Consider the following 72089-nt stretch of genomic DNA (forward strand, 5'->3'; position numbering starts at 1 on the left):
GGTAGATGGACTTATTCTTTATGTCTGTGATATGAATAGACTGACATAGAAGGGTTATGGAGTGTAATGAGTAAATAGTTGCTGTATATTAGAAACATTTCTCTCCTCCCCTGCCCATGGGAATTTTGAAGTTCTTCAGTTGTCAGAATGTTTGGATTCACAGCTGGAAATATGACTCCATTGGTCTTTTACTGATCATGCAAAGAGCAATGTTTGATTTCAAGCATCAACGTAGATTGGCTCACAACTGTTTTGACTTGGGATGTGATGCCCTCTTCTGGTCTCTACTAATACTGCTCTCACAGGCACAATAACAACACACACCTAATTAATATATTTTATAAATCTTCAAAATGGTTGAAGTGTCAAATTAAAATTGTATATTTGCATATAAGGCACGAATGTTTTCAATATAGTTTAAAACATTTCTACATTACTTGTGTAGAAATACCATATAAAGGTAATGGAAGTGAGTAGCATGCAAAATTTTTAATGTAAAAAAGATAGGAATGCAGTATATGCATATTCAGGAGATATGAAACTTCTACAAATATTTTTGAGAAATGGTTGAACTTTGGTTGTGGAATTAATCATAAAAAGTTGGTGTGTATTAATTTTTATATAAACTATTCTGCTTATTTATCCCTAGAAATTCCTAAACATCAAATATTCAACTTTCATTCTGTAATTTTTTTTATACAGAAGGATTTTATTATAACTTAAGTCACCTTAACTTATAATATGATTTATATTGACTATATAGATTACCCCAAATATATATTTACATATAGCAGTATCTAGATAGTAATTTTCATGCAAAAAACTGTAAATATATATTGTTGACTTAGAGAAAATATCTAAATAACTTTAGAAATTCTCTTGCATATTGAGTGTAAATAACTTTACTCAAAACTTTAATATAATCACATGAAAATAAATGTTTTGTTGATTAGTAATTATAGTGTAATAATCACCATGCCCATGATGAAAATGTTATAAATAAAAATATTTTGAATAGATTTTGAACCACAAATCTGTTTTTATTTTAGTTGTAGAAAATTTCAAAGTTCATTAAAACAACTTTTAAATTCAATATATATGTATTTAATACTTGATAAAACTTCAGTATTTTAAAATTTACTCTATTTTTGTATAGTACATGCCTAATACAATTTCCCCTCCCTCCACTCTTCCTGGCTCCCCGTCACCTTCTGTTTTCCCCAGATCCATTCAACCACCATCTTTCATCAGAAATGAACAGATCTTCAACAAACAACAACAAAACACACCAAAACTAACTACAATGAGTCAAGGCAAAAGCCCTCACACTGAACTGGGACATGGCAACCCAACGCGGAAAAAAGAGTACCAAGAGCATACCAAAGAGTAAGAGACCTACTCATTCCCACAGTCAATCTCACAAAAATACCAAGCTAACTGCATTGAACACATGTACAGAGGACCTGGTGAGGACACATGCAGGTTTGTGCTTGCTGCTTTAGTCTCTGTGAATCCTTATGAGCCCTGCTTAGGTGATTCAATGGGCAGCGTTCTGATGTCCTCTATTCCCTCTGACTCCTACAATATTCCCGTATCATTTTCCACAAGATTCCCTAAACTCTAAAGGGAGAGACCCAATAAAGTATTTCAGTATAGACTCTCATGTGGCAAAATGTCTTGCTGTAAGTCTTGGCATATGCTCAAATTTGCTGCCAAAGGAAGCCTCTGTGACAACTACTGGATAAGGCCCCAGTCTAAGAGTATAACAGAATATCAATAGGAATAGTTTTCTTTTAACTTTTTATTTTTTACCAGATGTGTTCATTTCTACTTAGGTCTCTGAACAGTCCTGTCCAGGATTCTCAGCACCTGGGAAGTTTCAGGGACAGGCTCCCTATTGTAGACTTGATCTCAAGTCAAATCAGACAGCGTTTGTTGTGCTGGCTGGTCTTATATCACAAAACAGACACAAACAAACCAGAGTTATCTGAAATGATGGCACCTCAGTTAAGAAAATGTCATTATAAGTTACCTTGAAAGGACAGTTTCTTAATTACAGATGGATGGGGGAGGGCTCAGACCATTCTGGGTTTTTCCATTCTGGGCTGGTAGTCCTTGATTTTATAAGAAAGCAGTCTGAGTAAAGGGGAAGGAAGGGAAAGCAAGTCATATTCCATGGCCTCGATATCAGCTTCTGCCTCTAGGATTTTTCCCTGTTTGAGTTTGTGGAAGTGTAGTTCAAATAAACTCTTCCTTCCCTAGCTTGTTTTTCATCATGTTGTTTCATCATGACCATGGAAATCCTAAATAAGACCATTGGTCACTCCCATGAGTTCTGTTTCACAACTAGCCCAGCACAACTTGCAGGCAGGACAGACTGTATGTCAAAGGTCTTTGTGACTAGGTTGGTGCTCATGTTTCCTTTTCAGTACCTTTCCATGCCAAGGGAAATAGAATGTAGTGATGAAGACTCTTTGTAGGAACCGTCTTGACCTCTCCATATTCAAAGAGCTGTATGCATGTTGTCATTTGCAATGGGGCCGCACTGTTAGTCTGTGGCGAGCAACTCTTGTTCTAGCATTATCATGGATTGTTTGGAATCTTCACATGACCCATCAGCCAACAACTGAATGCAACCCAGTCCTGCTACTAGAAGAATTGTCTGGCTACAAGAGCTGGGCAATAGAGACTAGTATCCCCCATTATGAGATATTCTCACTAGGTTGACCACCCTCGTAGATCCAGGAAGATCCCTGTCACACTGTACTGCAATTCTAGCCATCTCTTAATATACACCATAGAAGTACACAATAAAATAGCAAATGGCTGTTCTTCTTTACCTCCATCCTATCTTCCCTCACATCAGTTACCTCCCTTTCCTGATGGAGGAAGGTCATTGGTTAAATAAAAAGAAACTGCTTGGCCCTCATTGGTTAGAAGATAGGTGGGAGGAGTAAACAGAACAGAACGCTGGGAGGAAGAGGAAGTGAGCTCAGACTCCACAGCTCTCCTCTTGGGAGCAGATGCCTCAGAGAGACGCCATGCTCCCAGCTCCCAGGCAGACGCAAGCAATAAAGCTCCAACCCAGGATGGACATAGTCTAGAATCTTCCCGGTAAGCACACCTAGGGGCGCTACACAGATGATTAGATATGGGCTAAATTAATATGTGAGAATTAGCCTAGAAGAGGCTAGATAGAAATGGGCCAAGCAGTGATTAAATGAATACAGTTTGTGTGTTGTTATTTCGGGCATAAGCTAGCCAGGCAGCCGGGGTTCTGGGGACGCAGCCCCGCCACCCGTATTACTACACTTTCCCATTTCTACCCACCTTCAGTCTACCCAAAAAAAATCTATTCTATTTTCCCAGGAAGATCCCTGCATCTCCATAGACCTCCTCTTTAACAAACCTTTCTGTATAGATAGATTGTTTCTTGGTTATCAATTACTTAATAGTTGATATTCATTTATAAGTGAATACAAGCTGTATTAATTTTTCTTTGTCTGGATTACTTTACAGAAAATGGTTTTTTTCTAATTACACCCAAATGTAAATTTCATGATATCAATGTTTTAATGACTAAGTAATAGTCCATTATGCAAATGTACCACATTTTGTTTATCCATTCTGTAGAGGAACATTTATGTTGTTTTCACTTTCTGGATATTATGAATAAAGTCACAATAAAGATGATTGAACAAGTATCCTTGTGGTAAAATAGAGCATCCTTTGGGTATATGTTTTCTTTTGTTTGGTTTTTCGAGACAGGATTTTTCTGTGGCTTTGGAGCCTGTCCTGGAACTAGCTCTTGTAGACCAGGGTAGAATCAAACTCACTGAGAACTGCCTGCCTCTGCCTCCCAAGTGCTGGGATTAAAGGCATGTACCACCAGTGCCCAGAAAGGAATCTCTTTCTTTGGGTTAGAATAATTTTCTTCAAGCATGGGATAAAACCAGACTTGCTGAACATAGTGGACAATGAGGACTACTGAGAACTCAAGAACAATGGCAATGGGTTTTTGATCCTACTGCACATACTGGCTTTGGGGGAGCCTAGGCAGTTTGGATGCTCACCTTACTAGACCTGGTTGGAGGTGGGTGGTCCTTGGATTTCCCACAGGTCAGGGAACCCTGATTGCTCTTCGGGCTGATGAGGAAGGGGGACTTCATCGGGGGAGGGGGAGTGAAATGGGAGGCGGTGGCGGGGAGGAGGCAGAAATCTTAAATAAATAAATAAATAAATAAATAAATAAATAATTTTCTTCTGTGATTTTGGTAAAAATATTCTATGAGCCTTTAAGTGGTGAATCTCCTTCTTACTGATTCCTATGATTCTTAGGTTTGGACTTTTCAGAGTGTCCCAGATTTCTTGGATGCTTTGTGTTAAGGTTGTTTTCTTTTACTATTTTCTTTGACCATTGTATCCAGTAGAAATCTTATCTTCAATGCCTAACATTCTTTCTTCCATCTTTTTTGTTTGGTTTTTAAGACAGGGGTTTCCTGTAGCTTTTTCAGAGCCTATCTTGGAATGTGCTCTGTAGACCAGGCTGGCCTTGAACACAATGATTCGCCTGCCTCAGCCTCCCAAGTGTTGGGATTAAAAGTGTGTACCATCATTGCCTGGCTCCTCAATCTTTTATATTCTGCTGATGAAGCTTGTCATTGCAATTGCTTCTCATATTCCTAAATTTTTCATTACTGGAATTCTCTCAGTTATTTTTCTTTAAACCTTCAATTTCCATTTTCAGTTCTTGAACAGTATTATTCATTTACTTTAACTGTGTGATTTTCCTTGGCTTTATTTAAGGAATTTGTCCATTTCCCCCATTTGTCTGTTTGTGTTTTCCTGGCTTTTACTGAGGGATTTATTTATTTCTCCTAATTGAATGTTTATGTTTTCCTGGATTTGTTCAAGAGATTTTGTTCTTTTTAAAGGACATTTATTATCTACATATTTTTGGTTTTGTTTTCTTGTGCTTCAACTATGTTGGAATGTACAGGGCCTACTGTGGAAGGATAGCTAGACTATAATGGAGACATGTTGCCCTGACTGTTACTGATTATGTTCTTACTCTAGTGTTTAGGCGTCTGTACTTATGATGATTATAAGACTAGGTGATGGTTTCTGTGTTTTTTTTTTTTTTCATTGCATAGCTACTTTTTACCCTTGGTTTCTATTTTCTGTCTAGGTTTCCAGAGATTTATTGGTTGCATGTTACCTGTTTTCCTGGCCTATTCTCCTGGGAAGCTCATGAGGAATGCTTGCTGGTTTTGGAGGCTAGGAGAAGGGAGGCCATTGTGACATGGTCTGTTGTAGTTCTGGGTTTGTCTCTGAGAATTGGATCTGGGAAACAATGATAACCGATAATGTTTTCAGGCAGGTTGCCTTGTCATCTGGCAGATGTGACCTGCAATTGTACAGGGGTTGTCTGCCCAAGTTTGGGGATGAAATACAGCAAAGAAGAGATTAGGAGAAATAAAGAGCTGATAGTCTTTCAGATCCACAGAATACATGGGCAAGAAGGTAGTGTGGATGTAGTCAGTGTTCCATTTTAGCACTATGGGAGACCCTAAGAATTAGGTCTCGGGGAATAGAGAATGTGGCAAAGTTACACAGTCATCCTAACTAGCCTTCTGGTATAGGAAGGCTGCTTGGTCATTCTGGCCATTCACCAGCTCAGACCAGAAATAACCACACTGAACCTGTATTAATTAAATCACTGCTCAGCCTATTAGCAATAGCTTCTTATTGGCTAACTCTTACATATTAATTTAACCCATTTTCATTACTGGGTTAAGTTCTCCCAGTATCTGTCTCTGGCAGGGTTACATGGCTTCTCTCTTTGACTCAGCCTCCTTTCTTCTCCCAGCATTTAGTTTAGATTTCCCTGTCTACCTATATACTCTTGACCTATCACAAACCAAGACAACTTCTATATTAACCAATGATTATTCACAGCATACAGAGGGGAATCCCACATCACCTTCCCCTTTCTGTTTAAATAAAAAGGAAGGTTTTAACTTCACTATAGTAAAATCACATATAACAAAAGAGTTATCAAGCCAAGAATTACAGTTACAATATTTATATCTATTTCATCTTTTATCATGACTAAGAAAAACTATACCTATTCTTCAACTCTATCAAAGACTCTAGAAGGATATAATATTACCTAAGTAAGCAGGAAGTGTATTGTAAGAAATTTCCAAAACTCTAGAAATGACAGAGACATCTCATTGCCTGGACACTTACCCAAAGAACTTTTGTATAATTAGTGTTGCCAGGAGCAGATGTGTCTCATGTCATGAAAAGTCCTAACTTCTTAAAACATTTTAAATGCCATATTCTGAAGGTCTCTAAAAGATTTGAAGAATACCTATCCTACTGAAATATATCTCTAGATATCTAGAAAACTTAACTAATATGACTACAAGCTTGACTATAATAGATGATTATCTATTATCTATCTATTGACCTATATTTCTTAATTATACATTGCATTTTTAAATGAGCTACAAAAACACAATACCTTAATCAAAAGCAGAAATATATATTTAAATATGTATATAAATATATATATACATACATAGTATAACAAAATTGACCTTAAATGTGTATTAATAGAGCAAGAGCCATACCAATGCAAGTCTCTATAGCATATCCCCCTTTTTGTAAACAAACATTTATAGACAATATTTGGAAATGCGGGCATAGTTCTCTTCAAAATACTTCCTGCTATTTATTGGGCCAAGTTTTTTGGAGGGTGTTTCTGGTGACCTTTCAGGGGGTCTTGGTCCATAAAACCACATTAGTCTAGAAGAAATCCACAGGTTTTCATCCTCTATGGAAACAAAAAAAGAATCTCTTTTACAAAGCAACATATCCTTAGACCCAAATTCTGAAATCAAAATACCTTTAAAATATATATGCTGGTTTAGTTTATCTGCCCATACAATGAAATGTCTCACTGTACTTAGCTCCTTTACAGTCAAAAAATTAAAAGAAACAATAATATAAGCCAGACTCTGTGTACATTGCATCTTTATGTGGCTTGTTTTCACTTTATTACTTTTCTACATGTTTAAAATTGGTTTTTACTATTTTACTCCTTTAATCTATGGCTATTCTATACTCTCTTTAAAGTCTTTGTTTTATTTTTTAAGCCATTTAAACTTCTTTTTATAACTCTCTATACTCTTTTTCTTCTTTCTTTCAAGCCTACGTACATTTATTGAACACTGTGACCCATTTAGAGGTCTTTTTTTAAATCTAAATCTGTCTTTATTGTGTATCTGTAATTATTTTGTGTCCAGGAGTGCTTCTTAAAATGCTAAGCAGCAACTAAGGCTGCTTTGTCTTTTGGCTCTGCCCAATCCAACATGGCAGCCAGTGAACCATGCTCATAGTCCTGTTTTCAGGCACACAGTTTATATTGCCATTAAGCAAGCTGCAGTACTCTATTCACAAAGCCCATTTAAATGCTCCATAGTCAAATGGTCAGCTGAAAAAAAATACGGCTAAACTTTTGGGAGTTTTGTGTATGGAGTTCCCTTCAAAGCTTTGTCGGGTTTAGTGTAGATATAGTTGGCCAGGTTGGAGCACCAATTTGTAGTAGAGAGGCTGCTTGGTCATTCCAGACACTTGGCAGCTCAGACCCAAAATAACCACACAGAAACTGTATTAATTAAATCATTGCTTGGCCTATTAGCTCTAGCTTCTTATTGGCTAGCTCTTACATATTAATTTAACCCATTTCCATTAATCTGTGCATTATCACATGAATGTGGCTTACCAGGTAAAGTTCTGCCCTGCATCTGTCTCCGATGGAGCTACATGGCTTTTCTCTTTGACTCAGTCTCGTTTCTTCTCCCAACATTCAGTTTAGTTTTCCCTGCCTATCTCTATTCTTTTGCCCTATCACAAGCCAAGACAGTTTCTTTATTTATCAATGTTATTCACAGCATCCAGAGGAGAATACCACATCAGCCTTCTACTACTGTGTATACATTTTTGGGACAAGATACTGGCTTCTCTATGGTGTGATTAAATTTTTATAAACATAATTATATTGCCAATATTTCAGATTTTGAAGAGTGTATACAAAAGACTATTCTTTTTTGTTTCATTTTCCCATTGCAATTTAAAAAAATTTCAAAAGAAAGCAAACTATCTTTTTTCAAAATACATACCAATCCAAGTTCTCACTCCCTCCCCTCCTCTCATTCCCTTTACATACCCTCCCACCCTACTCACATCCAATCCTCAGAGAGGGTAAGGCACATTGCTTTGGGGAAGGTCCAAGGTCCTCCCTACTATATATAGTCTGAGCAAGGTATACAACCAAAGAGAATAAGTTCCCAAAAAGCCAGTACATGCAGTAAGGATAAATCCTAGTGTCACTGCCAGTGACCCCTCAGTCTGTCCCAGCCATGCAATTGGCAACCACATTCAGAGGAACTAGTTTGGTCCTATGCGTGTTCATTCCCAGTTTATCTGGAGTTGATGAGTTCCCATTAGTTCAGGTAGACTGTTTCAGTGGGTGTACCCATCATGGTCTTGACCTCTTTTCTCATATTCTCATTCCTCCCAGTCTTCAACTGGACTTTGGGAGCTCAGGCCATGCTCCAATGTGGGTCTCTGCCTCTATTTCCATCAGTTGCCGGATGAAGGTTCTATGGTGATATTTAAGTTATTAATTAGTCTAATGACAGGGAAAGTCAAGATCAGGTCCCCCCTCCTCTCTTTCTTAGGGTCTTAGCTGGGGACATCCTGTGGAATCCTGAAAATTTCTCTAGATCCAGGTTTCTGCTAACCCTATAATGGCTGCCTCAATCAAGATATCTCTTTCCTTTCTTTCATCTCTGTCTTTTCTCCTTCTCAACTATCCAAGTCTCTCAAGTTCTCCTTACCCATCACTTTTCTTGCCTCCTTTTCCCCTTCGACCCTCCCTTTTCTCCCCACCCCATGATCCCAATTTTGTCAGGCAATCTTGTCTGTTTCCACTTTCCAGGTGGATCTATATTTTTTTTCTTAAGGTCCATCTTTGCTTAGCTTTTCCAGGATCATTACCTATAGGCTCAATATTCTTTGTTTATAGCTAGTATCCACTTATTAAGTAAGTACTTAGCATATTCAGTTTTTGGGTCTGGGTTACCTCACTCAGGATAGTGTTTTCTAATTTCATCCATTTGTATGCAAAATTCAAGATGTCATTGTTTTTTGCTGTTGAGTCGTGATCTAATATGTAAATGTGTCACATTTTCTTTATCCATTCTTCAGTTGAGGGACATTTAGGTTGTCTCCAGGTTCTGACTATTACAAATAATGCTGCTATGAACATAGTTGAACAAGTGTCCTTGTAGTATGATTGAGCATCTTTTGGATATATGCCCAAGACTGGTTTTGCTGGGTCCTGAGGGAGGTTGATTCCCAATTTTCTGAGAAACCATCATACTTACTTCCAAAGTGACGGTACTAGCTTGCATTCCCACCAGCAATGGATGAGTGTTCCCCTTACTCCACATCCTCTCCAGCATAAGCTATCATCAGTATTTTTGACATTAACCATTCTGACAGGGCTAAGATGGTATCTTAGAGTTGCTTTGATTTGTATTTCCCTGATGACTAAGGATGTTGAACATTTCCTAAAGTATTGTCTGGCCATGTGAGATTCTTCTGTTTAAAACTCTTTGTTTATTTCTGTACCCCATTTTTAATTAGATTATTTAGAATTTTAGTGTCTATTTTCTTGAGTTCTTTATATATTTTTGGGATCAGTCCTCTGTCTGATGCAGGTTGGTGAAGATCTTTTCCTATTTGTCTTATTGACTGTATCCTTTGCTTCATAGACGCTTCTCAGTTTCAGGAGTTCGCATTTATTTATTGTTGCTCTCAGTGTCTCTGCTACTGGGATTAAATTTAGGAAGTGGTCTCCTGTACTCATGCATTGAAGACCACTTCCCACTTTCTCTTCTGTCAGGTTCAGTGTGGTTGGATTTATATTGAGGTCTTTAATCCATTAGGACTTGAGTTTTGTGCATAGGGATAGATATGGATCTATTTTCATTCTTCTGTGTGTTGACATCCAGTTATGCCAGCACCATTTGTTGAAGATACTTTTTTTCCATTGTATAATTTTAGCTTCTTTGTCAAAAATTAAGTGTTCATAGGTTTGTGGATTAATATCCGGGTCTTTGATTCTATTCCATTGATCTTCCTCTCAGTTTTTATTCCAGTGCCAAGCTGTTTTCATTACTGTAGCTCTGTAATAGAGTTTGAAGTCAGGAATGATAATGCCTTTGGAAGTTCCTTTATTGTGTAGTATTGTTTTGACTATCCTAGGTTTTTTGTTTTTCTATCTGAAGTTGATTATTGTTCTTTCAAGGTGTGTGAAGAATTGTGTTGGGATTTTGATGGGGATTGCATTGAATCTATAGATTGCTTTTGCTAGGATTTACATTTTTATTGTCTTTATCCTACCTATCCAAGAGCATGCAAGATCTTTTCATTATCTGGTATCTTCTTCAATTTCTTTCTTCAAAGACTTAAAGTTTTTGTCAAATAGATCTTTCACTTCTTTGGTTAGTGTTACCCCAAGATATTTTATGTTATTTGTGGCTATTGTGAAATGTGATGTGGTGTGGGAGAATGGTCTGTATTCTGTCAATTATATTTTAAATAAATGCTAATTGGTCAGTAGCCAGGCAGGAAGTATAGGTGGGACAACCATACAGGAAGTAGAGGTGGATCAATGAGAACAGGGGAATTCTGGGGAACAAAGCCCATTCTTCTGCGGGTGTGGCTCAGCCACAGAAGAAACAAGATATGACTGCCTCGCGGAAAAAGGTACTGAGCCATGTGGCTAATAATGGGCTAATAAAAGTTGTAAGCATTAATAAGAAATCTGAGATACTAGGTCAATCAATCAGTTTATAACTAATGTAGACCTCTGTGTGATTTTTCTTGGGGCTAAATGGATGGGGGACCTGATGGGACAGAAAACTCTTTCTTTGGTACTTAACAACTGCAGGGAACTGGGCAGGACAAGGACTGGATGGGACAGAAACCCCAACAACAGTGATGTTTCTCTGATTTTCCTCTCAGCTTCTTTTTCATTTGTATATAGGAAGGCCATTGATTTTTTTGAGTTGTTCTTGTATCCTGACACATCACTGAAGGGATTTATCAGGTGTAGGAATTGTCTGGCAGAGTTTTTGGGGTCACTTATGTATACTATCATATCATCTGCAAATAACAAAAGTTTGACTTCTTAATTTCTAATTTGAATCCCCTTGATCTCCTTTTGTTGTCCTATTGCTATTGCCAAAATTTTAAGAACTATGTTGAAGAGATATGGAGAGTGTGGACAGCCTTGTCTTGTTCCTGATTTTAGTAGAATCACTTTGAGTTTCTCTCCATTTAATTTGATGTTGGCTGTCAGCTTGCTGTATATTGCTTTTATTATATTTAGATATGTTCCTTGTATCTCTGATTTCTCCAAGATATTCATAAAGAGGTATTGGATTTTGTCAAATGCTTTTTCAGCATCTAATGAAATTATCAAATGCTTTTTTTCTTTCAGTTTATTTATATGATGGACTACATTGAAAGATTTTTGTGTGTTGAACCATCCCTGCATCTTTGGAATGAAGCCAACTTGATCATGGTGGATTTTTTTTTATGGTTCTTGGCTTTGGTTTGTCAGTATTCATTGAGTTTTTTTGCATCGTGTTCATGAGTGAGATTGGTTTCTTGCCAACCCTAAAATGGCTCCCTTAATGTAGATATCTTCTTCCCTGTTCCTGCCCTTCCTCCATCTCAGCCCTCCCACTCCCCCAAGCTCTTCCCAATCCTTCTTTTCTCCTTTCTCTCTCCCCCTCTCCCCTTCTTCTAACCCCACCCTCACCCCATTTTTTTTTAATGTGGGCACTTAGTGCCATAAACTTTCTTCTTAGCATTGCTTTCATAGTGTCCCATAGGTTTGGATACATTGTACCTTCATTTTTGTTGAATTTTAGAAATTCTTTAATTTCTTTCTTTACTTCTTCCTTGACCCTGGGGTGGTTTGGTAGTTCATTGTTCAATTTCCATGAGTTTGTAAGTTTTCTGAGAGTAGTAATGTTAAATTCTAACTTTAATCCATGGTGATATGATAAGACACAGGGAGTTATATCAAGTTTTTTGTATCTGTGTAGGTTTGGTTTGTTACCAAGTATGTGATCAATTTTAGATAAGGTTTCATCTTTTGCGTAATGTTCTATATATGTCTGTCTAGTCCATTTGATTCATGACCTCTGTTAATTCTCTTATTTCTCTGTTAAGTTTCTGTCTGGTTGACCTGTCCATTGGCAAGAGTGGAATGTTGAAATATGCTACTGTTAGTGTGTGTGGTTTGATGTGCAATTTAAGTTTTAGTCATTTTTTTACATATGTAGGTGCTCTTGTGTTGGGGCATAGATGTTCAGGATTAAGACTACATCTTGATGGATTGTTATTGTTATGATTATAAGTGTCCTTCTCCATTTCTTCTAATTGATTTTAGTTTGAAATCTATTTTGTTAGATATTAGGATAGCTACACTCACTTGTTTCTTAGGTTCATTTCTTGGAAAACCTTCTCCCCACCCCTTACTCTGAGGTAGTGTCTGTCTTTGAGGTTGAGGTGTGTTTTCTGCAAACAGCAAAAGGCTGGATCCTGTTTTCATATCCATCCTCTTAGCTTGGGTCTTTTTATAGGTGAATTGAGTCCATTGATATTGAGAGATATTAATGACAAGTGGTTGTTAATTCCTGTTATTTTTTGGTAGTAGTGTTTGTGTGTTTCCCTTCTTTGGGTTTTGCTAGTGGGGTGTTATTTGTTGCCTGAGTTTTTGTTGGTGCAGTTAGTTTCCTTGTGTTGGGGTTTTCATTCTACTACTTTCTGTAGACCTGGGTTTGTGGATATGTGTTGTTTAAATCTGTTTTTGTCTTGGAATATCTTGTTTTCTCCATCAATGGTGATTGAAAGCTTTGCTGGGTATAGTTGTTTGGGCTTGCATCCATGCTCTCTTATCTTCTGCAGCACATCTATCCAAGACTTTCTGGTTTTCATGGTTTCCATTGAGAAGTCGGATATAATTCTGATAGGTCTACCTTTATATGTTACTTGCCCTCTTTCCTTTGCAGTTCTTAGTATTCTTCTTTTATTCTGTATGTTTTGTGTTTTGATTACTATATGGCGAGGGGATTTTTTTGATACAATTTATTTGGTGTTCTGAACCTTCTTGTATCTTCATAGGGATATCCTTCTTTACATTGGGAAAAGTTTCACTTTATGATTTTCTTGAAAATATTTTCTGTGCCTTTGAGTTGGAGTTCTTCTTCTACTCCTATAATTTTTATATTTCATCTCTCATGGTATTCCAGATTTCCTGGATGTCTTGTGTTAAAATTTGTTGGATTTAATGTTTCCTTTGACCAATGAGTTTATTTCCTCTATAGTGTTTTCAGCACCTGAGATTCTTTTTTTCCATCTCTTGTATTCAGTTGGTTATACTTGTCCTTGTAGTTCCTGTATTCATTTAAACACTGCCTGGCCCATTAGTTCTAGCCTCTTATTGGCTAACTCTCACATCTTGATTAACCCATTTCTATTAATCTGTGTTTACCATGATTTCATGGCTTACCAGGAAGATTCTAATCTACATCCATCTTGGGCCGGAGAATCATGGCATCTGCCTGACTCTGCTTTCTTTCTCCTAGCATTCTGTTCAGTCTACTCCACCTATCTAAATTCTGCCCTATCAAAAAGCCAAGACAGTTTCTTTATATAACCAATGAAAGTAACACATAGACAAAAGACCCTCCTACATCAAAATATTAGTAAAAAAATATGCATATCTATACATACAAAGTAAGCAATTTGCTGACATTAATTGTATTCACATTTTTCTGCATATCATAGAGTGTGGAACAGAAGATTCATACATAGTCTCATATGGTTGATGTATTTGTACCTAGCTGGTAGGGCTGAGTAGAGTGTTTGTATAACTTTGAATGCATGTCATCTGATAGGTTTATGTAGACCAGCATGTTTGAGCTTATAAGCAAACTTTTCTCTCCTACCTGTCAGCTCCCAAATAACCACATCAAGACTTCTTATTAATTATGAAAATTTGTTCAATAGCTTAGGCTTGTTTCTAACTAACTCTTAAAACTAAAATTAAGTCATCTCTATTAACTTATTCTCTGTCCCATGTCCCATGGCTCCATCACTTTTACTTTATGCTGCACATGTTGCTCTCCTGTTTCTTCCATGTCTAGCTGCTGACTCCACAATCTTCATCCCAGCATTCCCTTTGAACAAAAAATTCTGCCTAGCTACTGACTGCTCAGATTTTTATTAAACCAATTTGAGTGACACATCTTCACAGTGTACAAAACAATTATTTTACAGATATTATTCTCTGAGGGTTGCATGTCAGTTTCACTTCTGTTCATGCTTTCTGTTTCCTAATATTCCAATGTATAAATATGAGAGCTACATGGTCCTTGGACCCCACAATGGACAACCCTACACTGCATTACTGTATTTGATTTAATGTGTTCTCTTAAAGCATAGGATAAATAAATCCTACATTCCTTAAGAACTCTATGGTATTTACTTGGTGATAATAATGAGGTAGGAACTAATAGTAAAAATGTGCACTAGGAGGTGTGTTGTGGCTGTTGTAAATGTGTTGTAAAAGAGTGGAATTAATTTGAATGAGGGATGTATGAAACTTTGTGAAATGGGATGAAGGAGACTGCACATAATTTAGAAAGACAAGAATGGAAGTTTTTGTTGATGTTTTAGTGTCAGATTTTACTTCTTTTTTCTTTTTTTCCTTAGATTATTTTTTAAAAAACAATCCAAATTTCACTCTCTTCCCTCCTCCTGTACCCTCCATATAACCTCCCATCCCACACCTTCTAATTCTAAAAGAGGGTAAGGCACTCTGCTTTGTGGAAAGTCCAAGACCCTCCCTACTACATCTAGGCTGAGCAAGGTATACATCCAAAGAGAATAGGATCCCAAAAAGAATGGAATATTTTGATGAAATATTGGAATAAGAAAAAAATAGGGATGGATATAGAAAGACTGCACTTCATATGACATTCTATCAGGAATTGGACTGTAGGCAATTTGTGTTCAATTTTGAAAGATTATAGATCCATGCTGATTAGTATGCTGTATGAAACTATAAGGTAACTAAGGGCAATTACAATAGCTTATATTGTTTGGTGAGCCTGTTGAAATATTCTACAAATGACTCATATGAAAATTTAGGACTGTAGCAGAAAACCAGATGCCAAAATTCAGAGGTCAAATAATCACGGGAAGACCAGTTCTTGTGGCTATGCCTAAAGAACAACTCCTTCTCCTAAGGGTCAATAAGCATCAAGGTAGAGAGTATAGACAATTTTAATAATTTATTTTTATTTTATGTGCATTGGTGTAGTTCTGTATGACTGTGTTAGATCTTAGAGTTACAGACAGTTGTAAGTTGTCATATGGGTGCTGGGAATTGAACCCATGTCCACTGGGAGAACAGCCAGTGTTGCTAACAACTGAACCATCTCTCCAGCCCCAAAGAGTATAAAAAAATTTAAATGCAGTAAATAATTAAAATATCTACAAAGAGATAAAATAACATAATGATAATTTTAGATCCCCCCAAAAGCAGAAAAATTGGTTTGGAAATTAGTTTGATCAATTGTACTTCCAAATGAACAACAAATACTAGTAAATATGATGAGATTGTTGGGAAAACTCAAATGTTGAAATATTTTTGAGAAACTGTAAAAGTGTAATTCTTTACTTAACATCATTAGGAAGAATGATGTTATTCATGAGATATTGGCAGGCATTTAGGACATATAGAAGTTTCAGGAAATCGAATTATTCTACTGAAGTTAGATTTCGACAAGTCAGCTATGTAACATTACAAGAAGCTAAATATATTTCAAAGAGAATTAACTAACCCATGGAAGATTAAAATGAGTGAGGAACATATGTGTTTTAAGCTTTAAAATTACTATAAGTATATTTTTAAAACACATTCAATTTGTATCATTTATTAGCATTTAAACTATGTGAAAAAACCAAGGGTGGATATAAATAAATTTTTGATATTAAACTTTTGAGTATATTCTAACTCATTTTCCCAATTTAGAAACAGTGTCTGAGATTAAACTTTCCTTTTATAGAGACTCTCTTCAGAGCACTAACAAAATCTCGGTTCCTCAGGCTATAGATGAAAGGATTCAGCATAGGTGTGACAACAGTGTACATAAGTGTGGCCATGATGCCATTGCTGGGCGAGTGTGACACAGCTGAACCAAGATACTCCCAGATGCCCGTTCCATAAAACAAACAGACAACGGAGAGGTGAGAGCCACAGGTAGAGAAGACTTTATACTGTCCACCTGATGAGGTGATTTTCATAATGGAAGAAAATATTTTGTAGTAGGTCAAAAGGATTCCTGAGACAGGAAGAAAACCAAATATAGCACCAACAAAATATGTCACTAAATTTTTGGTAAAAGTATCAGAAAAGGAAATATTAAGAACTTGAGAAGGGTGACAAAAGAAATTAGAAATTTCTATGCTGTTAAAGTAGGTAGATTGCAAGATAATCAAATTATGCACCTGGGAGGCAACAAAGCTAATAAAGTAAGATGCCAAAACTAAGAAAACACAGAAGTGAGGTTTCATAATGACTGGATAATGCAGGGGGTGACAGATGGCCACATAGCGGTCATAGGCCATGGCAGTCAGAAGCATATCATCCATGACTAGAAAGAGTATGAAAAGAGACATCTGTATCATGCAGCCTACGCAAGTGATGACTTTGCTGTGTGTTTGAATGTTCACAATCAACTTTGGGATTGTGGTAGAAATAAAACAGATGTCAACAAAGGACAGGTGTGCAAGGAAAAAGTACATAGGTGTATGGAGATGAGCGTCATTAGTAACAGCCAGGATGATGAGTAGGTTCCCAAGCACTGTGACCAGGTACGTGGATAGGAAGAGTCCAGAGAGGATGGGCTGAAGGTCTGGATCTTCTGACAGCGTCATGAGATGGAATTCTGAATCACATGTTATGTTTTGATGCTTTATAATCCTTGGTTGCCTTTTAAAATAGTTGATAAGTAAACACAAATCAGGCTTTTAAGAATATATATATAGTTTCAGTTCTATAATCTATAAGGCAATGGTTCACACTATGTTCAGAATATGCAATATTTCGGAGCTGCAATAATGTAACTTCTGAACCTATGGTTATGTTTTAATTTGTAGCCAATTACCTCATTTAGGTAGCGGAGTTGTATTATTAAGAAATTCTTTGAAATTTTTGTGACTGTCCATGTCACATGAATGAGGATTTCTAAAGAAGACATAGGTTGTTAGTAAAGTTGTCTGCTATTGAACATTACAGGATTACAGAATGTAATTAGTAGTAATCAACATTTGTTTTTTACATTGAAGCAAGTCATGGTATCTATCAATATCCTCTCATCCATGAGCTGCAACAACATAACACACCTGATACCTTAACTTTTGGGATTTGGTAACAAAGCAGAAACTGCCATTTTAATAGTTATAGTTCCACTAGGTTCCAACAGAGGACATATTTTCTTAAAATTAGAGGCCTAGTGTAAATGGTGTTTCAGTACTGCTTCAGAAATCTCATGCTGAGAATATGTCTAGCCTGTCTATATGTTTCATCAGTGGAAACAGTAAGAATAAAAGTCACTTTGCTTGCATGTGTGGTAAATAAGGGAAATCTGGAATTAAATAAATAATGGTCATTGCAAGAGATTGGAAAAATAAAGAATTCCATCGCTATAGAAATCCCAACTTTATGGAGACCACAGTTTAAATGAGCTACAACCTGGAAAGAAACGTAGCTTATTTAGGCCTGAGCATCACACAATTCTCTGTAACTGGACTATACATGGTTTCTGTACTAAGCACTACCAACTATAAAAAGAACCTTCTTTGATGGTTTTGGAAACTGAACTGATTCATTACTATATATGTATTCATATTAATCCAGCAAGTGTTTAGGCTGTTGATTCTCTAGTGGATTACCCTGCACTTACACTCACACTGGCAACAATAAGTAGACTGGGAAAATTTTAAAAACGCATGAAGATGGGTGTGTGTGAGGAAACTTAATAGTAGGGAAAAAGAATGGAACTTATCAAAACACATTGTATGCATGCACTAAGCTTTCAACCAAAAAATGGAAAGTATAGATTAATATTGTGTTTCCATTTTCTTGCATTGTTACCTTAATGTCAATGTCTCCTTTTTCTTTTTCTACTAGTCAGAATTCTAATTTTTCAGTAACTGATGAGTGTGGATGTAATTAGATAAATAATGGATCATAGATGGCCAGGACATAAGCATAATTATGGGCTATTCTAATTCCATAAAATATTTCTGAAACAATGAAAATGAAGATAGGAGAAGAGTACTATTCTGAAACCACAGAGATTACACACCTGTTATGATACATGAAAGGACAGTTTCAATGGTTGAAACACAATTTATTTTTCTATTATGTCTCTCTATGTCTTACAATCATATGAAAGGTCCTTACTTAAGGTACAAAAATAGTTATTGGATCTAAAAATACACAAAACTCAATTGCCATGCCTATTTCTAAAGAATGTTGCATGAAATATTTAAGGAGATTTTGCAAGATCTTATCAACCCACCAGAATGTATCAAGTATATTCTTTCTGTAAGTCTGATTAGTATCTTAAGTGTTAATATAGTTTCCAGAACTAATAGCTTATCTTTTTTGAGATTTTTTATTTTTGACATTTTGTACCATAAAAAAATGTGGAAAGCTTCATAGAGGTCCTAAAGTGGTGTAACAAATTGTGAACAATTGTAAGCTTGTTATTTCTGTAATCTCTGAGTAGCTTTCCTGCCATGTTGGTGGTGGTGCAAGTCTTTGCCTTCCTTGGAGATCTGAGAAAATATCCAAGCAAAATCGAGTAGAAATCAAGGAATCTTTTTCCATAGTAAGAATTCTGTAATTAGTTTAGTCTTAAAGGGACCTGAAAATATTCCCCTGGTATAAGATCCTGTTTTCAAAAAGAGACAAGCGAGTGTGAACATTTTTTATTTATTTTTATTTTTAAAAAGTACTCTGGAGAGGAGAGTGCCAATATAAAACAGAATCAGTTATGAGGACTGTAATTACATTATTTCTCAACACACCTGGCATAGTTAAAATATTATAATCCCTTATGTCCTATAAGTCCATTGTAATGTGTTTACTATTCATATACTGGAAAATTATACCCAGGAATGAAGAACAAGTATATAGTTTATCACTTGTCTTAAGGTCCAAAAGAAAACGATGTTAAGGTGATTCTATTCTGCTTACAGGACCATTTATGCTGCTTTACAAATGGTTCAGAAAAATCTTATTTTCTTTGGGTTTTTTGCTTTGGGTATTTATTTTATTGCTGTGGGTAACATTTAGGTAAAGTAGAATATTGTAGGCTAAATAGAATTCCCGAGTAAGTTTTCTTTTACCTCACCACAACTAAGAACAATAATATATAAGTGCTCATAACTGGAGTTTCATGATAACAAATCAATAATTCTCGCACTCGGGAGGCAGAGGTAGGTGAATCTCTGTGAGTTCGAGGCCAGCCTGGTCTACAAGAGCTAGTTCCAGGACAACCTCTAAAGCTACAGAGAAACCCTGTCTCGAAAAACAAACAAAAATAATCAATAATTCTCATATTTCTACCAACATAAAAATCTCCCTCTGAACTTACTGAGTCGGAATTCTTCCTTGCTGGAGCATCACAATTATGTGCAGATAAGAAGCGCTCTCTCTTTTCTGTGTGCAATGAGTAGTCAATCTCTGTCCTAGATATGAATATGATTACAAAGGGGCACTTCTCAATGCAGAAGGCTGTGTCTGAAGAGACATGGATATTCATAACTAATTGAGCTACTGAGCAGAATGACTAGCAAAGCTGGTTATTGTCTTTCTGTTGCCCATAAAATCTCACTTACAGAGCTCATTACTCAAATTGGTCAGTGTTCCTCCAGTCTCTAGGGAGTGGCTATAATTAATGGAGGAAGAAAAAAGGAGAAAATATTTTTCTGTACAAAGGCTCTGAATTATTCCTCAATTTGGGTGGTAATAACTCATTTTATATATCATATCATTATATATAACACATTGTATATACTATATCATTATATGTATATATCCACATATATAAACATGTACTTGAAAGTCTCACTTGATATTATATTTCAGTAGGATAAACCTATTTTTAAACACTTAGCACTTTCACTACATCAGAAACTCACTTTAATGACATAAATCACATTTTAACTTCTTTGAAGCAATCAGTGTCACACAACTCCAGAAACAGTCTATTTGTTTTCCAAATGGAAAATATATACTCTAAGTTTAGAATCTACATTCTATCTACTATCCATGATATATCATAAGCATGATGATTTTGGAAAGAATGCCGAAAGAGTAAATGTTGAACAACTCCTCATGGAGTTGCTTCCACACAAAACTGAACATTTGAAGTCACTGTGTTTCGCTAAGAGATAAATGCACTGGTCAGTGAAAGCCAGAACATTTCATGGACAATATGATCCTTTAAAAGCGTTAGGCACACATTAGTCAGCTTATAAAACATGTTTATAGAATCAAAAATCAAGATCAACATAGGAAGTTTGCTTAAAAAACATATACCAGCCGGGCGGTGGTGGCACACGCCTTTAATCCCAGCACTCAGGAGGCAGAGGAGGGCAGATCTCTGGGAGTTCGAGGCCAGCCTGGTCTACAAGAGCTAGTTCCGGGATGGGCACCAAAGCTACAGAGAAACCTTGTCTCGAAAAACCAAAAAAAAAAAAAAAAATACACCAACTATTGAATTATAACATTGTTTTGGGTGACAAAATATACAGGAGAATCAAATCATTCAGAAGTAACAAGTACTCAAATCAACAAGTTTTATGAAAGTCTGTATAAAATGATACTTGGAATATAAACATTACCAAATATTCATATACTCAATAAGTTTTCAGGACAATAATATTTGATACTCATGAAGCAGTTTGTGAATATCAGAAACTATTTTAAAGCAGGATTTCTTAACTCTCATATTAAAAAGGACCTGCAAAAGTACCACATCATATATTCTGAGTAAATAGTTTTTCACCTGGTTCCAGTGTTTCTGCATATTTGTGGACTCCTTAATAAGTCAAATTTATAGTCAATAACTTTGCTCCAAAGATGTTTCTTTTAATTCTATAATATCTATGTAAATTAGATAGTACTTTCCCCAAAGTTACCTAACCTGAAAGTCTATGTGTGTACTCTATCCCCAACATTGAAAGTTTACTATAGTAAAACATGAGAAAAACAGTGAACCTGAGTTTTCTGCATCCAAATGAAGTAATTACAATTAATGTATGTAAAGCATTAGTCGAATATCATTTAAATTAAAAATATGGTTAGTACACATTTTTTTCCTTTAGACATGTTTTTATTGTATGAAAATTGTATATGTGCATACAAATAATATAGACTAATTGAATCCATGACCTCGTGTAGTAATAAGAGCGGCGGACTGCGTCCCGGCACCCAGCCGCCCCCACGGCTAGCTTTACCCGAAATAATTACACGGAAACTGTATTCTTTTAAACACTGCTTGGCCCATTCTCTTCTAGGCTAATTCTCACATATTAATTTAGCCCATTTCTAATCATCTGTGTGTAGCACCCCAAGGTGCGCTTACCGGGAAGATTCTAGCCTACGTCCATCCTGGGTCGGAGCTTCATTGCGTGTGTCTGCCCGGGAGCGGGCAGCATGGCATCTCTGCTCCAGAGAGCAGAGCTGTCAGTCTATCCAGGAGAGGGGAGCATGATGTCTCTGAGCTCACTTCCTCTTCCTCCCAGCAGTCTATTCTGTTTACTCCACCCACCTATGTTCTAAGCTATGAGCCCAAGCAGTTTGTTTATTACTTAACCAATGAAATCAAAAGATTGATATATGACACTCCCACATCAACCTCGCTTTCAATTTCTTTTTTTATTAATTAATTGTTTATTTTTTATTGAAAATTTCCACCTCCTCCCACTTCCTTCCCCTCCTCCCCCTCCCTCTCCAGTCCAACGAGAAGTCAGGTTACCCTACCCTATGGGAAGTCCAAGGTCCTCCATGCTCCCCCCAGGTCCAGAAAGGTGAGCATCCAAACAGACTAGGCTCCCACAAAGCCTGTCCATGCAGTAGAATCAAAACCCAGTGCCATTGTCCTTGGCTTCTCCATCAGCCTCCACTATCAGCAACATTCAGAGAGTCCGGTTTGATCACATGCTCCATCAGTTCTAATCCAACTGGCCTTGGTGATCTCCCATTAGATCAGTCCCACCGTCTCAGTGTGTGGGTGCACCCCTCGTGGTCCTGACTTCCTTACTCGTCCTCCCTCCTTCTGCTCATCATATGGACCTTGGGAGTTCAGTCCAGTGATCCAATGTGGGTCTCTGTCTCTATTTCCATCCATCACCAGATGAAGGTTCTATGGTGATATGCAAGATATTCATCAGTGTGGCTATAGGATAGGGCCAGTTCAGGCCCCCTCTGCTCTGCTGCCCCAGAAACAAGTTGGGGACATCTCCTTGTACACCTGGGAACTGCTAAAAAACAAATCTCTTGCCAACCCAAAAATGGCTCCCTTAATTAAGATATCTACTTCCCTGCTCCAACATCCACCCCTCCTCCATCCCAACCATCCCATTCCCTCAAGTTCTCCCCATCCTCCCCTTCAACCTTCTCTCTCCCCATCTCCCTTTATCCCCACCCCACCCACACTCCTGTGCTCCCAACCCCTGCCCAGCAATCTTGAATACTTCCAATATCCAAGAGGATAACTATATGTTATTCTTTGGGTTCACCTTCTTATTTAGCTTTTCTAGGATGACAAATTATATGCTCAATGTCCTTTATTTATGGCTATAATCCACTTATGAGTGAGTACATACCAAATTCATTTTTTGGGGTCTGGGTTACCTCACTCAGGATAGTGTTTTCTATTTCCATCCATTTTCATGCAAACTTTAAGATGTTATTGTTTTTTACTGCTGAGTAGAACTCTGAAGTATATATGTGCCACACCTTCTTTATCCATTCTTCTATTGAACAAATGCTTTTGTAGTATGATTGGGCATCTCTCGGGTATATTCCCAAGAGTGGAATTGCTGGGACCTGAGGTAGGTTGACTCCCAGTTTCCTGAGAAACCACCACACTGATTTCCAAAGTGGTCGCACAAGTTTGCATTCCCACCAACAATGGATGAGTATTCCCCTTATTCCACATCCTCTCCAGCATAGGCTATCATTGGTGGTTTTGTTTTGTTTTGTTTTTTTAGCTATTCTGACAGGTGTAAGATGGTATCTCAGAGTTGTTTTGATTTGCATTTCCCTGATCACTAAGGAAGTTGAGCATAACCTTAAATGTCTTTTAGCAATTTGAACTTCTTCTGTTGAGAATTCTCTGTTCAGTTCAGTACTCCATTTTTAATTGGGTTAATTAGAGTTTTAATGTCTAGTTTCTTGAGTTCATTATATATTTTGGAGATCAGACCTTTGTCTGATGTGGGGTTGGTGAAGATCTTCTCCCAATCAGTAGGATGCCTTTTTGTCTTAATGACAGTGTCCTTTGCCCTACAGAAGCTTCTCAGTGTCAGGAGGTCCCATATATTCATTGTTGCTCTCATTGTCTGTGCTACTGGGGTTCTACGTAGGAAGTGGTCTCCTGTGCCCACATGTTGTAGACTACTTCCAACTTTCTCTTCTATCAGATTCAGTGTGGTCAGATTAATATTGAGGTTTTTAACCCATTTGGACTTGAGTTTTGTGCATGGTGCTAGATATGGATCTATTTTCATTCTTCTACAGGTTGACATCCAATTATGCCAGCACCATTTGTTAAAGATGTTTCTTTCTTCCATTGTATACTTTTAGCTCCTTTGTTGAAAATCGGGTGTTTATAAGTTTGTGGATTAATATCTGGATCTTTTATTAGATTCCATTGGTCAACATCTCAGTTTTTGTGCCAATACCAAGCTGTTTTCATTACTGTAGCTCTATAATAGAGTTTGAAGTCAGGGATGGTAATGCCTCCAGAGGTACTTTTATTGTATAGGATTATTTTAGCTATCCTGGGTTTTTTGTTTTTCCATATAAAGTTGATTATTGTTCTCTCAAGGTCTGTAAAGAATTTTGTTGAGATTTTGATGGGGATTGCATTGAATCTATAGATTGCTTTTGGTAGAATTGCCATTTTTACTATGTTGATCCTCCCAATCCAAGAGCAAGGGAGGTCCTTCCATTTTCTGGTATCCTCTTCAATTTCTTTCTTCAAAGACTTAAAGTTCTTGTCAAATAGACCGTTAACTTCCTTGGTTAGACTTACCCCAAGATACTTTATGCTTTTTGTAGCTATCGTGAAAGGTGATGCTTCTCTGATTTCCCTTTCTGCCTCTTTGTTCTTTGTGAATAGAAGGGCAACTGATTTTTTGGAGTTGATCTTGTATCCTGCCACATTACTAAAGGTGTTTATTATCTGTAGGAATTCTTTGGTAGAGTTTTTGGGGTTGCTTATCTACCCTATCATATCATCTGCAAATAATGAAAGTTTGACTTCTTCCTTTCCAACATGAATCCCCTTGATCTCCTTATGTTGTTTTACTGCTATTGCTAGAAATTCAAGCATGATATTGAAGAGCTTTGGACAGAGTGGACAGCCTTGTCGTGTTCCTGATTTTAGTGGGATGGCTTTGAGTTTCCCTCCATTTAATTTAATGTTAGCTTTCGTCTTGCTGTATATTGCTTTTATTTTATTTAGGAATGAACCTTGTATTTCTTATCTCTCCAAGACCTTTATCATAATGGGGTGTTGAATTTTGTCAAATGCTTTTTCAGCATCTAATGAAATGATCATATGTTTTTTTCTTTCAGTTTATTTATATGATGGATTACATTGATAGATTTTCGTATGTTGAACCAGCCCTGCATCTCTGGGATGAAGCCTACTTGATCATAATGGATAATGTTTTGGATGTGTTCTTGGATTTGGTTTGCCAGTATTTTATTGAGAATTTTTGTATCGATGTTCATGAGCAAGATTGGTCTGTAATTCTTTTTCTTTGTTAAGTCTTTGTGTGGTTTTGGTATCAGGGTAACTGTAGCTTCATAAAAGGAGTTTGGCAATGACTCTTCTGTTTCTAGTTTGTAAAACACATTAAGGTGTATAGGTATTAGCTCCTCTTGGAAGTTCTGGTAGAATTCTGCATTGAAACCATCTGGTCGAGGGCTTTTTTTGGTAGGGCAATTTCTGATGACAGCTTCTAATTCCTGATGACTTATATAGGTCTATTTAAATTATTCACCTGGTCTTGATTTAATTTTGGTACATTGTACTTATCTAAAAAATTGTCCATTTCTTTCACATTTTCCAATTTTGTGGCATACAGGCTTTTGTAGTAAGACCCAATGATTCTCTGAATTTCCTCTATGTCTGTGGATATTTCCCACTTTTCATTTCTGATCTTGTTAATTTGCATGTTCTCTCTTTGCTGTTTGTTTAGTTGAGATAGGGGTTTGTCAGTCTTGTTGATTTTCTCCAGAAACCAGCTTTTTGTTTCATTGATTCTTTGGATTGTTTTCTGTGTTTCTATTTTTGTTTGTTTCAGTCCTCAGTTTGATTATTCCCAGTCTTCTACTCTTCCTGGGTGAATCTGCTTTTTTTTACTAGAGCTTTTAGGTGTGCTGTTAAGTCTCTAATGTGTGCTTTCTCCGCTTTTTTTATGTGGGCACTTAGTGCTATGAACTTTTTCTTAGCACTGCCCTCATAGTTTCCCATAGGTTTGGGTATGATGTGTCTTTATTTTCACTGAATTCAAGAAGAACTTTAATTTCTTTCTTTATTTCTTTCTTGATCCAGGTGTGGTTCAGTAGTTGACTGTTCAGTTTCCATGAGTTTGTAGGCTTTCTGGGGCTAGAATTGTTGTTGAATTCTAACTTTATTCCATGGTGATCCAATATTACACAGGTGGTTACTACAATTTCTTTGTATCTATGGATGTTTGCTTTGTTACCAATTATGTGATCAATTTTTAAGAAGTTTCCATGCAATGCTGTAAAGAAGATATTCTTTTCTGTTTTGGAAGAATGTTCTATACATGTGTGTTAAGTCCATTTGGTTCATTACATCTTTTAGTTCTCTTATTTCTCTGTTAAGTTTCTGTCTGGTTGACCTGTCCACTGGTGAGAGTGGAGTGTTGAAATCTCCTACTATTAGAGTGTGGGGTTTGATGTATGCTTTGAGTTCTAGTAATGTTTCTTTTACATATGTGGGTGCTTTTATATTAGGGGCATAGATATTCAGGATAGAGACTTCCTCCTGATGAATTGTTCCTGTTATGAGTATAAAGTGTCCATCTCCATCTCTTCTGATTGATTTTAGTTTAAAATCAATTTTGTTAGATATTAGTATAGCCACACCTGCTTGTTTCTTTGGACCATTTGATTGGAAAACCTTTTCCCAACCCTTTACTCTGAGGTAGTGTCTGTCTTTGTGGTTGAGTTATGTTTTTTGTAAACAGCAGAACGTTTGATCCTGTTTTCATATCCATTCTCTTAACCTGTGCCTTTTAATAGGTGAATTGAGTCCATTGATATTAAGTGATATTAATGACCAGCGGTTGTTAACTACGGTTATTTTTCTGGTGGTAGAGTTTGTGTGTTTCCCTTCTTTGAGTTGTGCTGGTGGAGGGTTGTCAGATGCTTGTGTCATTATGGGTATTGTTGGCTTCCTTGGTTTGTGATTTTCTTTTTAGTATTTTCTGTAAAGCTGGGTTTGTGGCAGCATATTGTTTAAATCTGTTTTTGTGCTGGAATATCTTGTTTTCTCCATCGATGGTCAATGCAAGCTTTGCTGGGTATAGTAGTCTGGGCTTGCATCCATGTTCTCTTAGTGTTTGCAGCACATCGATCCATGACCTTCTGGCTTTCATGATTTCTATTGAGAAGTCAGGTGTAATTCTAATAGGTTTCCTTTATATATTACTTTGACCTTTTTCCTTTGCAGCTCTTAATATTTGTTCTTTATTCTGTATGTTTTGTGTTTTGATTATTATATGACGAGGGGCTGCTTTGTTTTGAACCAGTCTATTTGGTGTTCTGTATGCTTCTTGTACCTTCATAGGAATATCCTTCTTTAGGTTTGAAAAGTTTTCTTCTATAATTTTGTTGAATATATTTTCTGGGTCTTTGCGCTGTAATTCTTCTTCTTCTACCCCTACTATTCTTAAGTTTGGTCTTTTCATGGTCCCAGATTTCCTGAATGTTTTGTGTTAAGAATTTGTTGGATTTGTTTTGTTCTCTAATTAGTGAGTTTATTTCCTCTGTAGTGTCTTCAGTGTCTATGATTCTTTCTTTTTTCTTTTTTCTTTTTGGATTTTCGAGACAGGGTTTCTCCGTAGCTTTTGGTTCCTGTCCTGGAACTAGCTCTTGTAGACCAGGCTGGCCTAGAACTCACAGAGATCTGCCTGCCTCTGCCTCCCGAGTGCTGAGATTAAAGGCGTGCACCACCACCACCCAGCAGTGTCTATGATTCTTTCTTCTATTTCTTGTATTCTGTTGGTAATACTTGTCTCAGTAATTCCTGTTCATTTACCCAGATTTTCCATATCCAGCCTTCCCTCGGTTTCTGTTTTCTTCATTACCTCCATTTCATTTTTCAAGTCTTGAACAGTTTCCCTTACCTGTTTGATTGCTTTTTCTTGTTTTTCTTGGGAATCTTTGAGAGAATTATTTATTTCCTCTAACTTTTTGTTTGTCATCTCTATTTCTTTATGGCAGTTTTTCAATTCTATTATTTTCACCTCTATTAAATTCCTCTATTATTTTCATAATGTTCCATTTAATGTCGATTTCTTCTATTTCTTCTGGAGTAGGGTGTTCAATTCTTCTTGTTTCATGATCCCTGGATTCTGGTGATATCATGTTGCCTTTCAGGTTGTTGGAGGAATTCTTGCATTGGTGCCTGCGCATCTCTTCCTTCAAATGGAACTAGAAGAGTCTTGGTGTCTTGGTCCAGACTTTTGTGACTAACTCTCTGGGTGGATCTTCTCAGTTCAGGAGCAGGAACTGTTCCTGTCTGGATGGAACTCCTCAGCACAAACACAGGGTCTCCTGGTAGTCCAAGGGCATCGCAGACAAAAGGGCAAATGTGGGGGAGGGCAGGGTCGAGTGGAACACAGAAGACCCAGCATCAGGAGCTGGGGGTGAGGGAGCTGTGCTCTCTTCCAGGACAGTCTGCCCCGGGATAGCACACACTCACCCCTCTGGATGGAACTTGGTTAGTACACATTTTTGAATGTGGCTAATATATAAATTTATGTGTGAATACTTTCAGTTTTTGAGAATAAAACATAACTTCATCATTTACTCTCTTTCCCTTTTTTCTTCTAAGCCTCCTCATGTATTCTGATGTCAGTGGCCATGTCAGAAGACCACCATGTGGCAATTGACTTCAGGGGATCAGCCCACCAATAAGCAGACCTCTGATGTGTGAATCTCAGATAGGCAAGGTCCTAAGAGCCTTGGCCCCAAAATGGCTCTTGATGACAAGGCCCATAGGTATGGGTTCATTCTATCTTTACTAAAGGTCAGAGAGTTGAAACTTCCTTCTGTTCCTTCAAGGTGATTGTCAATAGGTGTGGCTAGTATCCAGACCGTGTATTTCAGGTATTAGAAAGTAGATATGTTTCTACCATGAGCAAAAGCTGACAGATCCAATTAAGTTCCTACTTCCTTAGGGAGACAACTGTTGAGTCCACCCAGGGAGTGGTGTGCCTATAGAATATTTTGGTATAGGGTGTGAACATTACTTGTCTTGTTCTGGCAACAAAACGTTTAACTAAGAATGTAGCCCATAATCCTTCAACTGGTCTGTTCATTCCATGTATCATGTGAATGCAGTTTATTTTTAATCTTACTCCTACTATTTGGGGTCAGGGTATTTAAGCAAGTGGAAATTAAATACAGGTGATTTCAACATTCACTGGATGTCCCTCCCAATACTAGTCTATATTTCTATCTCTTATTTATGCTATAGCTATATGTTCCTTTTGCCTAATAATTATAATCCTCATGATTTTATGCTGAAATGAATGAACCTGCCACAGCTTGGAGCCTGGCAGAAGTCAGCCCACGAAGGGCGACTTACCACAGCTGCTGCTGTGTGGTAGAATGTTTACCGCTGCCATTTTTCTCTGGTATCCGATGTGGTGTGACTAGGCATGGGGAGATCTGCTGTGGGAGCACATTCCGCTCCTTCAGGCAATAGCCTTTAAGATACTAGCCCACTTGGGTGTGGTCTCTTATTTATGCCGATGCAAAGCATGCATCTGGTCTCATTTCTGGCTGCGGGATTCAGTTGCTATTCCCCATTGCAGCAGAGGATTGTGATATGTGAGTCTAGATGGGACATGGGCTTTCCAGGGTGCCTTCTGTTATCTTGTTATGCCTGTGCTTCTGCAGCTGCTACAGTTAGGGCCCACCACGGTGCACACAGTCTGTGATTTCTATTAAATAACTGTTTTTAATTTGAGCATATCTTTTAGCATTTCACTCTAAAGTCAGATTCAGACCAGTCACATGACTCCAAGTATGCCACTAGGCCCCGCTGGGTTTGTTTTGTAGGTGGGCCATAACATCTACTGGCAGGAAATGGTTATTGCATCTACTCCAGCTCAAAATCAATCATAGGTAAGATTTATAACTTGAAATACAAGTTATAAATTTATAATTTAAAAAGGCAATATGGCTTTTGTCCGCAAGGTCCTTGGAGCCCAGCAAGAGGCCCTGCTCCTGTACTAAGGAGAGCCATCCCGAGTGCACTTCTTTTCATCTGCAGGGTTCTTGGATCCCCCAGCACAGCCTGCTTCGGAGCCGAGGGCCTGGGGAGACAGTGGTGAGTGCTCCTGTCGCTGGGGCTTCTTTGTTCCACACTACCCTGATCCCCCAAGCCTGCCCTTTTGTCTGTGAGGTCCTTGAAGCCCAGCAAGAGGCCCTGTTCCTTTACTGAAGAGAGCCATTTAGAATGGTGAGTGAGTGGTTGCAGGGCTGGACAGTCCCGGGGAACAGAGTCTAGTCCCCCTCCAATTCCCTAAACTTTTCTGGCCATTCAGTGGGTTATCTTCCCAGCTACTGGCATTATTTATTTATCCCATCCTATCTTGCTCCCAAGCACTCCTTTTCATCTGCAGGGTCTTTGGATCACCCAACTCAGCCTGCTTTGGGGCTGAGGGTCTGGGGAGCCAGTCGTCAGTGCTCCTGCCGCAGGGGCTTCTTTGTTCCACACCACCCTGCCCCCCAAGTCTGCCCTTTTGTCTGCAAGGTCCTGAGATCCCAGCAAGGGGCTCTTCTCCTGTACTGAGGAGATCCAACCAGAGTGGTGAGTGGTCGTTCAGCCAGACAGTCCCGAGAAATGGAGTCCATGGCCCCTTCAATTCCCGAAACTTTTCTGGCCATCCAGCTAGACATCTTCCAGCTACTGACTTTCTTTCTTTACCCCATCCAAACTTGCCCCCAGGCACTCGTTTTCATCCACAGGTCCTTAGATCCACCAACACAGCGTGCTATAGGGCGGAGGGGATCTGAGAGCCAGCTCCAGTAATGAGGGGACCTAAGAGAGGGCAGACCAAGAAAAAACCCCAGGGACCCAGTCAGCCACAGCAAAGATTGAACCAAGAAGCCAAGTCTCTCCTGGCGACATTTGAAGGAAAAGATGGGCAGGCACCAATGAAAGAATTACTCCAACAACCTGAAAAGCAACATGATAACACCAGAATCCAGCGAACATACAACAGGAGGACATGAAAACCCTAATGCAGAAGAAGTAGAAGAAATCGACTTTAAATGTAACATTATGAAAATTATGGAGACACTTAGACAGGAAGTGAAAAACTCCCTTAAAGGAATAGAAAAGAAGACAAACAAAAAGTTAGAAAAATTAATAAATCCCTCAAAGATAACCAAGAAAACCAAGAAAAAGCAATCAAACAGGTAAAGGAAACAGTTCAAGACTTGAAGACTGAAATGGAGGTAAACAAGAAAACACAAACCGAAGGAAAGGCTGGATATGGAAAATCTGGGTAAAGGAACAGGAACTACAGAGACAAGTATAACCAACAGAATACAAGAGATAGAAGAAAGAATCTCAGGTGCTGAAGATACTATAGAGGAAATAGGCGCATTGATCAAAGAAAAAAGCAAATCCAACAAATTCTTAACACAAAACATCCAGAAACTCTGGGACACCATGAAAAGACCAAAGGTAAGAATAATAGGTGTAGAAGAAAGAGAAGAATTATAGCTCAAAGACCCAGAAAATATATTCAACAAAATTATAGAAGAAAACTTTCCCAACCAAAATAAGGATATTCCTATGAAGGTACAACAAACTTACAAAACACCAAATAGGCAGAATCAAAAAAATTCCCTCACCATATAATAATCAAAACACAAAACATACAGAATAAAAAAAGAATATTAAGAGCTGCAAAGAAAAAAGGTCAAGTAACATATAAAGGTAAACCTATCAGAATTACACCTGACTTCTCTATGGAAACCATGAAAGACACAGGATCTTGGATAGATGTGCTGCAGAAACTAAGAGACCATGGATGCAAGCCCAGACTACTATACCCAGCCAAGCTTTCTTTCACCATTGATGGAGAAAACAAGATATTCCAAGACAAAAACAGATTTAAACAATATGTAGCCACAAACCAAGGCCTATAGAAAGTACTAGAAGTGTAGTAATAGGAGCAGCGGGCTACGTTCCGGCACCCGGCCGCCCACACGGCTAGCTTTACCTGAAATAATTACATGGAAATTGTATTCTTTTAAACACTGCTTGGCCCTTTAGCTCTAGCCCTTACTGGCTAATTCTGATATCCCAATCAACCCATCTCTAATAATCTGTGAGCTCTGGTCTTATCGGGAAGATTCTAACCTACCTCCATCCTGGGTCAGAGCTTCATCGCGTGTGTCTGCCCGGGAGTGGGGCATGGTGTCTCTCTGAGGCGTCTGCCCCCGAGAGGAGAGCTGTCGAGTCTGAGCTCACTTCCTCTTCCTCCCAGCATTCTGTTCTGTTTACTCCACCCACCTATGTTTTAACCTATGAGGGCCAGCCAAGCAGTTTCTTTATTTTTTAACCAATGACCTTCCTCCATCATAGAAGGAAAACCACAACCCAAGGAAGCCAACAACACCCACAATAGCACTGACATCTGACAACCATTCAGCAGCACAACTCAAAGAAGGGAAACACAACCACCAAAAAAAAACCCTGGAATTAACAACCACTGGTTATTAATATCAATGGACTCAATTCACCTGTAAAAAGGCACAGGTTAAGAGAATGGATATGAAAACAGGATCCAACATTCTGCTTTTTACAAGAAACATACCTCAACTTCAAGGACAGACACAACCTCAGAGTAAAGGGTTGGGGAAAGATTTTCCAATCAAACAAACCTAAGAAACAAGTAGGTATGGCTATACTAATATCTAACAAAATTGATTTCAAACTAAAATCAATCAGAAGAAATGGAGGATACTTTATAACACTCATAACAGGAACAATTCATCAGGATGAAGTCTCAATCCTGAATATCTATGCCCCTAATATAAAAGCACCACACATATGTAAAAGAAACATTAAAAATCACAGATCAAACCCCACACACTAACACTCCTCTCTCACCAATGGACAGGCCAACCAGACAGAAACCTAACAGAGAAATAAGAGAACTAACATATGTAATGAATCAAATGGACTTAACAGACATCTACAGAACATTCCATCAAAACAGGAACGAATATACCTTCTTCTCAGCATCTCATGGAACCTTCTCGAAAATTGATCACATACTCAGTAACAAAGAAAGCATCCACAGATAAAAAAAAATTGTAGTAACCACCTGTGTCTTATTGGATCACCATGGAAAAAAGTTAGAATATAACAACAATTCCACCCGCAGAAAGCCTACAAACTCATGAAAACTGAACAGTCAACTACTGAATCACTCCTGGGTCAAGGAAGAAATAAAGAAAGAAATTAAAGTCTTCCTTGAATTCAATGAAAATAAAGACACATCATACCCAAACCTATGGGACACTATAAAAGCAGTGCTAATAGGAAAGTTAATAGCACTAAGAGGGGAGAAAGCTCACATTAGAGACTTAACACCATACCTGAAAGCTCTAGAAAAAAAAAGAAGCAGACTCATCCAGGAGAAGTAGAAGACTGGAAATAATCAAACTGAGGGCTGAAATCAACAAAATAGAAACACAGAAAACAATCCAAAGAATCAATGAAACAAAGAGTTGTTTTTTGAGAAAATCAACAAGACTGACAAACACCTATCTAAACTAATCAAAAGGCAGAGAGAGAACACACAAATTAACAAGATCAGAAATGAAAAGGGGGACATAACAAACACTGAGGAATTCAGAGAAACATTAGGTCTTACTACAAAAGCCTGTATGCCACAAAATTGGAAAATGTAAAAGAAATGGACATTTTTTAAATAAGTACCATATACCAAAATTAAATCAAGACCAGGTGAACAATTTAAATAGACCTATAAGTCACAATGAAATAGAAGCTGTTATCAAAAACCTCCAAACCAAAAAAAGCCCAGGACCAGATGGTTTTAATGCAGTATTCTACCAGATCTTCCAAGAAGAGCTGATACCTATACTCCTTAATGTGTTTCACATAATAGAAACAGAAGAGTGATTGCCAAACTCTTTTTATGAAGCTACAGTTACCCTGATACAAAAATTACACAAAAACTGAACTAAAAAAGAGAATTACAGACCAATCTCACTCATGAACACTGATGCAAAAATTCTCAATAAAATACTGGCAAACCGAATCCAAGAACACATCAAAAAAATCATTCATTATGATCAAGTAGGCTTCATTCCAGAGATGCAGGGCTGGTTCAACATAGAAAAATCTTTCAATTAATCCATCGTATAAATGAACTGAAAGATCATTTCATTAGATGTCAGAAAAGCATTTGACAAAATTCAACAGCCTTTTATGATAAAGGTCTTGGAGAGCTTAGGGATACAAGGATCATATCTAAATATAGTAAAAGCAATATACAGCAAGCCAGCAGCTAACATCAAATTAAATGGAGAGAAACTCAAAGCCATTTCACTAAAATCAGGAACAAGACAAGGCTGTCTACTCTCACCCTATCTCTTCAATATAGTACTTGAATTTCTAGCAATAGCAATAAAACAACATAAAGAGATCAAGGGGATTCATATTGGAAAGGAAGAAGTCAAACTTTTGTTATTTGCAGACGATATGATAGTGTACATAAGTGACCCCAAAAACTCTACCAAAGAACTCCTACAGCTGATAAATACCATCAATGATGTGGCAGGATACAAGATCAACTCAAAAAAATCAGTAGCCCTCCTATACACAAAGGATAAAGAAGCAGGGAGGGAAATCAGAGAAGAATCACCTTTCATGAGAAAGAAAATAGCATAAAGTATTTTGGGGTAAAGAAGTGAAAGATCTATTTGACAAGAACTTTAAGTCTTTGAAGAAAGAAATTGAAAAGGATACGAGAAAATGGAAGGATCTCCCATGCTCTTGGATTGGGAGGATCAACACAGTAAAAATGGCAATTCTACCAAGGGAAATCTATAGATTCAACGCAATCCCCATTAAAATCACAACAAAATTCTTCACAGACATTGAGAGAACAATAATCAACTTTATATGGATAAACAAAAAGCCCAGGACAGCCAATACAATCCTATACAATAAAGGAACTTCCAGAGGCATTACCATCCCTGACTTCAAACTCTATTACAGAGGTACAGTAATGAAAACAGCTTGATATTGGCCTAAAAACAGAGATGTTGGTCAGTGGAATAGAATAGAAGACCCGGATATTAATCCACAAACATATTAACACCTGATTTTTGACAAAGAAGCAAAAATTATATAATGGAAAAAAGAAAGCATCTTTAACAAATGGTGCTAGCATAACTGGATGTCAACCTGTAGAAAAATGAAAATAGATCCATTTCTATCACCATGCACAAAACTCAAGTCTAAATGAATCAAAGACCTCAATATAAATCTGTCCACACTGAACCTGATAGAAGAGAACGTGGGAAGTAGCCTACAATACATAGGAATAGTAGATCATTTCCTAAGTATAACCCCCGTAGTGCAGACAATAAGAGCAATGATTAATAAATGGGACCTCCTGAAACTGAGAAGCTCTGTAAAGCAAAGGACACTGTCATTAAGACAAAAGGGCATCCTACTGAATGGGAGAAGATCTTTATCGACCCCACATCAGACAAAGTTCTGATCTCCAAAATATATAAAGAACTCAAGAAACTAACATTAAAATTCTAAATAACCAATTAAAAAATGGGGTACTAAACTGAATAGAGAATTCTCAACAGAAGAAGTTCAAATTGCCAAAAGATACTTAAGATCACGTTCAACTTCCTTAGCAATTAGGAAAATGCAAATTAAAACAACTTTGAGTTACCATCTTATGCCTGCCAGAATGGTTAAAAGAAAAACACTAATGATAACCTATGCTGGAGAGGATGTAGAGTAAGGGGAACATGCATCCAATGCTGGTGGGAATGTAAACTTGTACAACCACTTTGGAAATCAGTGTGGCGGTTTCTCAGAAAATTGTGAATCAACCTACCTCAGGATCCAGCAATACCACTCTTGGGAATATACCCAAGAGATGCCCAATCATACTACAAAAGCATTTGTTCAACTTTGTCATAGCAGCATTATTTGTCATTTCCAGAACCTGGAAACAACCTAGATGCCTCTCAATAGAAAAATGGATAAAGAAAATGTGGCACATCTATACATTAGTGTACTACTCAGTGGTAAAAAAAAAAAAATTAAAAAAAAATAACATCTTGAATTTTGCATGCAAATGGATGGAAATAGAAAACACTATCCTATGTGAGATAACCCAGGCCCAAAAATATGAATATAGTATGCACTCACTCATAAGTGGATTCTAGCCATAAACAAAGGACATTGAGCCTATAGTTCGTGATCCTAGAGAAGCTAAATAATAAGGTGAACCCAAAGAAAAACATATATAGATCCTCCTGGATATTGGAAGTAGACAAGATCGCCAGACAAAAGTTGGGAGCATAGGGGGTGGGGATGGGGTGGAGGGAGGGGAGAGGGGGAGAGAGAAGGGAGAAAGGGAGGACTGGGGAGAACTTGGGGGAGTGGGATGGTTGAGATGGAGGAAGGGTAGATATGGGAGCAGGGAAGAAGATATCTTAATTAAGGGAGCCATTTTAGGGTTGGCAAGATCCTTGACTCTAGAGGGGATCCCATGTGTCCACGGGGATGTCCATAGCTAGGTCCTTGGGCAGCAGAGAAGAGGATGCCTGAACTGGCCTTGTCCCATAGTCACTCTGATGAATATCTCAAATATTTAAAGCTTTTAAAATTACCTATACAACCTTACTCCAGAGAGATAATTTCACTCTGCAGGTCCTAGCTGTCACTTTACCACACTCCTCAGCCTTATCCATGGTTTCTCATGGAACCTGAAGTGTCTTCCCCAAAAACGTCCTGAAAAATCTCATTGAGGGTTTGAGCAAGAGAAATGTCTAATATGATAAGGCAAAAAGATGACACTCTGTCACTTAACATCATTTGACTTCACATTGATATAAAGGACTAAGAGTGTTAGGAACAATGTTTCAATATAATGGTAAGTACAATATAGTATGGTAAAATAAAAAAGGTTTTAATAATTTCATTGCGATGAGTAATCTTAGTAAAAGATTTATTCAGTTTCAGAAGTGCAGTGTCTCCTCCCCTTCTCTCCTCCCCCTCTCTCCTCCCCTTCTTCCCAATTTAGACCAGGCTGGCCTCGAACTCACAGAGATCCACCTGCCTCTGCCTCCCGAGTGCTGGGATTAAAGGTGTGCGCCACCACCGCCCGGCTCTCTGTAGCTTTCTGAGCCTGTCCTGGAACTAGCTCTTGTAGACCAGGCTGGCCTCGAACTCACAGACATTCACCTGCTTCTGCCTCCCAAGTGCTGGGATTAAAGGCGTGCATCACTAACACCTGGCTTCCAATTGTTCTTAATAAGAATAAAGCTGAAGTCAGTTATCAGAAGTGAAAGCTGAAGACTCAGAGAATCAGAGTGGCCAACCACTAGAGAGACCTTTTACCTTTACCTCAGACTGCATTTGAGCTCCTGTCTCCTCCCACCTTATAGTCCTCTCTCCACCCAGTCATACCCCTTCTTGTCTCCACCTCCCTAATGCTGGGATTAAAGCCCTAGGACTCTCAAATACTGGAATTAAAAGTGTGAGTCACCACCACCTGGACTCTACTGGTTTATCTCTGCCAGCTGATCTTCAGGCAAGCTTTATTTGTTAAAGCACAAACAAAATATCACTACACTGAAGCTCCCTGGGCTGGTGGGGTGGACGGAACTTTGTCTATTCCTGTGGAACTGAGGCACTGGGTCCGTTGACATGGTAGTGCCTATGACTACAATACACATGCACTCAAGGCTTTATCTGTTCTTTACACAGGCAGGGCCCCCTCGGTTCCCCCTTCCCAAAGCCAAAAACAAGAACAGAACACTATTAGAACTGGTAAATTATTTCAGTAAGGTTACAGAATACAAAATAAATATATAAAAACAGTAGTTTATATCACAATTTCTTAAACATTTGCCACTTGCGACTTCTTTTGGACCATGACATTTTTATGCAACTCTGGGCACATAGAGATAGAAAATACAAGAGCGGGCAAGATGGCTCAGCAGGTGCGAGCATTTCCTTGACCCATGCCAGAAGACTCACAACCACCTGGGACAAGGGATCCAACACCCTCTTCTGGCCTCTGAGGACACTGGCCCACGTGTAGTGCACACCCAGATACACATGTTCACTGTGTGATACCCGGAGGCTCAGTCATCAGTTAATGTACTGGGAAAGATTAGGGGGTGTAGCCTCGTTGAAGAAGGTGTGTCACTCTGGTCTTGTTTTTTTCTTAAGATTTATTAATTTATTATGTATGTATCCCTGCATGACAGAAGAGGGCACCAGACCTCATTACAGATGGTTGTGAGCCACCATGTGGTTGCTGGGAATTGAACTCAGGACCTTTGGAAGAGCAGGCAGTGCTCTTAACCACTGAGCCATCTCTCCAGCCCGGTCTTGGAGGTTTTTGAAAGCCCACACTATGCCTGGTCTGTCACTATTTACTGCTTGTGGAGTAGGAAGGAGATCTCAGCTACTTCTCCAACACCCTGACTGCCTGCACGCTGTCATGCTACCTGTGAGGTGGCTGCCATCTCTTTTGCATCATTATGGCTACCCTCCGCCCTCTGGTGAAGTCCAAGGTCCTCAAAAACAGGGCCAAGAAGTTCACCCAGCACCAGTCAGACAGATATGTCAAAATTAAGCAAAACTGGCTAAAACCCAGAGGTGTCGAGAGCAGTGTACAGAGAAGATTCAAGGGCCAGATCCTAATGTCCAGCATTGGTTATGGGAACAGCAAGAAAACCAAGCACATCTGCCTAGCAGTGTCAGGAAGTTTCTGGTTCACAATGTCAAGGAGGACTTCCGATGTCCAGCAAATCTTACTGTGCTGAGACTGCTCACAACGTTTCCTCTAAGGAACATGGTAGAAAGAGCAACACAGCTGGCCTCCAGAGCCACCAACCCCAATGCCACCAGAGTCACCAACCCTAACACCACCAGAGCCTCCAACCCCAACACCACGAGAGCCACCAACCCCAATGCCACCAGAGCCACCAACCCCAACGCCACCAGAGTCACCAACCCCAACGCCACCAAAATCACCAACCCCAACGCTACCAGAGTCACCAACCCCAACGCCACCAGAATCACCAACCCCAACGCTACCAGAGTCACCAACCCCCATGCCACCAGAGCCACCAACCCCAACGCCGGGCTACCATAGCTTTTTTTTAATGGTATGCATGTGTGTGTATGTGTGTCTGTGTATGTGTGTGTGTGTGTATGTGTGTGTGTGTAGCCCCATGCACATTTGTATCTCTGTTACCACGGGCACTAGAAAAAGTTATCAGATGCCCTAGAGTATAGGTTTCAGGAAGTTGTGAACCACCAGACTTGGGTAATAGGGACCCAACTTGGGTTCTATACAAGAGTCCTCTTATACCTGAGAAATAACAAGCCTTTGGCAAATTTTACTGTTAAACTGATTAAATATTTATTACTTCTCTCTCAGACATACACACTTGCACTTACAGAAACACTGGAAGGTGTCTCTGTTAAAAAAAAAATAGGGCGGTGGTGGCGCACACCTTTAATCCCAGCACTCGGGAGACAGAGGCAGGCGGATCTCTGAGAGTTTGAGGCCAGCCTGGTCTACAAGAGCTAGTTCCAGGACAGGCTCCAAAGCTACAGAGAAACCCTGTCTCGAAACCCCCTCCCAATAAAAAAAAAAGAAAGAAAAGTGTCTCTGTGTATTTCCACACATGCTTAAACGATAAAGGGAGGCTTCCTAGATTTGTGTGCACAGTCCTACTGATGCATATCACAGATTGAACAAGAATAAGTAAGAACTGGGGAGATAGCTCAGAAGTTAAGAGCACTGACTGCATTTCCAGAGGTCCTGAGTTCAAGTTCTAGTAACCACATGATGGCTTAAAAACATGGAATGAGATCTGGTGCCCTCTTCTGCCTGCAGGCATACATGTAGGCATATCAAATAAATAAACAAATATTAATAAAAGAATAAATACTGAAGAAACCAGATAAGAACCAGCTTTAGTTTGTTTTTATTTAATTAAATTAATGCAAACATGTTCTTGCTACCAGAAGACTCTGTATGGAATGGACTGCCTAGATTCTTTGATTCTTACTTAAATATGATTTTAAGTGAAAGTATATTGTAAAGTTTCACATGATTATTAGCAATCAAAGTGAAGATTGAGAGCTGACACACTGTCAAAGGCACGCAGATTGAATTGAATCACAAAATGTTTCTTGATTATTCTTTTCGTTTTCCCTTTGTGGAGATCAAAAGATGAGTGTCGTCATGGTGGTTTGGGTGGCATACCACTCACATTCCAGGCATCTCCATATCTGAAACCCTGTTGTTCAGCTTTCTCAGCACCCATCCCTCTTGTTGCAGAGAGCCAGCTGGACAGCTGGTTTATGTAGTTTGGCCTTCCTGGAAGAAGTATGTCGCCTTTTGGAATTCAAGGTTTCAAAACTGATTAGCCATTTCCAGTACACTCTCTCTGCTTCATGATTTTTGTCCAAGATAAGAACCCTCAGCTTTCAGCTTCCTCTTTTAGTTGTCCTGCCTGCGGCCCTACCCTCTGCTGTGATTGTGAAGGACTCTAATCCTTCCTGGTCTCTAAGCCCCAAATAAGCACTTGCTTCTATAACTTGTCTTGGTCATTGTGTTTTACAGAAGGTGTACAAATGTAACAAAAACAGAAGTCCTTGGATTCATGAGTAGCAAATCATAGCCATATCTAAGAAGAGAAAATCCTAATTTAAAAAAAAATGCCTCTATAACATTGGCCTGTAGCATAGGGAAGTATATAGGATGTTGCCTTGATTAATGATTGCACTTTTAGAGGCCAGACCAATAGGATGGTATCATTCCTGAGCTATTTATTGGTCCTGGGTTGCAAAAGAAAGCACGTTGGAAAAGAAAATACCGTGCAAGTCAGTAAGAAGCTTTCTTCCATGGCTTCTGCTTCAGCTCTTGCCTCCAGGTTCCTGCTGGCTTCATTGGCCCCTGGCATTTCACAGTAATTGATCGTTTACTGGAAGTTTAACATGAAGTGAATCTTCCTTTAAATGTTGGCTTTCCTCAGTGTTTTTCACAGCAGTAGTCCAAACTTAGGCATGTGCTTAGTTGAAAAAAGTGCTATTTTCCCCACGAGATGGTCCAGCTTCTCAGAGGAACAGATGTTTTAGAATCAATCTCTCTCCCCCTCCACATATATATGCTTTGTGCCTACAAGCTTCTACTGTTGTTCATAGAATCTGATCTACATAACAAGGTGATCTGGAGTTGAGGGAAGACTGGCCCTGCCCTTCTCCAGCTACTCCCAGCAACCCCCAGGTTCCTGTTGACCAATCACTCCATCTGTAGTATCTATCTCCTGGGCCTTCAGCTCCTTAGCACTGAGCCTCAGCAGGCGTAGCAGGTGACCCATAAACACCCTGTAATCAGGTCATGGGAGGAAGGGACTTGACTAATGTGACACAACCTTCCCTGAAACCCCAAGCCCAGCCCAGACACCTTGCTCACCTCCTGCTGAGTTAGGTACTCTGTAAAGTGTGTGCTTGACCTTGTAAGTTCAGGGTATGGGATAGATAGGCGTCTGGGGAAGAGGTGGACTTTCTAATTCTAGAAGACTTGCCAGACATTCATTGTCAGAGCTTCAGGAACACAGTTATAATCCTTTACTCCAACCAGGAGGTGGCTAAAATCCTTCCATCCACTCTAGTCAGTCCAACATGGGAAGAGGAATGCAGAGTTTCCATCCACCAGTCAGCCCTACCCTAGTCAATATTCACTGTTGCCACAGGCAGGGACACCATGGGACACTGTACTAGGAGTTAGGGACCCTGGAAGGCCTGGCAACTCTAACTCCCTGCCCACTGGAGGGCTCAGAATTTTAGGTCCTGCAGCGTCACTAAACAGTGCAATTATTCCAGGAAATTTCTTGTTCCCTTCTCCAAAGCACTGCTCCTCGCAGTGATATCTGTGTAAGTAGAATAAACTCATGAAGATGATATAATGAGAAGCTCCTGCTGTCCAGGTTCACCGTGAACTAGGAGAGGTTGATTGAGCACCAGGTGGGGTGTGCACAGCTGACCACCACTTGCAAATGATTCTGCCGTGAATGCATCCTGTCTGGGTGTGTTCAGATTCATTGCCTCTGTCACTTCTTCCTAGGTGTCTTTGGTTCACTGCCTTTCCAGAGCCCTCTTATCTGCTTTTTCCTTAAGATCCCTTCATCCATCTGTGATCTTTAGACAGTAAAACTGAAATGAGGCCAATGGACATGTTGAAAGGTGTTCAAGGAAAGCAGAATAAACACCCTTATATTCCAAACTTTGCATGTCACATTTGGACTGCATCTAAGAGACATAGTGAGTTCCATGTATTAAAGACCAGAACACCGCCGGGCGATGGTGGCGCACGCCTTTAATCCCAGCACTCGGGAGGCAGAGGCAGGCGGATCTCTGTGAGTTCGAGACCAGCCTGGTCTACAGAGCGAGTTCCAGGACAGGCTCCAAAGCCACAGAGAAACCCTGTCTCGAAAAAAAAAAAAAAAGACCAGAACACCAAGCAGGAAGATCCAGGGAGCATCATCCAGGAAGGTTTATAAAACATTATCCAATAAGTCTAGGAATCAAAATCCAGGGAGGTCTAGGCATGTGCATACATAACTGTGCTATGCCAGGAAAAATTGTCACCTTTGTAACCCAGGCTGTATGTAAGACTTGGTCCAAGTGGCCTCCTTCAAATCGTCAAACTGTGGAAGCAGTTCCAGCACTCATCAATAGGAAAAGGATAGAAACACTATCTCCAGTTTTGCCGTGGTACAGCACACCTTAAATTACGGTACCCAGGAGCATGAATTCGAGGCCAGTCGGGTCAGTAGAGTGAGCTGCATGGCAGCCAAGGCTATATACAAAGAAACCTTGTCTAGAACCAAAAATAGTATTTTCTAGCAAACCGTGCAACAGGAATTAAGATAGTGTTTGTTCAAAGCAAGGCACATCTTGGAGATTGTAGTTTCACACCACCACTCTCTTACTTAGGGTTATATTGCTGTGATGTCCGATCACATCATATAAACATCATGTCCAAAAAAAGTCAGAGAAAAATGGTTTGTTTCACACAGAGTTCCATATAATAGTTGATCTTCAACAGCAATGAGGGTAAGAACTCAAAGCCAGGAGATTGGAGTCAGGAGCTGACAGAGAGGCCAAAGCAGAGTGTTGTTTAATGGCTTGCTCTCTAGGACTTGTTTAGTCATTTTATTATAGAAGCAAGGAATACTATCCCAGGGGTGGCCCCCAAAACAATGGCCTAGGCTCTCCCCCATTAATCCCAAGGAAAATGCTCTACAGGTTTGCCTGCAGCCCAATGTTATAGGGTCATCTCAATAGATGACCCTAGCTTGTGTCAAGTTGATCTAAACCCATCCAGCACAACCACAGAAGTAATTAACACCTTAAAGCAGGTGATGGAGATTTTTTTGTTGTTCTTCCCCAATGCATATAAAATTGTGTTTAGGGTTTGGGTAAGAGTATGTTAGCATAATGTCTAAACAGTATAAGTTCCTTACCTTAGAAGTACATTACAGAGCTAGCAAGATGGCTCAGGTTGCAAAACCACCTGCCCCTGAGGCTCTGAGTCCCATCCCTAGAACCCACATTGGAGGAACAGGAGAGCCAATTCCCCAAGAGCTGTCCACTGACCTCCGCACTTACATGGCCTCAGCCCAAGTATGCATGCACACAAAGTATTTCCAGCTAAGAACTGTTGATGACGACAAGTATGGTAGCTCATGGCTGTAGCTACAGCACTTGTTAGCCTGAGACAACCTAAGCTCCATAGTGAGTTCCTGGGTTATGGAGCAAGACCCTGTCTCAAGAAAAACATTCTAAGGACAACTGGGTTCTCCACAGGGCACTGTACAGAAGCACCACACATCTGTGCTTTGGGGACTCAGGAGGTTGAGGCTGTAGAAGGCAGAGATTGATGTCAATTCATGACACAAAAACTTGCCTCAAAATGTTCAAGGGACCATCACAGCTTATTGTAACTCTTTGGGATATGGTCTTATTTTGGTTTTCATAATACGAAAACAAACTAGGCCTAATCTTGAAAATATATCTAGGTTTACTAACAATAAACAGTTCTTCATGTTATCCTGCAATATGATAGCTAACTGTACCTCTCAGGTACTGTTTTTTATCTTCTAAGGATTTTTTATTTATAGACATAAGTATATCTTTAGACATTACTGTAGCAGTGAGTCTGCAGTTCTTATTTATACCCCATAGATGTGACGTTGACAAGAAACAGGTTTAGACTTCCTATGACATTCTGAACAGCTCAGAGCTTTAGTTTTGCCATTTCATGGGAGGCCAATCATGTGGATCCCTGATTATTCACCCATATTTTATAATTATACATTATACTTTTTAATAAGTCTGACCTGGGACCTCAGTCATTCTCTCTCCTTTAAGAAAAGAACATATCCCCATTTCTAATATAAACATTTTGTAAAGAAGCATCATCAGCTTTTTTAAATGAAGAAAACCAAATAAAATTAACGTAATATGGTCAAATTTCCAATGTATTTTATGGTTTTATAAATTCAATACTTGTAGGTAGAAAAAAAGAATAAAGCAGATACAGTTCACATACCCTCTGGCCTTTTACAACCTTGTAAAAATCCTCAGGTCAGGCTTTTCCTATTTCTGCTTCTTTTGTTCAGCCAGATACTTTTACTTTAGACAAACTCTTCTTTCCCTATTCTTTATTTTACTGTTTCAGTCTCCTGTTTTCTCTTGTTTTTTGAACAACATGAAAACTTTTACCAAAGTTTTTCTTGTGGTTTCTTTCGGTAGTCTAGATCTCTCACCCACCACCTCTCAGCTGCCTGGAACCATCAGAGGCTTCAGGTGGTGGGACCCAGTTACCCCTGTGGCCCACTGCCGCCCCTCGGGGAACTGTGCCATTTTATCAAAACCATTACATTTGGTGCTCTGTGACTCAGCCAGGCTCTCTCCATATTCCCTCCTGCCCCCACGCAGGACAGCTGAGGATACATGGAACCCTGGGCTCAGGAACCGGGTTTCTTCTCAACAACCCCGTGTTCTATCTTCCTGAGCACCAAGCTCTACACACACCAGTGGCTTTGATGGTGAGTTTTCCCCTTCCAGTCAGCTTAGCCGTTTCTCTGAACCTGAGGAACTCACCGTTGAGCTCCTGGCAATCTTCTCGTGTTCCTAGAAATGGGAGGATTGCCTCCAACCACAGCTACTGTTGAGCCCTTCACTGACATTCATCTCTGGTCGCTTCCCATAGCTAAAAATGTGACCAGACCACTTGGGGTGGTCCTCTCATGCTAGCGCTGCACACACTGAGTGGTGTGTTCACTTTGGGACCCAGTGTACATTGGACTTTTTTGTTTGTTTTGTTTTTTTTCCTTTCAGACTGTTTGTAAGTGGTCTCTGACGTGGGAGGCTACCAGTGCGGCCTCTAGCCTCTGGCTTCTGAGTCTCCCAGACCAGAGCCAGTCAGGCTTCACTAAAGAGAGAAGACATTCTTCTACAGGCCTTGTGGTGTCGCTGTTTTTACGGGTTTTCACGTTTTCAGCTATTGAAAATAAACCCTCAAACTATCAGCCACCTCTTTGTAAATGCTGCTGGTGTCCCACCGTCCCTGCTTTTCCTTTTGCTGGGCAGCCCCTTCCCCACATGTCTGAAAATACTCTTTTCCTCTTGTTCCCATTTCTTTTAATTTATCCCTGCCACCACTATTGCTGGTCCCGCAGAAACCGACAACATTAGTCGGATCCATGAGGCAACTGTTTTCAATTCCAGCCTTTGCTCTCTGCCTCAACTTCTATCATGGTGGCTCAGCAACAGAGCGGATCACACCTCTAGGTCTCTCTTGTTATTATATATAAACTCCTGCAGCTCAAAACACATGGTTTCTCCATACTACACATGACCACCACCATTTTGACTGAGGTCAGCTGATCTCACTGCCATCTTTACTGAGGGCCAGGTCAGGTGATCAAGTCCAGCCATCTTTACTGAGGTATTCCCTGCCTAATCCCTCAGTTTACTTATGTTTTTGTCTCTAAATTCCTCTTACTGACTTGTTATATGCATGTTTTATGCAGTGGCATGGTTTTGGTAGAACCCATCAAAAGAATCTACTTTGCCCAATTCCTGTTTACTGTGTGTGTATGTGTGCATACATGTAACTTAAATGCAACTATGTTTATGGTTAAATGTTATAATTGTCTGCCCATTATATCTCATTCTAGATGAACAAAGCAATAAGTCTCATGTTTTAAATTGATATGTACTTTTAAGTCTCTTACAAATAATATATATTTAATACAACCCTACTTTAAAATATATTAGGCTGTTCTCGGGGGCTGGAGAGATGGCTCAGTGGTTAAGAGCATTGCCTGCTCTTCCAAAGGTACTGAGTTCAATTCCTAGCAACCACATGGTGGCACACAACCATCTGTAAAGAGGTCTGGCGCCCTCTTCTGCCCTTCAGGCATAGAGACAGAATATTGTATACATAATAAACAAACAAATAAATAAATAAATATTAAAAATATATATTAGGCTGTTCTCTACTAGTGTTAGTTCTACTGTTAAACTTCTGTTGCAAGCAATTTTTTTCTTCTTTCTATCTTTTACAACTGTAAATCTTACCTATTGAGAGCCAATACAGTCAAGCTTGGACCCAGCTCTCAACACAGATTCTATAACTTATACCCAGTAAAGCCCTCAACTGCTCAGAGATCTGGGAATATGACACTTAAATGCTTAATTATTAAAAAATTTTTCATAACAAAAAGAGACAGGTTGGTTCCTAGCAGCAGCACTCCCTCCCAAGAAAACAGAAGACAGAAGGGCACAAAACAGCATCCATCTGCAATTTAATTCAACTGCTAAACGCTGACAACTGGGAAAAACTGCCTTTCATCTAAACTGAAGATCACCAGACAGTGGACAGAATCACTGGAATCGACAGCCTAGCTGCTCAGGTCAAGGAAGTCGTGTCTTCCAACAGATTTCTTAGCTCACAGGATCTTCTAGAGCCTGGAAGGCCCTGTGCTTAACAGCAAAAGGCAAATGCAACCTTAGCAACTATGGAGGACTCTGAGGAGTAGCTCTAGGTGACAACCAAGTAAGTTCTCTGTCATTTTTTTAGTCAATAACTCAAGTAAAATTTTATCCTTCTCAAAGATTTCTGATGCAGCTTGACACCTGAGAGGTTTTGTCACTTTAAAAGGACAGCCTCACCAAACAAATTTCAATAAACTACAAGTTAACAAAATTCTCTCTCATGCTGCCTTTCATACTCTTAAAGATACATCTCATTGTGCAAAAATATCTGCCACATTCATTCTGGTATAAAACTTATGTTTTCACAAACCCAGAGCATTCTTGTGAGTTCCAGGGAGCTGAATTGAAGGACTCACCTTAAACAGGTCAAATGCAACTCTCTCAATTCTCTGGTCCTAAAATTTTTTTTTTCCTAAACTTAACTTTGTTCTCTGTTCTGCCAATTCCTTAAAAAGGCCTAAGAGGCACCCAACATTTCCATACCACAAACACCAGACAGGAACAAAGAGACCAGCTACCCCAGCATGTGATCAGCTCCCAGCTTTCTTAGGTTGCCCTCCAAAATGATACCCACAAATAAGCAAGAAGCAGTCCTGAGAATCTGCCATCCCAATTCCTTTAACCTGTTGTGCCTAACCTTCAGCCTTTTTATTATAAAAAAGAGATGTGCATGTAATGGTCTGTCCTGTCCCTTCAAGAGACAAGCCCCACCCACTCCCCCTGCCACAGAGGCAAGAGGATCTTCCTTCCACTTCCAGCCTGTTCTCGTTCTCTCTCTCTCTCTGTCTCTCTCTGTCTCTCTCTGTCTCTCTCTCTCTCTCTCTCTCTCTGTCTCTTCTGTTTTTTTTGTTTGTTTGTTTGGTTGGTTGGTTTTTTTTGGATTTTCGAGACAGGGTTTCTCTGTAGCTTTTTGGTTCCTGTCCTGGAACTAGCTCTTGTAGACCAGGCTGGCCTCAAACTCGCAGAGATCTGCCTGCCTCTGCCTCCCGAGTGCTGGGATTAAAGGCGTGCGCCACCACCGCCCGGCTCCCATCTCTCTTCTGAAGAGGTGCTGCTACTCTTCTCTTTTTTCCCCCTCCTTTCTCTCTCTCCCCTTCTCTTTGTTTCTCTGTGTGTGTGTGTGTGTGTGTGTGTGTGTGTCCCTCCCTCTCCCCTTTCCTTTTCCCTTCCCTAACCCACTAAATAAACTATACCCACTTTCTTTGCATGGCATCATGGCATCTATCTATCTCTCACCTGCCACAGCTCCTCATGGGACCCAGCTGCCCCTCGTGGTCCACTGCTGCCCCGCAGGGAACTGTGCCATTTTATCTAAACCATTACACATATATTCGAGGTCAATCAGCCTCTTATTACCTCTTATTACCTTGGCACTTTCTCACCTAGCAAATGGTCTACTCTTTTTCATAGCCAATATAGCTATGTTTTTTAATCTTCAAAGTACATTTTTATCATTTTAAAGTCATTTATTGGTATACCTTATAACATTTTCTATAAGTGCTTTACAGCTCTAATCTCTGTTTCTCTTCTTCAATGTTTCTAGGTCATTAGTTTTGTTCCTTTCTCTCAAGTTCTGTTGATTATTTATTACTGTTTAGAGCAATGTCTCCTGTAGCTTAGGCTTATCTCATGCTTTGTCATTGAGAATTTCTTTACACACCTAATCCTGCCTCTGCTGTCCAGTGCTAGGAAGAGTCTTCCATCTCCTTCCATGCTGTGCCTTGAACCATCAGTGAGAAGGGATATAGATCAGTTCATGAGTACCCTCCAATCTTCCTGGTTTTGAGTTGTGACATGCAAATGAAGAATGGCATGTTCAAGAACTGAGTTAGCTGACCATCTTTGAAGCTGGTGTAGTGACACTGCAGAAAGGGAGGGGCAGGAAGGAGGGTGAAAGCTTTCCTGCATGACAGTAGTTGAGATTAGCAATGTGGAGTCAGGTAATCAATTTTAGATGCTTCATACATGTCCTGACTGGCCATTTATTGTGGTTGGCATACTGGGGCAATCAAGAATCAAATAAAGAGCTGATTTTATTATGAAAGCAAATTATTGCAGTTATACTAATTCAACTAAAATAGAAAATGAGGATAAAACATTGTGGTCCTGCCTAATAAGAATCTTATTTTCCTGGTTTAAGATATCCAGCCCGAGAGTAACATTATTAGCAATACCTGGTGTGCTATCATACAAATCCCTAGTCTCTGCAGCACATGGCCATAACACTTGTTTCAACTTTTCAAAACAGTTCTTTAAGGTTATAACTATTTCATATCCATAGCCTCTTTCCTGCCTGCAATTCTTACCATGACCTGTGGGGGTCATCCATGATAAGCTAAGTATGGGCAGGTCACCCAAAGGAAGTTTTTTTACTTCCAAACATTATTACCTGCCAGAATAGAACTCTGGCCACCAATAAATTTAATAAGAGGCCTAAGTTTACCCTAAAGCAGTGCCTGGTTGCAGGAAGAACAAGCCGAGATTATGTGAGCACCACCCAAGAACAGACCATCCAAAGGAAATGCCTAACATTCCAACCCCTGTAGATAGGATCACCTGCCAGAACACACTCACCAGGACACCCCTAGACAAATGTCAGCCAATCAAGTTTCCTAAAAACCTCAGAGACCCCTCATCCCTACCTTTACTAATATAAAACCCTATTCTAACTGAGCTCCGGGCTCTCCAGTTATTACAATATGTTGAACATGTGGAGAGACCGAGTTTACAAACTTGATTAAAATAAAGGCTCTTTGCTTTTACATACAGGACTCGGTTTTCTTGCTGGCTTTTGTCGGGACTCTGCAGATTTGGGCATAGCAGATCACTCATTGTTTTCTAATTCATGGCCTGTTTTTGCTTTAACAGCAGTTCAAGAGTAATAACAGTTACTGTTTTGATGTGAACTACATTTGGCTGCAGGACTTCCTAGCTATGAAGTAAGGGTTGGCTGCACTGGACATTCAGTGTGTAATGGAATGGTCATACAAAGAACCCCGTGCCTTCCAAGAGGACCAGGAATTGCTCTGGGAGAACTGAGGAATGTTTACTGAAATAATAGAGACCTGTCTCCTTGGGTAGAAGGGCAGAGCTGAGGAGGCCTGTGCTGTTGTAAGACTTTAAGACAATCCTGAAGCCATTTTTGACAATTCTGAATCCTCTCAGCCTCTGTGCCATAGTGCTTCCCCTCCTCCCTTGGGAACCAAGGACCTAACAGCTACACTCGCACGTACTCAGTTCCTGAACAATTACCCATATACGTCTGTTTTGGTTCAGTCCCCTGGGAAACAGGGTCAAAATGACCTCTTACCTCATCTGATCTGGCAACAGCTCTCCAGTCAATTATTGGTAATAGCCCTTTCAAATAAGCCAATCAGAATAGTCAAAGAACAACCCCCCTTGCTTCTGTGGCCCCATTAAAAGTAGACTGTATCAGCTATTCGAGGTTCCTCAGCTTCCCGAATGCTGGGGGACCCTGTCATGACAGAATTAATAAAATCCTCATGCTTTTGCATCGACTGTGGTGTGTGAGACGGTCTCTGGGGGGCGACTCCTTCTCGGTGTTTGGATGCTAGAGTCCAACACTGTCTGAGTCACTTGATGCCTGATCACCCAGTCAGGGAGGTGCTAATGACTGGAGTCCCACTTGGGTGGCCCTTCTAATGTGGGACCCTGGGCAGGCTTAGCAATCTGAGTACCAAGGGGAGGTAACTTGGAGATTCTTTCTTAGGATCTCCTGCAATGCAGCTGTAAGAAGCTGTGAGGAAAATCAGATGGTATGAACTGGTAAATGTGGGGTTCCTGTCATCACTGTTACAGAGCAGGACCTGGATATTAATTAATCCACATACTTTCGAGCACCTGATTTTTGACAAAGAAGCAAAAAATATCAAATGGAAAAAAACATATTTAACAAATGGTGCTGGCATAACTGGATATCAACATGTAGAAGAATGAAAATAGATCCATATCTATCACTATGCACAAAACTCAAGTCCAAATGGATCAAAGACCTCAACATAAAGCCAGCCACACTGAAGATTTTCACTACCCCACATCAGACAGAGATTTTCACAAACCCCACATCATCTCCAAAATATACAAAGAACTCAAGAAATTGGACACCAAAAGAACAAATAATCCAATTTAAAAAAAAAAAGTACAGACCTAAAAGAGAACTCTCAACAGAGGAATCTAAAATGGCTGAAAGACACTTAAGGAAATGCTCAACATCCTTAGTCATCAGAGAAATGAAAATCAAAACAACTCTGAGATTTCATCTTATGCCTGAAAGTATGGCCAAAATCTAAAACACTGATGAAAACTTATGCTGGAGAGGTTGTGAAGAAAAGAGAACACTTCTGCATTGCTGGTAGGAATGCAAGCTGGTACAATCCCTTTGGATGTCAGTGTGGCAATTTCTTAGAATATTAGAAAACAACCTTCCTCAAGACCCAGTAATAACACTTTTGGGTATATATCCAAAGGATGCTCAATCATGCCACAAGGACATGTGCTCAACTATGTTCATAGCAGCTTTGTTTGTCATAGCCAGAACCTGGAAACAACCTAAATGCCCCTCGATCAAAGAATGGGTAATGAAAATGTGGTACATTTACACAATGAAGACACAGCAGAAAAACATAATGACAGCTTGAATTTTACAGGAAATTGGATGGAGCTAGAAAACATTATTTTGAGTCAGGTAACCCAGACCCAGAAAACCAATTATCACATGTACTCACTCCTAGGTGGTTTTTAAACATAAAGCAAGAAAGCCAGCCTACAAACCACAATCCCAGAGAACCTAGACAACAATGCGGACCCTAAGAGAGACTTACATAGATCTAATCTACATGGGAAATAGAAAGTAGAAAAAGACAAGATCTCCTGAGTAAATTGGGAACATGGGGACCTTGAGGGAGAGGAGAGTCAGAGAGGGGAGCAGAGAAAAATGTAGAGCTCAATAAATATCAATAAAAATGTATATTTAAAAAAAAGGAAGTGGGGACATCCTTCACCCATCTCTGCGTAATCTCAGAAAATAGGTAGCCCTAGCTTTCCCCTCAATAACTGGGCTCAGGCCTCAGACATTCGCTGAGCTTCCTTAGGCTCTGAGCACATCTGTGAGTAAGTGTAAGGAATACCAGGCCTCATAAGTCCCAGGATAGCTGTGGATTTCCAGTGAAATCATATCTGTAAAATTATAAAATGATAAAGTGGGTGAGAAGCATTTTTGTTTTGGAATTGCAACTTAGTCTTTGGCTTGTGTGTTTCTCTAGTGTTGGACACATTGTTTCTGGGATTCCAGTCTGCAGCTGCTGCTGGCACTGTTGTCTCTGCTGTGAGAATGCAAATCTTACATCCAGATAGTTTTCTCTCCTTGTCCAGTGGGAAAAAGGACAGCCCATAAATCAAGAATATAAATAGACTATATATTTTGACTTTTACTTCTAACAGCCTGCTAGCACTTTTGAGTCCTAAGAATCTTGATCTCTGGTTCGAAAAAGACTGGAACAAAGAACCAGAAGCTTCCTCCTGCTATCACAATCTCTAAGAACCAAAGAGGAAGAATGATACTGTGTATCCTGTGTTTTGATTTCCTCACCTTGGGTCCTTAGTAGAGATGGGCAACTCTGCTTGGTTGACAAACACGTATGTACGTGGACATGTTTTGCAGAAACGGTGAAGGAAAAAATTGCCTTACTGTGAGTTCAATATTGCCATGGACTTTCAACCCATGTTGGCTTCGTTATGCTTTTGCCCAGGAAAATCTTGGGTACAAATCCCCAAATGAAACAAGAGGAAACACTCCAGGGTGGGATGGGCCTTGGAACTGAAAACTTGAGTCTTTCACAGTACCTACCTCCTGTCCTGCAGTGGTGCCCACGTCATCTCCAGCACAGGAGAGGGACTTCTGCAGTAATGAGCAGTTTGGTAAGTTATGGAAAGATGCATGAGAAAGAGACTGTTCCTCAGTGATGTCTGAATTCCATCCTTACATGTTCTTCCTGCCTCTTCTCATCAGTAATCACCTCAAATACAATGTCTTAGGAAATTTTAATATCATAGGTCCTCAATGTTAGTTACCTTTATGTCAACTTGACACAACCTGGAGTCATTTGGACAGAGGGGCTTTCAGTTGAGAAAATGCTCAGTAAGATTTGCCTGTAGTGCATTTTTTTGATTAACTATTGATGTGGGAGGGCCCAGCCCACTATGGGTGGTGCCACTCTTAGTTGGCTGCTCCTAGGTTATATTAGAAAGCAGGCTGAGTAAGCCATGGGGAACAAGCCAGTAAGCAGCACTCCATGGTCTCTGTTTCAGTCTCTGCATCCAGGTTCCTGCTTTGAGTTCCAGTCTTGGCTTCCTTCAATGATGGACTGCGATCAGGAATTGTGAGCCAAATAATCCCTGCCCCAAAACATTACAGTGAGTGTGAATGGCATATTTATGAGTGCCAGAATTGTGGTTTGGGTCACAGAGTTATATGAAGTTATTTTAGCACTTTTTAGATAATATTAAATTTTAAGTTGAAAAGAGTCCCGATTCACCAGGGGATTTCTTTCTTTCTTTCTTTCTTTCTTTGGTTTTTCGAGACAGGGTTTCTCTGTAGCTTTAGAGCCTATCCTGGAACTAGCTCTTGTAGACCAGGCTGAACTCGAACTCACAGAGAACCACCTGCCTCTGCCTCCCAAGTGCTGGGATTAAAGTTGTGTGCCACCACCGCCCGGCTTCACCAGGGGAATTTCTTTTTTTTTTTCTTTTCTTTTTATTGGATTTTCGAGACAGGGTTTCTCTGTGGCTTTGGAGCCTGTCCTGGAACTAGCTCTTGTAGACCAGGCTGGTCTCGAACTCACAGAGATCCGCCTGCCTCTGCCTCCCGAGTGCTAAGATTAAAGGCGAGCGCCACCACCGCCCGGCTTCACCAGGGGATTTCTTAGTCTACTAATGACCCTGTAGAGATTTTGCTCTGAGGAAAACTGTATTTTATAGCCTTTAACTCATCCACAGGATAAAGGAGACAGAGATTGTTATTTTTTACTCTGGAAAAAAAAAATCAGGGCCAGCAGTCTTGAGGTCGTAAGCAGCCACAATCAGTAGCATTGAGTTCTCTCAGTGTCCCTAGTGTTTTGGGCACAGCACTTTTAAATACACAAGTGAGTCAAAGATACTTATGACTTTCCAGTGTGTACTTTATATGTGTATAAAATTTAATTGCCCTTTTATGGACACAATATACCCTGCAATCGGTCTCTAAACTCTTGCCTCTCAGATCAGTTAGAGGATTAAGTAAACAGAGTCCTGGGGAGGGCCAAACCTGTGCAAATCTGGGTGAACTTGTCCTCAGGTGCCTACTGCTGAAAGAACTTTCTCCCTCACTTTAACCAGTAACAATAGCTAACAGTTACTGAGGCCTTGGTGCCCCGCAGGCGCTGAGCTAAGCACCCACGGACATAACTTTCGGACCTGACAGTCACCTGGAGAGACACTTTCAGTCACTTTCATTTTACACAAGGAAATGGAAGACACTGTAACACCTGCATCTGTGTTACCCTCTCGGTATAGTTTGCGAGCAGGGCCTGGAGATTGAAAAGAATGCCATTTATTCAACCTTGGGAAAAATCCTTACACACCTAGCTGCTGCACAAAGAATTTCCCCCAGGGAAGGTGGGAAATTGCCACACCCAAGATGGAGTAAACAATACCCTACAGCTAATCACCAGGCCTGGCCGGGAGCACAGGTACAAACAGGATGTTTCAGCTCCTGACCAGAAACTGTCCTCAAGATGAAGCCCTGGAGCTGGGGTAGACCCATGGGCCCTACAAGACGCTGTGAGTGAGCAACAGAGGGAAGGTCACATCCAGACTCCAGAGACTGTGACCAAACCTCCTGTGTGAGGTTTAGGGAAACAGAAAAGCCCTAAGAAAGGAAAATCCATTAAACAAGAAACAAGCTTTTCTTTTGGTAGATCTCCTCTATTCCCCTTTCCCCCATATGATAAAGTTACTAATAGTGGTTCTCAACCTTCCTAATGGCGACATTTTAATACAGTTCCTTATGTTCTGGTGACCCCCGGCCACAACATTATTTTCATTGCTACTTCATAATTGTGATTGTGCTACTGTTATGAATCATAACATCAATATCTGATATGCAGGCTATCTGATGGGTGACCCCTGTGAAAAGGTCAAAACCCATAGATTGAGAAATACTGTCTTAAGATCAATTTTCATGCCGGGCGGTGGTGGTGCACGCCTTTAATCCCAGCACTCGGGAGGCAGAGGCAGGCGCATCTCTGTGAGTTCGAGACTAGCCTGGTCTACAGAGCTAGTTCCAGGACAGGCTCCAAAGCCACAGAGAAACCCTATCTCGAAAAACCAAAAAAAAAAAAAAAAAAAGATCAATTTTCATGACTATCTGCTGTTTCAGTGTGGGGATCTTTTTCTCTTTTGTAGTGCAGTTATTTGAACCTGGGCTATTTTCAGTTTATTAATAATACTTTAATATCTGTCTGAATTAAATGTTTTCTCAATCTAGGACTGTTTTCTGATAACCCACTAAATTGGAAACACCAGGTCAAAGTGCATTTAGGCTAATTATAAGAAGGTTATACCCTTTACAACATGTGCAAATTTATACAATTACCAATACATCTGCACTATTATTGAAATGTATTTGGACCAACGCATTTGTACAGTCACCGCCAATGTGTAGTATCTGTTTTTACCTTACCCATATCAGTGTAATTATTATCCTTCAAAATAGGGACTGGAGAGCTGGCTTAGCAGTTAAGAGAACTGATTGTTCTTCCAACGGTTCAATTCCCAGCACCCACAAGGCAGCTCACAACTGTCTGTAACTCCAATTCTCGGGGACCCAACACCCATGTCAAAACACCAATGTACATAAAATAAATATATGTAAAATATCCTCCCCCCCCCAAAAAAAAAGGAAAGAAAGAAAGACAGACAGACAGTTTGGTCATGAAGTGAGAGCCTTCAATGCCCCTGAGCAACTAAACTAACCAGTCCCTGAGCAGGGAAAAAATACCAGTCCCTCTTCTCCCTAGGAAAACTCCACCCCTAAGAAACCCTATATAATCCTCTCTGCTCCTTCTGTTAGAGGTCGTCATTTATCCCTCTCTGGCAGAGAAAGCCACTCTCCTGGACTCCTCCCTCCCAAATAAATCTCTTTCTCAAAAGCATCTTGGGTGACAATCTTGATTTACCTACACAGAATAGAAAAATCTGGCTGGGACCTCTCTTAGGAAACTGAGCTGAAAAACCTTCCTGAGACAGAAGCAGAAAAAAGTAACAACTTTTAGTCGAAGCCTAAGGAGATTGCTGTGTTTCTGCAGGGGCTTCCCCTTTAGCAGAGTGTTAGCAAAAGAAAAAACATCTTGGAGGCCGGGTGGTGGTGGCGCACGCCTTTAATCCCAGCACTCGGGAGGCAGAGACAGGCGGATCTCTGTGAGTTCGAGGACAGCCTGGTCTACAAAGGGAGTTTCAGGACAGGCTCCAAAGCTACAGAGAAACCCTGTCTCAAAAAAACAAAACAAAACAAAAAACCCAAACATCTTGGACAGGAGAATATGTGGATAGCTCTGCTAGGATGTTTCCTTAAAACAAAGTAGAGATCAGCTGTAGGGGCTCTCCAGAAGAAGAGCATTGCCATATCCTACAGGGAGACTATCCACCCATCACACCAAAGCTTCAGGTAGCCTGACTTCCCCATAATCAGGAAGTCTGTCCTCCAGGGCTGAGCTGTTCTATTGTGACTGCAGCCTCTAGAGCTGTTTTATTGCAGCTCTAGGCTGGCTTCCTAATAAGTCAGGATATCTCTGCAACTCTACAACTGTAGCACATTGCTCTGCAAGAGAGGATACAGAAAATATTTTTAATATTAGTGGTTGAGTGGAAGGCTTTTGGGTCTATGTCAAAATCATAAAAGATTGCACCTGCTGGAAACACTGAAATTGGAAAACTTCATGAGGCTTAAGTAGTAAAGAACGCTAACATTTTGATGTAATAAAAATAGACCCTGTTTTTATTTAGCTTGGTTTTTGGCACATTTCTTTCTATGTAGCCCTGACTGTCCTTGGACTTGTTATGTAGACCAGGATGGTTTTGAACTCACAGACCGATCCCCCTGCCTCAGCCTCCAAACTGCTGGGAATGAGGTCTTACACCAGCATGCTTGACCTTGGTTTTACATTCTTTGAATCAAAGATAAACTCATATTTTAGTGAGTCTGGGGTTTGCACATATATTTTTATATCTACAAATAGAAAGATTTAAATATAAGCTGCTGAATCAATTTGGTGTTTCTTGTGTTTCTATGATTTTAGGGCAGAAAACTTTGTTTTGGGTGAACACCTAGGAGGCTCTTGCCTGGGAAAAATGACTCTACTTCTCTCAATAGTCACTGATTTCCTGTAGTACCTTGTCTAGGGATGGGTCTCATTAGATTCCCCGTAACACACATGTTCTATGTTCATGTGTTCTCCTCCACCTGAGATCTTCCAGGACTCAGAGTTTGCCTACCTTGCCACCTGTAGTTCTGGGGTTCCTCTTTCTTTTTTTTCCCTGGAGGAACAGTTCTCCTCTTCCAAGTTCCTGTAGATGAGTGGATTGTTGCCCTGCTGTCTGCACTGGCCTTGATCCCAGAGCAGCTCTCCAGTGTAACTGACAAGCCTTTGTCATTTTACCTCATTTCTCAGGACTGAGGTCACCACAGGATTCTCAGGTCCTCTTAATCTCCTCATTAAGAGAAAGTCTGCAAGGGTATTTCTTAGAGGGGAAGATGGGGTGAGCCTTTTGTGTGGGTGTGCCTATGAGGAACTTTCCAGGGTTTGTGCCTGGAGATTAAGTGGACTGGAGGAACTTCTGCTGGGTTTCCCTCAGGGAAAGGGTGTGGCTAGTGTGCTCTTGGGAGGCTTGGCTCATTGAGGCAGGAAGACAGAGCTAAGTCAGCTAAGAAGCCTTGCTTACCAACCCAGCTCCATTCTTGCCCATGGGTGAAAATCTTTGGGCATGAAGAGTGTGTTCCCAGAGCATCAAGCCACCTGATCTCTTGAAGCTCTGGAACTGGTCCCTGGAATTTCCCAAGACCTGAGAAAAGATGGGCAAAGAGACAAGCAGGGCTGTTGATGAACTACAGAGTGGTGGAGATCACATACGGCTGACATTGTAGCCATCTTGAGTGGCAGGATGCTGGGAACAGCCAAGGAACTCCTGACTATGGCCTCCCAGGTGATCTCCTGATACAGAGAAACCGAAACAGGCTTCTATCTGCCCCTTTTAAGGATCATCGCTCCAGCAGGTGGCCTGATTTCTTAGCTTCTAGCAGCACTCTCCAGACCCTCAGAAGCTCAGGGGCCTTCCAAATACTTTCTGGTGTCCAACTGATTTACACAGGTTTCTTGGGTCCCCTACTACTTCGTAGCCACCAGAAATTACTTGGAATGTCTCTAGGACAGTGCTAAGCAAAACGACAGCTCTGCCGGCACAAGATATCCAATTGGGTCGAATCAGACCAAATAAAATGCCCATCGTTTATTAAGAATGACGCTCTAGGGTGGTCGAGCACACGGCGGGCGAGACAGGACAGCAGGGAGCCCATGCAGACCCGAAAACAACTTGTTTCTCTTCTGGGAGCTCATGGGTCAGGACCTGCCATGCAGGGATTTGGAGCCCAGAGTAAAGCAACTTCCAGGCCAGGGGCTGGGGGCTAAGCTCCCAACTTAACAGACAGCCTGCCTAATCATCATAGGTGAGCGGTTCAGTAAAACTGGAAATATTATTGTGCGAACCTGGTCTCCTATTCTGAAAGGAACAAGAAGTTTCCCCGCGAAGTGAGAAATTAGAAACCCAGACTAGCTAAGACTAGCTTCATTCCTCCCCCCCACCCCAAGATAATGGCCTCCCCCCCCCCCCCCCCCCCCCGCCCACCTGGGAAATTCCGGAGCAAAAGGACAACACACAGCCACCTAGAGATTAGAAGTCTGGCTCTAAGAACAAAGGGTGGGGCAAGAAGACCTTGCACCCGTGCCAAAAACAGTTCTGAAGGACTTGTTTGAAGTTTTACCTTTAAAAGATTAACCCCTCAGAAGGAGGGCAGCTCCTCCACCCTGACGCTTACTAGGGTTTTGGGAAGAGCTCCGAATTACAATTTGAGTTACGCTAATTAACATTAATAAACCTGGCTTATTATAGTCTCGGCCTTTCTGCTGGTCTCTCCGGGGGGTCGTAATTTGGGCACAACAATTATGAGGCACACAAACTGCTGTTTTGAGGTGTTTCCTATTTTGAATTAAAAAAATTAGGCCAAGCAGTGGTGGCTCACACCTAAAATCCCAGCTCTCAGGAGGCGGGGGTAGGCGGATCTATGTAAATTCAAGGTCAACCTGGTCCACAGGAGCTAGTTTAAGGACAGTTAAGTTGTAACCCAGAGAAACTTGTCTTGAAAAAGAAAAAGAATAGTCATAGTGGCTATTACCAGATTTCTAGAGCTTGATGATGTTATAAATGATTGTATTTCTATAGATAGAGGTTTTGGGTTGCTATTAAGAATTGTGGTAATTGCCTCAGAAAGGGAAATATTCACCAAAAGAACAACTACTAATACTGGAAAATTGGGGAAGGGGGGAGAGAAATGTCCTGAACAAGAAGATAGATATACTTAGTGTATCAAAAGTTAAATTTTATGTTAATGATCATCACCAAAGGTTCACCCTAAAAATTGCTAACTGTAGTCTTATACCAATCCTCTTCTGGCTGCTTAACTCTGAGAAGTTATCTTAGCTGAAGGTCATATCCAGGCTCTAACAGAAGTCTCCAAGTCAAGAAACAGGATCCTGTGGGAGACTCCCTAGCCTCAGGCAAATCAAGGTGGCTTCTCTCCAGACATTCAGAGCAAAGCATTGCATTTAGTTTCTATATACTGCCCAGTTCTAGGACTGTGTCTGGTTATCCTGAGTGAGTGATATCAGTGAGTTCTGGTTAACATGTGCAGGCTTGGCTGTGCTGGGGTTCCTCACTAAGCTATTTTAACATATATAAGAGAATTTTTACTATGCTCATTAAAATAAATGTCCTGCCCCACATATATGTTTTGCCCAGATTAACAAATAATACACCAAGATGCCTGGAAATTAATACTGAGATGGCTTTTTATTGGTCAACAGAAAAAAGGAAAAATAAAAATTTACACTGTGCAAGTTATTGGAAGCAAAGATATTAAAAGAGGCATCTCAAAACATGTAACCAGTATTTAAAAAGGATCCCTGTTCATCTGGAGAAGAAGCAGCCTAGTTCTTATTCCCACATTGGGCTCAATGCAAGCTGAATACTTTATTAGGCTACCATGGAGCCTTGGTAGGCCCCACCAATAATTTCATTTTCTAATAAATTATGGTGTACAAACAAACATACATCTAGCCTTCTTCAATAGTATGTTTTCACTGTTTTCTTACCTAGTTTATAATGTAGAAGTATATATCATATTTCTTTGTGAAGTTTAGTACATATGACCTAGTTCATTACCCATCAGTGAGAAAATATTATGAGAAACACTGCTAATTTTACTTTTGATATAGTTTATAGGCTTTTCTAATTGGTCCTCATCTGTTTTTAATAGAAACATGGAATCCAGTATAAGCATTCCTTATTTCATGCAACATATGATAATAGCTATTTAATCAAAGTTTTGATAGCATAACAAATAATACTATAATTGTATAAAATTAGAAAAAGTGAGGTCTTCCAGACATTTCAATGCAATTCTGGGACAATTTCTAACAATTTCAGAAAACACATTCTTAAAATTCACTCGGTTGCTGCTAGCGAGAATATTTACCTTCGAAGGCATTGTTTCAGCTCCCATAGTTGGGGTCTTAGCACTAAAAGAAAAGTGTGCAAAGAGCTTAATTTACAGACAAGCTAATTCAAATCGTAAACTAGACAGAGTTCAAGAAAAGTGTGATATTGATTTCGGAGAATAATTGGATGAAAGAAAAAACCTGGAGTGTAAACAGTGTAAAATTCCCCCATCTGAAATGACGTTAAGAGGCATTCATTGTATTGTCCCAATTATCCAACACACCACTTCTTGTGTGCTATTCAGTATTGTTCTTTTTGTCTGTGTGTGTTTGTGTGTGTGTGTGATACTGACTATGTAGTACATACTTTAAAACCCACATGTATCTTCCTGCCTCTCTGTCTGGAGCGCTGATTAAAAGAAAGCACTACCACATTAAGTTCGATGTGCAAACCCTCTTTTTTTATGGTTTTGTTGTTGCTGCATTTTTCATAGGTCTAAATTCAGTCTTTGTTTATCTATCTATCTATCTACATATATATACCTATCTATCTAATGTATCCATTCATCTATCTCTCTAATCTATCCATTTATCTATCTACTGATATCTCTCTCTCTCTCTCTCTCTCTCTCTCTCTCTCTTCATTGAGGAGTGGTTTCTCTTTGTTGTCCAAGATTTCCTGCAACTCAAACTGAAGACCAGTTTGGCCTTGAACTCAGAGAGATCTGCCTACCTCTGCCTCCGAGTGCTGGGATTAAAGGTGTGTGCCACCACTGTAGGGCTTTCAGATGTTATTTTATGTGTGGGGGTGTTTTTTTTCTGTATGCATATCTTTGTACTCTGCTGGGGTCCACCCTCAGCTTGGGTCAGGTCCTGAGTTGGGAAGGGGCATTAGTGAGAAGAAGCACATTGTCTGACCACTACATGAGTTTCACACAGGTGGCCTGCCCCTAATAGCTCTGGCTTACTTTGTCTATACATCAGAAAAAGCATGATTTTCCATATTAACAATCAAGTTTTTTCCATCCTCCAATATTAACTTCCAGCAAAAACAAATACATCAAATATGTTTTCTCTCAACTTTTACATCAAAACACCTTTAAACCAAAAACAACACTTAGCTTATTGCTAACTTATCCAAATATCAAGCCAGGTACACACTGTCTTTACAAAACTAAAAGGGGAATGACCATGCTCACATTTCCAAGATTAACAATGCCGTTCAAAACATATTTACATATATTAGGGTGTCCTACTCCCAATCCTTTTAACCCTGAATCAGAACATCTGCCACGGTCTGAAGTATAGAAATACATTTTAAATAAAAGAAGAGGGGCTGGAGAGAGTGCCCAGCAGTTAAGAGCACTGGCAGTTGTTACAGATGATCCAGCTTCCATTCCAGGAGACCACATGGTAGCTAACCATTTGCTCTAACTCCTGTCTCCAGCATCGTCTCTCCCCACCCCTTTTTGGAGGGATTCTGAAGTTATTGTGAGTGCAGGCAAAACGCCATATAACTAAAAGAAAAACCAAGGTTAAAAAAGGAAAGAATGAAATTCTCCAAGCTGCAGCCAGGGCTAGTTAAAATGAGTTCCTTCTGATTTTGTATGGAAGCAGCTGTGGCCTCTCAGAGGCAAAAGGACCCATGTTCTCAGCTTAGGATAGCTCATCATAGCCATCCAAATTAGAGCGGTGACCACTGGGCTGATATGTGGCGTTTTCTTAATGTGTTCAGGATTTGTGTCATCTCTGCGCTTGTGAGAATTGCGGCACGGATACATCAGTCTTTTAGATCATCCACAATGACGGGCAGAAAGCACAGGATCCAAATCCATCTACTTTCGCTGTGTCACTTACTTGGTTTTCAGCTCTGTGGTATAAAAAAGGTTTTCAGACCTTGTGGTATAAAATGAACACGCCAGCATTTGGGAGGCAGAAGCAAGTGGATCATCTATTTGATTTCGAGGCCAGCCTGGTCTACAAGAGCTAGTTCCAAGACAGACTCCAAAGCTACAGCAAAACCTTGTCTCAAAAAATAAGCAAGCAAACAAAACAAAAACAAAACAAAGAACAAAAAAAGATGAACACGTAAGAGGCATTTTTCATTTTATTTTTATAATTTCTGTATATTCCTATAGTCATTTGAGGTAAGGATTCCCTAAAAGTCACTGCTTTTACACTGTGACCAAAATCAGAACTGGATTTGTTAACTGAGCATGCATAGGAAGCGATAGAACCATATATGAACTTGTCCAGGCTTCCTAAGCAAAATCCCTATGCATTCCTCCTGGGAAAAGCATTGCTGTGGGAATGATTCCCATACTCTCATTGCCTCCTGTAGATAAGAAATCTTTCTCAGGTTCTCTTTCTTCCCTGTTGTGATGGCTATTCTTGGTAGTCCAACTGACTGCCTCTGGAATTTACTAAACCCAAAGAATCATGCACACCCGTGAGGGATTTTTCTTAATTAAAGGTTTTGGAACGGGAAGACTCTTCATCAATTTGGAACTTTTGAGGTAATAAGATCCTCCCCTAATCTGGGCCAGATCTTCTGACGGCAACCCACACATATAAAGAATATTGAAGAAGGAAGCTATTTCTCTTTGCCTGGTTGCCCTGTCTGTGGCTTGAAAGGTCATTCCTTTACTCTCTTTAACGCTTAGTCGTTGGGATTTTTGGTGTAAACTGAAGGCAAGCTGAGATACCCAGCCTTATGGACTGAAATATTCCTGGCTTCTTCAGCTTTGCATTGGTAGACAGCCATTGCTGTGTCAGCTAGCTGGAACACACCTGTGAGACATTTTAATAATTCCAGTTTTACATACTTAGATATTTATTCTACCAGTTCCATTCAAGTATAGAACATTGAGTAATCCCACCATGGATTTTTGTTTTGTTTTTTGTTTTGTTTGTTTGTTTGTTTTCTTCTTGCTTTTTCACCTGCCCGTCAAGGAAGTTGTGCTGGCTAACAACAGTTCAACCGCCTTGTGACATTTCCTCTATTTATTCAACTTAATTTGAAGACTACATTTTTATTCATTGGTCAAGAGATAGGCCTGAATTTCAGAAATCAATCTCCTAAAGCAATTGAGCTATCGTCCAGCTTTGTGGTAGGGGAAAGACCTTGTTTGTGACCTGGTTCCTACATTTCCCACGAGATTGAAGTCCTAGTGATATTCAGGTGAAAAGTACTGGCAATTTATCTGAACTCAGGCTGAAGCCACAGAACATCATCCCCTTTTTGTATCCTAAAACCTCTCCTTAACTGTGAATATTCTAGACCCCCTTCCTCCTGTGGGAAAGGGAAATCATTCTGTTCCACACCTTGAGTCCAACAGGAAGAATTGGACGCGCCTGTGAAGTGAAGAAAGTTTGCAGGGTCAGACATTTGATCCAGGGTCAAGTGTTACTGAAATGCAAACCTCTGCAGGACTTTGGCAAAGAAGGCAGGGCCAGCAACCACTGTTCTGTGTCTTTAAGCACATCGCAATCCTAAGGGAAGTGCTGCTGTCATTCAGGCCTCCCTAGCCAATCAGAGCTTCCAGGCCAAGCTGCCAGTCAGAGGTAGTGCCGGCCTCTTCCGGATGCCATATTACCGCCTTGACTGTTTTGGAGCACGAGTCGTGGGTTTGTCTGCTGCGTTGTGGCTCTTGCTGCGGGGAGCTGTTCAGGCAGCATGGGTGAGCTGGGAAACTCTGACAAGGTGAGCACTAGGCTGTGGGACCCAGAAGCAAAGAAGTTGCTGTGCTCGAGAGGAGCTGGTGTGGCGAGTCCTTGCAGGGGCTGGGTGCAAACCTGGGGCCAAATTAGGTGTTCTGTGAGGTCCCGTGCGGACTTTGCAACTGCCCGGATGCAAATAAGTGTTACTGAATAGCTTAACTTTGTGGACTGCGTCTGCGCAGAGCATCGGGAGCTGTGTGTATAATCATCTTTGTGGTCAAGGACAGCTTGCTTTTCTGTGCATCCATGCAAGGTTTTGCCAAAAATCAGAGAGGCCTACTTTCTTTTTTCTTTTTTTCCCGTTTTTTTCGACACAGGGTTGGCCCCGAACTCACAGAGATCCCCCTGCCTCTGCCTCCCGAGTGCTGGGGTTAAAGGTGTGCACCACCACCGCCAGGCTCAGGACTACTTTCCTTAATATATTCTAGAACTTTGCACTTTTAAGTTTTAAGTGTAAAATCCATTTGGATTCAATTTTCTGGAAGTTGTAAAGGGCATCTCTTGTGCTGGGTAGCAGTCCATTACTAAGCTGTCTTGGACAAGAGTAGAACTTGGTTTTGTTTCTGGTTGCTTTTTTCTTTTTCTTTTTTGAGACAGGGTTTATTAGTGTACTCTGACTTTCCTTTGCTGGGATTAAAGGTGTAAAGGTGTGCACCACCACGGCCCAGCTAAGAGTAGAACTTGTGATATAAAAAAATAACCAATGTTTAAGATATAGTAAGTCACAGAATTTAGTCATAACGAGGGCTGCCTCTAAAATACCTCAAAGTTGAGTATATACCAAGCACATCTCTCAGAGATTAGGATGCTAGGATACAGATTTGTTCACCAGGATCTTCCGGACATTTAGCTATAAACAACTGCCTTGAGACAACCCGGTTATGCAACCACCTGCTAGGCTCTTCCCCTTCTCAAAGAACAGGCTTCTAACAAGTTCCTAAAGGTGTCTTTACAAGATCACAACCAATATAAAGGCTGTTCTGCCAGAAAGGTTCAGTTTTTCTTTTCTTTTTCTTTCTTTCTTTTTTTTTTTTTTTTTTTTTTTGAGACGGTTTTTCTGTAGCTTTGGAGCTTGTCCCGGAAACTAGCTCTTGTAGACCAGACTGGCCTCAGATTCACATAGATCTGCCTGTCTCTGCCTCCCGAGTGCTGAAATTAAAGGCATGTGCCATCTCTGCCCGGCCAGTTGGTTTTTTTCTTAACAAAAGCATAGTTCTGCCTGTTGGGCAAGATACCTGGTGTTAATCATTTGAAAAGGAAACACACTGTTGTGTTGAGGGCTGTCCTGATCAATCAGACTAACTTCGAGGATCTTCTGAATGGAGAAGAAAGACTAGCTAGCCCCTTCTCAAATCCAGGAACGTGCTTAGAGTAGCCAGTAACAACTTGGGGCCTAGGCCTTGTTCGCTTTCCCTAGGAGCCTGATGTATTAAGAGTAAAACAGAGCTCCTTCCCTTAAAGCGGGACTGTTCTTGCAAGAGCTGGTTATGGTCTGGCGCCAGGGCCTTAAGGGTGGGGTTTTTTCAGATTCTGAGAACACAACTCTTCCATTCACTTGGAGATATGATTATCAATCCTGAGAGGACTGTGGGCTCAGTCAGCAATATCCTTGAGAAGCCTTGTTTGATTGGCCTTCTCCTGAGTTTGCCCCACTGTACCTTAGTACCTTAGTTTCTGCTGACTTCCTACAAGTTCCCCATTTCCCCCCTGCAAGGTACTGTAAGATAGGGTTTCTCTGTCGCTTTGGAGCCTGTCCTGAAACTATGAAACTAGCTCTTCTAGACCAGGCTGGCCTGAACTCACAGAGCTCTGCCTGCCTCTGTTGGCGGATCTCTTTGGGGTGGGGGTGGGGGGAATTAAAGGTGTGTGCAGCCGCCACCCATCAGTGAGTCTTTTTTTTTTTAATTTATTGAACTCTACATTTTTCTCTGTTCCCCCTCCCTGCCTCTCCCTTTACTTCTTCAATCTTCTCCCAAGGTCCCCTGGCTCCCAATTCACTCAGGGGATCTTGTCTGTTTTTACTTTTTTTTTTTTTTTTTTGGTTTTTCTAGACAGGGTTTCTCTGTGGTTTTGGAGCCTGTCCTGGAACTAGCTCTTGTAGACCAGGCTGGTCTCGAACTCACAGCGATCCGCCTGCCTCTGCCTCCCAAATGCTGGGATTAAAGGCGTGCGCCACCACTGCCCGGCCTGTTTTTACTTTCTACTTCCCATGTAGATTAGAATGAGGACACTAAGTCTCTCTTAGTGTCCTCATTGTTGTCTAAGTTCTCTGGGATTGTGGTTTGTAGGCTGGCTTTCTTTGCTTTATGTTTAAAAACCACCTATGAGGTACCTGAGACATGACCAGGTGGAGCACCACGGGCATCATGGGGAGACACATCTTCAGCTGCTTCCCCTGGACCATTGACCAGGGCATTGATAATGTCACCTGTGGAACACATCAGGGAAGGGAAGAAGGTGAGAGGGCACAGAGGGGAAGGGAGCTGCAGGCAAATGCAGGGATTTTAGGTGTGTGCCACTGTATCTGATTCTATGCAGTGCTGGGCATAAAACCCAAGGCTTCTCATGCATCCTAGGCAAGAACTCTACCAGTTGGGCCACATCCCCAATGGCCACACACTGTTAATATAATACACTTGTAGCTACTCGGGACAGAGTACAACAATCTGCATAGCCAGTATCAATTGACCTCTAACCTAGAAATTAAAGATAATTTATAGTTGTGATACAAAAAATAAAAAAATTAAAAACCACCTCTGAGTGAGTCCATGTGATAACTGTCTTCCTGTGTCTGCGTTACCTCACTCAGTGTTTTCTAGCTCCATCCATTTTCCTGCAAAATTCAAGATGTTGTTATTTTTTTCTGCTGTGTATTACATGTATTGTGTAAATTGTACCTTATTTTCCTAATCCATTTTTTGGGCGAAAAGCATTTGGGTTGTTTCTAGGTTCTGGCTATGACAAACAAAGCTGCTATGAACATAGTTGAGCACATGTCCTTGTGGCACTATTGAGCATCCTTTGGGTATATACCCAAAAGTGGTATTACTGGGTCCTGAGGAAGGTTGTTTTCTAATTTTCAGAGAAATCGCCATACTGATATCCAAAAGGGCTGTACCAGCTTCCATTCCCACCAGCAATGCAGGAGTGTTCCCTTTTCCCCACACCTCTTCAGCATAAGTTGTCATCAGTGTTTTTGATCTTGGCCATTCTTACAGGTGTAAGATGGAATCTCAGAGTTGTTTTGATTTTCATTTTTCTGATGACGAAGGATGTTGAACATTTCCTTAAGTGTCTTTCAGCCATTTTAGATTCCTCTGTTGAGAGTTCTCTGTTTAGGTCTGTACTCCATTTTTTTCTTATGGATTATGTGTTCTTTTGATGTCCAATTTCTTGAGTTCTTTGTATATTTTGGAGATCATACCTCTGTCTCATGTAGATTTCAGTTTCAGGAGGTCCCATTTATTAATTGTTTTTCTCAGTGTCTGTGCTGCTGGGGTTATATTTAGGAAGTGGTCTCCTGTGCCAATGCATTCAAGTGTACTTCCCACTTTCTCTTCTATGAGGTTCAGTGTGGCTGGCTGTATGTTGAGGTCTTTGATCCATTTGGACTTGAGTTTTGTGCATGGTGATAGATAGGGATCTATTTTCATTCTTCTACATGTTGATATCCAGTTATTCTAGCACCACTTGTTAAATATGCTTTCTTTTTTCCATTTGATTTTTTTTGCTTCCTTGTCCAAAATCAGGTGTTTGAAGATGTGTGGATTGATATCCAGGTGTTCTATTCAGTTCCATTCATCCTCCTGTCTGTTCTTATGCCAATACCAGGCTGTTTTCAGAACTGTACCTCTGTAGTAGTGTTTGAAGTCACGGATTGTGATGCCTCCAGAAGTTCTTTTATTGTACAGGATTGTTTTGGCTAACCAGGGTTTTTTGCTTTTCCATATGAAGTTACGTACCATTCGTTTGAGGTGTTTGAAAAATTTTGCTGAGATTTTGAAGGGCATTGTGTTGAATCTGTAAGATACTTAGTTCTTCTTAAGAAGCTTACTTGGGGCCGGGCGGTGGTGGCGCATGCCTTTAATCCCAGCACTCGGGAGGCAGAGGCAGGCGGATCTCTGTGAGTTCGAGACCAGCCTGGTCTACAAGAGCTAGTTCCAGGACAGGCTCCAAAATCACAGAGAAACCTTGTCTCGAAAAACAAAACAAAAAAAAAATAAAATAAAATAAAAATAAAGAAGCTTACTTGGCCTTAGGTTTTGCTTGTATCCTGGCAGTAGTGGCGCACGCCTTTAATCCCAGCGCTAGTGAGTCAGAGGCAGGCGGATCTCTTTGAATTCAATGCCTGACTGGTCTGGAGAGTAAGTTCCACAACAATCTCCAAAACTACAGCAAAACTCTGTCCTGAAAATGAGTGTACCAGCTTAGAAATTTAAAATTATATCTTTGAGTCATGTATTCTACTATCCACTTCATTTCCAAGGCAAGGAATTGCATGTGGACTATGGTTTCTGCCTTCAAAGAAGACTAGGGAGAAGCATGTATTCTTCACATTGAAGAGGGAGACAGGGTAGGCAATCAGCTGCTAGAGTCACCATTATAGAAAAGGACCTAATTGTGGCAGAAAGAGGTGATTTTGTATTAATTCATATCATATAAATGAAGACAAACCAGACTGCTGGGTATGTACTTTGAGAAGGTTATTTTGAGTCATGGAACATTGAGTTTGCAATTAGCAACCTTTCCTATGCTTATGTGTTCAGTCCTGCTTGGCACGGTTAAGAAAACTCAGAGGTTTGAGACACAGGCCATTCATTTTACCGATGTCAGTCGTTAACATTCATTGTTCGATTTCTTTTCTCTCAAGTGCTGTTGCTTTTTATTTCTGTTTGGAGCAATATCTCCTGTAGCTAAGGCTTGCCTAAAATATGTAAATAAAATTGCTTTGAACACACAATCCTGCTACTTTTTCCATAATTGACCTTGGACTGGTCAGCAAGAAGGAAAAGGAATTTATGAACAAGTTTTCCCCAATCTTTCTGGCTTTTATAGGGAACATCCAAAAGAAGAGGGTGTGTGCCAGTACTGAGTTCATTGACCAAGATTGAAGCTGGTGTAGTAACAGTGAAGAAGGAAGAGGCAGAAAGGGAGGTGAGGGGTTTACTGCTTTGACAATAATTAATATTACCACTGTAGAATTATGCAGTATATTTTATTTTATTTTTTAAATATTTATTTATTTATTATGTATACAATATTCTGTCTGTGTGTGTGTCCATGTCTCTAGGCCAGAAGAGGGCACCAGACTTCATTATAGACGGTTGTGAGCTACCATGTGGTTGCTGGGAATTGAACTCAGAACCTTTGGAAGAGCAGGCAATGCTCTTAACCACTGAGCAATCTCTCCAGCCCCTATATAGTATATTTTAGATGATCAGCAAATGTTCTCACTGACCATTTCATGGGGTCCACACACCAGGGCATCCAAGAATCTGATCTTATTATGACATCAAATTACTGCAGTATTCTAAGTTCAACCAAAATAGAACATCTGGGTAAAACCCTTGCTGGAACATTTAATTAGCCATAACTGTGTTGTGACTGTGTAAGTATACACCCATTTGGGTCATAATGTTCAACCCCACAATTTGCAGGTATGAGGAATAATGTACAGCTTAGAAGTTCCTTTATATGGCCTTCTTTATATCTCCAGTAAAGCTCATTGTTTCTCTGTGTTCAGGATTTTGGGTTTGATCCATCCTTGTAACTGAGTAATAGTCTCCATTTTAGGCCACTTTGAAGGTCATTGAGAGGCAGTTAAAACAAAATACCTGCACCAGTATCCTAAAGACCAGAAAGCTCTTTTCTTTTGTGAACAAAGTGAGTTCTGTTCCCTGTGGACCTATGACTTTTAGCCAATAACATCAGATGAACCACATCAAGCTTCTCCTCTCTTTCTTACATCTCTTTACTTGATTTCTAGTTTGTACTTTATTAAGTAAAATTAATTTTGTCTCTGTCTTATATTTACCATGGATATTCCATTAGGTGAGTGAGTCATGAAGTTGATTGCTCCTTCAAAGTCAGCATCAATCACTCCTGGAAAATTTTGATTGACTGTCCTACCATGTATTGGGAAGGTTATGCAGTTGCTTTTCTTTGTGTCCTATTTATCCAGTTTGGATAGTGTATTACCAGAAGTTGATGCAAGGGCAGTTTCTTGTCCAAATAGCTAGCACTGACCACAAAGAAAAAGAATTCCATGTGGAGTTTCTTCAATATCCATCATCCATAGACTTGTATAAATATAAAATATCCCAATGCCAAATGTTTAATGTTAATAGTTTTTTTAGATTATAGTTGATTTAATAATTTGCCTTTTATCATCTCATTTTTATATCATAACCCCCTTTTCTCCTTTGGAAAGAGATTTCTGAATTTAATCTCCCTTGATTGGCTTTTTTCCTGATCATTACCAATAACAACTTGTAACCTACCCCTCCTATGTGATGATATAAACTTCTATAAACCATGTTTTAGGAGAATGGACATCATTCTCTAGACTACTTACTGTTTGTTGATACTGAGATCTTTGAGGGAACTTTAAGAAAATCATATTCATTGTTAGGTTTTGACTGCAGGATTTTGTGAGGCTGGACATTCTATTAGAGTACCCTTGAAGATGTTTTGAATATAGAACCCACCAACTTCTACAGAGGCATTTTGAGATGTTGGATCATCTTGGCCATTCATTTTAATTGGTGTTTGGTCTCTTTGTTCTGAAAATATATAAACTTTTAAAATAACATACATTACATGTATGAAATATAAGGCTTGAACAGTCAGTTAAAACATTTTTTCTATAAAATATATGTTATATGTTTCCTATTATTTTTGTGTTTTATATTTATTTTAGGGAAGATCTTTTCCTATTTATTAGGCTGCCTTTTTGTCTTATGACTGTGCCCTTTACAGAAGCTTCTCAGTTTCAGGAGGTCCAATTTATTTATTGTTGCTCTCCATGTCTGTGCTACTGGAGTAATATTTAGGAAGTGGTCTCCTGTGCCCATGCATTGAAGGCTATTTCTCAGTTTCTCTTTCATCAGGTTCCATGTGGTGGAATTTATATTGAGATCTTTAATCGATTTGGACTTGAGTTTTGTAAATGGGGATAGATACCGATCTATTTTCATTTTTCTACATCCAGTTATCCATCATCCTCATAAAGTTATGTTTAAACTTGTTTTCTTCTGCCTCTTCTGGCTTAGGATGATCAAGTCTTCCTGTTTTATGACCACTGCTTTCTGGTGGTACCATGCTGCTTTTCATGTTGTTGAATGAATTCTTGCATTGGCACCTACCCATCTCCTCCTCCAATTGATGCCGCCATTGTCACTGCGTCTTGATCCTATTCTTCCAGTGACTCTGTGTGTTTACGTACAGTTCTTGGTCTGCTCTTCAGTATCACTGTGTC

General features: G+C 40.0%; 1 protein-coding gene across 1 annotated transcript; it reads right to left on the reverse strand.

Annotated features, from left to right (window-relative positions):
* Window positions 1-16188: 16188 nt before the first annotated feature.
* LOC121462548 (olfactory receptor 7E24-like) lies at window positions 16189-17157 on the reverse strand. The gene has a single exon (XM_041674191.1). The coding sequence runs from the start codon at window positions 17095-17097 to the stop codon at window positions 16189-16191; it is 909 nt and encodes a 302-aa protein (XP_041530125.1). The 5' UTR covers window positions 17098-17157.
* Between the last annotated feature and the right edge of the window lie 54932 nt (window positions 17158-72089).

Source organism: Microtus oregoni, unplaced genomic scaffold, assembly GCF_018167655.1.
Source record: "Microtus oregoni isolate MIOR12 unplaced genomic scaffold, Mior012 000025F_ref0000491, whole genome shotgun sequence".
Lineage (NCBI taxonomy): Eukaryota > Metazoa > Chordata > Mammalia > Rodentia > Cricetidae > Microtus > Microtus oregoni.

Coding starts and splice junctions, on each gene's coding strand:
- LOC121462548 (XM_041674191.1), bottom strand. CDS start 17,097: ATGACGCTGTCAGAAGATCCAGACCTTCAGCCCATCCTCTCTGGACTC.